The 72,089-nt window shown below is 43.9% G+C and overlaps 3 protein-coding genes across 4 annotated transcripts; 1 reads left to right on the top strand and 2 right to left on the bottom strand.

Moving 5' to 3' along the window:
* Positions 1-18,483: 18,483 nt before the first annotated feature.
* LOC123399344 (tonoplast dicarboxylate transporter-like) lies at positions 18,484-21,193 on the bottom strand. The gene is made up of 6 exons (XM_045093764.1): positions 20,517-21,193; positions 19,917-20,403; positions 19,675-19,718; positions 19,464-19,559; positions 18,865-19,375; positions 18,484-18,756 (listed from the first exon to the last, which is right to left on the bottom strand). The coding sequence occupies exons 1-6, from the start codon at positions 20,970-20,972 to the stop codon at positions 18,722-18,724; spliced, it is 1,629 nt and encodes a 542-aa protein (XP_044949699.1). The 5' UTR covers positions 20,973-21,193; the 3' UTR covers positions 18,484-18,721.
* An 18,205-nt stretch (positions 21,194-39,398) lies between these two features.
* On the top strand, positions 39,399-40,286 carry LOC123395906. The gene has a single exon (XM_045090932.1). It carries the CDS (start codon positions 39,483-39,485, stop codon positions 39,849-39,851), a length of 369 nt encoding a protein of 122 aa, XP_044946867.1. The 5' UTR covers positions 39,399-39,482; the 3' UTR covers positions 39,852-40,286.
* Positions 40,287-54,475: 14,189 nt separating this feature from the next.
* Positions 54,476-56,379, bottom strand: LOC123395805 (pirin-like protein At1g50590). 2 transcript variants are annotated; one of them, XM_045090838.1, is made up of 4 exons: positions 56,033-56,379; positions 55,860-55,927; positions 55,197-55,363; positions 54,476-55,083 (listed from the first exon to the last, which is right to left on the bottom strand). In XM_045090838.1, the coding sequence occupies exons 1-4, from the start codon at positions 56,184-56,186 to the stop codon at positions 54,561-54,563; spliced, it is 912 nt and encodes a 303-aa protein (XP_044946773.1). In that variant the 5' UTR covers positions 56,187-56,379; the 3' UTR covers positions 54,476-54,560. The 2 variants fall into 2 exon arrangements, with proteins under 2 accessions (XP_044946773.1, XP_044946772.1); XM_045090837.1 differs by having other exon boundaries at positions 55,223-55,363.
* Positions 56,380-72,089: the final 15,710 nt, after the last annotated feature.

The raw sequence follows: 72,089 nt of genomic DNA, 5'->3' as shown, positions 1-72,089 counted from the left end.
AATCTTCGAGAGCGCCGTGCTTCCGTTCCAGAAGAGAGGAGTCGTGTCGTCTTGTGCCGTTGACGAGTGTTACGTGAAACCTTGACACACACGATTAGTCCTGTACTGTACTGTCATCAATCACCAAAATTACTTAGGCATAAAGTATGCCTCAACAGAGACTACCATTGCTTCAATCTAGCTCTGTTGGGCAAGCATGGTTGGCGCTTGCTCACCAACCCCTCCTCCCTTTGTGCTCGTGTGTGGAAGGGGAGGTACTACCCGGATACAGACTTTACTCGGGCAACGGTGCCACATTCGGCCTCAGCTACCTGGCGTGCCATTGTTGCTGGTAGAGAGGCGCTAAACCTTGGTCTCATCCACCGCATCGACGATGGCTCTTCCATCAATGTCTGGGATGACAGATGGATTCCTTCTACAAGGACCATGACCCCTACCGTTAAACCTCCTGGAGCGACAGTCATGCATGTCAGCGAGCTACTTCACACGGAATCAGGAACATGGAGAGTGGAGTTGGTTAGGGCAAACTTTGCTGCAGCGGACGCAGCCGCAATTCTGAACATCCCTCTTAGGAGGGGAGGGGGTGCAGATTTTTTGGCCTGGGCGCATGAGAAGTCTGGCAACTACACAGTGAAATCGGCGTACCGAGCTCTAATGACACACAAAGAGCAGTTAGCTCAAGTGGAAGGGCAGGTCACAGATGCTTCAGTGGCACAAACACACTTGTGGAAGTTGCTATGGGCCCTCAAGGTAGTGCCCAAGGTCCGTGTTTTCTGGTGGAGGGTTTTGCGGGGCATACTACCAGATGAATCAACCCTCAAATACAGACATATCAGAGATACAAGTTTGTGCAAATTATGTATGCTTGCTGACGAAAATCTGGAGCATGCGCTCATACATTGCTCTCATGCTCGTACTTTCTGGGTCGAGGCACATGCATTGTTGGATTTTCAACTTCCAACGCTTCACACCGACTCTTGGTGCAAGGACATCCTTACTGATCCCAGGTTCAGCCCCAAGGATCGGGCCACGATCATCACCATCATGTGGTCTATTTGGAGCTCTCGGAACAGATGGACTCATGATGGGGAGAGCTTCGATCCAGTGCGGTCCATTAAGTATACCAGGGAAGCTCTAGCTCTGCTGGAGATTCCAATAGCTCAAGCCGCGACATTGCCGGGGTATGGATGGCACCCTCCTGAAGGTAACCAGGTTAAAATTAACACTGATGCAGCGGTTGATATCCTGCGCCAACAATGCGCTGCTGGTGGGGTGGCGCGGTCCAGAGGCTCCTTACTAGGTGCATGGGCCAAGCCTCATGCTGGTGTGACTGATCCTCTCATTGCCGAAACCCTTGCACTAAGGGAAGGAGTCATATTTGCTAGCCTAAGGGGCTTCCCTGATGTGGTGATGGAAACAGACTGCCAGGAGGTGGTTAATCTCTGGCATGATCGCCGGGACGGACGATCTGTTGTGGCTCCAATTTTATTTGAGATTAAAGAGCTTTCTCTTACCTTTTCCTCTTTTGTAATTCAACATGTATTAAGAGCAGGAAACGGTCCAGCGCATCTATGTGCCAAGTATGCTTGCACTAGAAACGCTACTGAAAGCTGGCTTACTGAAACTCCTAGTTTTTTGGTGAGCAGCCTTTTGGCTGATTGCCCAGCGAACACCTTTCATCAGTAAAGCTCTGAAATTTCAACGCAAAAAAAAAAAAAAAAAAAAAAAAAAAAAAAAAAAACCTTCCTCGGCCACTCCCAGCACGAGCAGCCGCGTAGACCGACACAGTGGGCACACCATCAGTACGCACGAGCGACGAAGCGATCGTACACTACAGACCAGCCGATCGAGCTGTGCGCTGCAGTGCCCACGCTCCGATCATACTCCGGCCTGCCCCACGCGTTCCGCTCCGCTGCGTTACGTTGCGGTCAGCCGTGACCCACGCATGTGAATTATATATGCACATGGCGTCTGCAGTGCCATCGGCAGACAAGACGAACAAAATTAAGTACGAGCAGGGCTGGGATAGACGAGATATATAAGATCCGATGCCGTCCATTCATAGCGCCATCGATCCCGTCCTCCTTCCTCCCCTCCGATCCGAGGGCGACGGCTCCTGTGCTAGCCAGCTGCGATCGGCATCGACGAGACAGCCATGTTCGATGAACCAGAGCTTGGTAAACAAGATTTTCTAGATCCAAATACTATCCACTCGAGCAATCGACCCGGTCTCTGACGGCAACTGGCCTTGCATACTCATCCATAGCTCGGCTCCGCTAATCTGCAGAAGACCCGGCAGACCCGTAGAATTCAGAACTATGGGATGATCCGTCTCCGGCGAGGACAGCGGATGAGCTCCACCGAGCCGAATAGACACAAAGATGAATCACGCACAGAAGCACAGCCAAAAAAAAAAATCCTGGCCCTTTTTTCATCCTCGTTCTTGACGGTCTTGGAACACATGCTTTTTGCCGGAAGATCTTCCGACCTATGCATCAACTGTTATGCCAGTACGAAGAACGTCAGAAGTAATAAAAATTACATCTAAATCTAGACACGCCTAGCAAGGACTGCAATCACTGTAATGAGATGAAGGCATGCCACTGTTATTACTCTTACCATATCGAAGCTGGACAAACTTTGCAGACAGTCGGTAAGTTTGTATGCTAAGGCCTCAAGGGACTAGCACATCGGGACAACCTCGCCCATGAAGACAAGCGTAGGTCAAAAGGATCCAACTAGTAACACATGAACACAGACAAACAAATATCTGATCCAAACAGATCCATTAAAGATAAATACCGACCAAATCCCACGAAATCCCCGGGAGACACACCTCCACATGTCTTTCGAGATGTTGTACACTGTCGGAATAGGGCTAGATGTGAAGAACCTTATTCTATCTTTAGAAAGCCATCACCGCCTCGTCTTTCTAAACGGGACACATGCATAACCTATCCAAATTGGAAAAAAAACACATAAAAACGGAGCATGAACCCTCCGGCAGCAAGGCCCAGGTTCATCACGTCTCCATGACACTAACTCACATGAGATGAGGCAGACCGGCGGCGATGCCAACATGGGGAGAGGGAGAGCCATTAATGCTACTGAGTGCCTTTCTTAGAGAGGACGAGAACTTTTCGACTGAATAATTACATAAAAAAGAAGGTAAAAAGGTACACTGAAATTTTCGTTTTTCAAAAGACATATGGATAGCATGATTAGTATCATATGCAAAATCTGTGAAAACGGACCTCACACGAGCTTGCAAAGAAGTAGCTCAACACTCCAAATATTTTGCACAAAATTTCCATTAATATGTTTTTACTACTTTTAATTTTTAATATGTTTATACATCCTTTTTTGTATATACTTGGATAAATTCAATACACATAAACACATCAACGTGCTATACCATTTTTAACATTTATTTTTGTAGAAAGGAAAAAAGCTCACCTATTTACTATAGTAATCAAGATGTTTACACAAAATTGGCTATGTTGTTGGTAATTCTAGCATATAAAAGGAAAAAAGAACACATATACACTGATAGCAATGTGAAGTGAATCTCACGGGATCAGTGTATAAGCTAAATTAGATCTGAAGTAATTATGTTACACAAAGTTAGGATTGACTAGAGAGCGACGCCGCATATGTGCTCTTTCGTGCGGCGGATGCTTAGGCGGCTGGTAACTGATTAGTGTGCATTAAAAACCTGCAATTCCAGGTCCGTTGGGCCATCTTCCTACTGGGCCTGATGCGTACGGACGCATGGATGAGATATCCGGTGACTAAAAATCATACAACGCCACCCGCAAGATTTTCTTTAATGTTTGAAATTCAAAAAGTTTTAACTACAAAACTATTAATTCAATCCATGATCCGCTTTCATCATTGACTTTCTCGCGACGAGTTCTTCGAAACTAGATCTCATCTCGACATGTTCCGTCAACTACTTTTTTCTGTTCATACTTGCCCCATTTTTTGACCCACTTGCCATATTATTAACCACTTACTTATCTGAGAAAAATAACTTGATAGTCACTTTTTAATGTTATTTCGTACAAAGCCTTGTAGCAGTTTTCATTGTACATGATATAAAAGCATGTCATAAGTCGTGTTTGCTAATTTAAATATGCCAACATATCATATTTACATACAACTTTGCCAGAAAACTATTTTATGTGCTTGTTAGTTTAACTATATTGAGTTGTCATATTTAGAAACGATGACCAAAAAAGATTTCTTGTGGTCACCGGTTTTAAATATGTTGAGTTGTCATATTTTTACGCGTAATCGCCTAAAAAAAGTTGTTTGTGCTTGCCAGTTTGATTATGTCGAGATGTCATATTTATAGCAATTTCCAAAAATACGGTGATTAAGTTTTTTTTGACAGACAAGTAAGTGTAATAAATGTGGTAAGTACGAGCAAAAAAATATTATCGAAACATGTCGACATGAGTTCTAGTTTTGAAGATTTCATCGAAACAAAGTCAACGACAAAAATGGATCATCGGTCGAATTAACGGTTGAAGAGATAAAAAAAAAATTGAATTCCGGACATTTATAACAAACCTATGACATCATTGCATGCATGCATGCATGACGAAGATAGCGCACAGTGCTGGCAAGTCGCCGCACGATAATGACAAGATGCGGCGCAGTTAGTTAGATTTTTCATATAAAGTTTCCATATAAAAAAATTGAATTTCGAACATTTATAACAAACCTATGACATCATTACATACATGCATGCATGACGAAGATAGCGTACAGTGCTGGCAAGTCGCCGCACGATAATGACACACGCATAAGACGTACTCCCTAGAGCAACGATCAATGGCTTCCACTGGCCAAGTGAAGATGGTTGCAGTGCTGCTCATCCTGTTCGCCGCTGTGGCTCACGCCGTCCCATTACCGCCGGTGCCGCACCAAACCTGCATCCACACGACGAGTGAGGTTCCCGCTGCCGGTGACTGCATCTGCTCCAAGAACTGCGCTTGCGCCGGAAAGTGCATCCTAGCAGGCGGCACTGGCGACCATGTGAAGGCCTGCTTCATCGATTGTGTGCTGAAGAACGACTGCAGGTGCAACGATAGCTGCTTCCCCCACCATCCCCAAGCGCCCGTCATCGTAGCGGACCACCACCACCCTAATTAAGTGAGGCCTCGACTACCTTGTCACGTCTGCGTCGTCCACGCGTGCTTCACAGTCAGTTTGGTCCATGTTGCTTTGTCACCGTAATTTTTGGTATATCTTCCGTGCTTGCATCTACGTTGGGTATTGGTCCGATGTCTCCATATATTGCTGAGAACAAAATGTCGTCTTATTTGTATCCATGTTCCTCCGACGAGTGACAATATCTGTATTTGGCTACAATTATATGAAATATATGTTGAGTAAATAGGCAATTTTCCGAGCAGATTAATCCATGAAATAATTACTAACATGGCATTGACTAGGTTCATGACATACTGATCACGGAGTATACTAGCAAGTACTACGCATATAGCAGAAACATCTACGCATATAGGCAATACTACTAGTGAAGACAGAAACAGGAGAGAGACAAACACATCATACCCTTCGATCGGCCAGTTGGCCGTAGCAGCAGCGGCGGCGGCGGCAGTATCCTCTGCCGCCTTCTTCTCGGTTTCGGCCTTCTCGCGGACGAGACGGTCAGCTTCGCTTGGTGAAGACATGGCGATGACGAGGGCGACGCGGACGTAGACGAAGCAGACGGACGGAGGCGAGCAGTCGCGTGATCGCTCCCCAAAAACCTAATCGCCCCTCTCCCGTACAGGAACCGGAGAGGCGAGGTTTCGGAGGCCTTCTCTCCCGTCGACCGTGTACGCGGTAAACGGGACGGAGTCGCCGACGGCAGCAGTAGTCAAGGAACGAACGCGTGAGGCAGATGTGATCTGATTCTCGTGACAGCTAGGGTAGGCGATAGCCTGCTTATAAAGGCGGCTGGGTGGAGAGACGTGGGCCAAACCCACGTCCGAGTCGGTAACAGGCACGATCCGACGTCTCGGATCGTGCCTTGTCCGTTACGTATTCTCCGTTCCTGACCGGCAAAAATAAGCGCGTAGGTATGAGCTCGGCTCGGCTCATTCCCGCAACCGCAACCGCAACCGCGGCGTAGCGCGGCGGCGGAGGAGGAGTGCGCGAGGGCACCTTCTCTTCTCACTCTCCAATAGCATGTGGAAGAGAGACCCTTATAAAGGGGTCCAACTTCTCCTCCACTAGCGGGGTGGGACTAAACTTCCCACCACCTTGTCATGCCACCACCTACATGGGCCCATGGAGATTTTTCTGAAATTTGTCTTATGGGCCTAAGGCCCATCTCTAATTTCAACAATCCCCCACCAGATCTCAAGGGCAAATCGTGTTCCCTCGTTCCAAACACTGTTTTAATATACCAGCATTTCAGTGAAGACCTGTTAAGGTTGAGCTTCACCTAGAGCAAGTAGCTACACCCCTTTACAACTGAACAATGGACTATGCCTTGAATTGTCAGTTTGGCGTAAAGGAGCTTCACCACAAGTCTTACTAGTACTAGGCTGCCGAAGGTGACCCCTCGGGTGGAGCATATTAGTCACACTCCTGGCCTATTCATGAGTTTACTAGAGATCACCCAAATCTCATAGACTGTGACCAGCAGTCAAGCTCATATAGGTGTGTTCCTTCAAAGATCGCTCTGTAGGACATCATCTTGCTTACATATAAGCTTTAGAACACATTAAGACAGTAGTCATCCTACCATACAGTATCCGAGAGTATTGCATCTCCAACGGAGTGGGTTAGTAAAGTTACTCTCCTCAGTTCACCACTGGCTTGTTTTCCCAGGTCCTACTTCACGGGATCTCCGATCATATAGGTTGGGTTACTACCATGGAAACTCATGTGGGTCTCATACCCATCTCCCTCAATGCACTGTCTATCACAACACGTGACAACCCTTTAGTAAAGGGATGTGCCAGATTCTTAGCCGTTTGGATGTAATCCAATGCTATCACTCCGGAGTTTCTCAAACGTCTGACAGACTTCAATCTCATTCTTATATGTTTGTTGGACTTCATATTGTCCTTTGAACTCTTCACTTTAACAATAACTGTTTGATTATCGCAGTTCATAAGGATAGTCGGAACCGGCTTCTCAACCACAGGTAAGTCCATCAAAAGATCTCGAAGAAATTCTGCTTCGACACAAGATGTGTCTAATGCTGTTAATTCTGCTTCCATTGTCGATCTTGTTAAGATCGTTTGCTTGCAAGACTTCCAGGAAACAGCACCACCCCCAAGAGTAAACATATACCCAGTAGTGGCCTTCATCTCATCAGCATCAGAGATCCAATTCGCATCACTATACCCTTCAAGTACCGATGGGAATCCCGTATAGTGAAGCCCGTGGTTGACAGTACCTTTCAAGTAGCGCATAATTCTTTCAACAGCACGCCAATGAACATCGCCCGGGTTTGCAACAAACCGGCTAAGTTTGCTCACAGCAAACGCGATGTCAGGCCTCGTTGCGCTAGCTAGGTACATAAGTGAACCGATAATTTGAGAGAATCTCAATTGATCTATAGTTGTGCCTTTAAACTTTCGAATAAGCACACTAGGATCATATGGTGTTTGACAAATTTTGCAGTCTGAATATCCAAAGCGACTCAAAATCTTATCAACATAGTGGGATTGCAGAAGTGTAATCCCACCCTCATCATCTCTCAACAGCTTGATGTTCAAGATAACATCAGCCACCCCAAGGTCCTTCATCTCAAAGTTTTGAGACAGAAAAGACTTAACCTCCTCAATTACTTTGAGGTTGGTTCCAAATATCAGTATGTCATCAACATACAAGCACAATATAACTCCTTCGCCCCCACCATGGCGATAGTATACACATTTGTCAGCTTCATTAACAACGAAGCCAACAGATGTCAGAGTTGTATTAAACTTCTCATGCCATTGCTTAGGTGCTTGTCTCAGACCATATAAAGATTTCAGCAACTTACACACCTTTCCTTCCTGACCTTCTATCACAAAGCCATCTGGCTGTTGCATATAGATTTCCTCATTTAGCTCTCCATTCAGGAAAGCCGTCTTAACATCCATTTGATGAACGAGAAGACCATGAGAGGCCGCCAATGAGAGTAATACTCGAATGGTGGTCAGTCTAGCCACAGGTGAATAAGTATCGAAGAAATCTTCTTCTTCCTTCTGGGCATAGCCCTTGGCCACAAGCCTAGCCTTGTCCTTTTCAATCGTACCATTGGGACTAAGCTTCTTTTTCAACACCCACTTGCATCCCAATGGTTTGCAACCATAGGGACGATCCGTGATTTCCCATGTCCCGTTAGCCATGATGGAATCCATATCGCTACGGACCGCAGCTTTCCAGTAATCAGCATTTGGAGAAGCATACGCTTCTGAAATAGAAGTGGGATTATCATCCACGAGGTATACGAAGAAATCATCACCAAAGGTCTTTGCAGTCCTTTGTCTCTTGCCCCTACCACGGGCTTCCTCGTCATCCTCATCAGGATTTTCATCATGTGTTTGTTCATAGTATTCCATAGGAATGGCAGGCTCAGGAGTTATCTCAGATTCCTGTCTAGAAGTGCTTTGCATATCTCTCATGGGAAATATATCCTCAAAGAATGTAGCATCCCTCGACTCCATTATTGTACCGACCTTCACGTCAGGTACCTCAGATTTCACTACTAGAAATCTATAGCCTACGCTATTCTTAGCGTATCCCAAATTAACGCAGTCCACAGTCTTTGGTCCAAGCTTACGCTTCTTGGGGATCGGTACATTGACTTTCGCCAAGCAGCCCCAAGTACGTAAGTACGAGAGCGTCTTCCTTCTCTTCGACCACTCCTCGTAGGGAGTGACCTCATTATCTTTTGTACGAACTTTATTCAGGACATGACATGCGGTCAATATAGCCCCCCCCACCATGCCTTGGATAAACCCGATGTATCTAACATGGCGTTAACCAAATCAGTTAGAGTACGGTTTTTCCGCTCGGCAACCCCGTTTGACTGGGGTGAATAGGGAGGCGTCCTCTCATGAATAATGCCGTGTTCCGCACAAAATGAATCAAATTCGTTTGAGAAGTACTCTCCACCACGATCAGACCGGACTCGTTTAATTTTCTTTTCAAGTTGATTCTCAACTTCTGCCTTATAGATTTTAAAGTAGTGTAGAGCCTCATCTTTAGTATTTAACAGATACACGTAGCAAAATCTAGTGGAATCATCTATCAATGTCATGAAGTATTTCTTTCCACCTTTAGTCAACACACCATTCATCTCACAAAGATTAGAATGTATGAGTTCTAATGGTGCCAAGTGTCTCTCCTCTGCAGCCTTGTGAGGCTTGCGATGTTGCTTTGCTTGCACACACGAATGGCACTTAGAACCTTTGGCTAAAGTGAAAGTTGGGATTAAATTCAGTTTTGCTAGCCGCGACATAACACCGAAACTTATGTGACAAAGACGTGAATGCCAAACTTCAGATTTCGTAACTACTACTTTATTAGACTCGAATACCAACTTAAACCCTTCTCTACACAGAAGGGAGCCACTAACGAGATTCTTCTTGATGGCGGGGACATGCTGCACGATCCTTCCCGAAGTAAACTTCAGATCGACAAACTGTAAATACAGTAAGTAAATTACCGTACCCAGATGCACCACTTTCATTGTTGCCCACAATCATATTGGCAGACTTGGAGTCCTACGCGGGCTTGGGCTTCTTGTACTTGTTTGGGCATTTGTTCGCCCAATGTTCCTCTGAACCACAAGTGTTGGACAGAATTCTTTCCCTTGGGCTTGTGGGAATTGAAGTTCCTCTGATGAGTCTGCCCGGCAAATTGCACTGTGATAGTTTCCGTAGGAGTGACACCGGCTACTCAGAACACGTTCACTCATTCCCGCGACGAGGCGAGGCGGGCGGCGGAGGAGGAGTGCGTGAGGGCACCTTCTCTTCTCACTCTCCAATAGCATGTGGAAGAGAGACCCTTATAAAGGGGTCCAAATTCTCCTCCACTAGCGGGGTGGGACTAAACTTCCCACCACCTTGTCATGCCACCACCTACATGGGCCCTTGGAGATTTTTCTGAAATTTGTCTTATGGGCCTAAGGCCCATCTCTAATTTCAACAATATATTGGGTTTGTGTTTTCATTGGCTTGGAGGCTATATTGATAGTCTGTTTGTTGGGGTGCAATGTTCTATTCCGTGGACTTATCTTGTTGTCAATATGGTGCACCAAACTATCCATAGTTGGGACCTTTGCAACATGTACAATAACCAGCTTCCATCATCTATATTGCATGCATCAGATGTTAGCATTATTTTTCTCGTAAGAGACTCAACCTGCATTTGGATAATCATTCGGCCTCAACGGCTTATCAAACTTTGTATGCCAAGTGAATAAATCTGGCACAGTTTATTGATCCCGGAAATAGTGCAGTACACACTTGTTTCCAGTCAGAACCGCGACACCATTGGGCCACCTACAAGTGGTATCGATACAGCGGGTGATAGATCCCATGAAGATATCTTGATATTTAAATAGTTTTGCAATATAGAAACCCTTTCGATTGCGTTATAGGTACTTTAAGTCATTTTCATGATCTTCAAAATAACAAGAAAATATGTTGTGTCAAATAGAAGTGAATATGTACTAAAATATAGGTCATGACAAATACTGCAATTTCATTTTCGTATTGTAAATGTTTGTAGTTCCTTAACAAATCTAAAAATGTTTGCCGATATTTTGAATTAGAGAAAGTATCAAGATCAAAGTATATGAGCTGAAGGGAATAAACACAAGACATCTGTAAAAAGATGTCCAAAAGTTACAAGCGGAAAACTAAATTACGATGAACATGAATTAATATTTTCCATGCAAGTGCTAGTGATTTTTTATATTTGTGTGCATGTGTTGGTATTCTAGAAATGATAATTCATGGGCTTTTTACAAATAAAATAGTATTCACATTTGCCGGATAGTAACTTTATTATTGGTTTTGTCCCAAACCACCATAAAATTTTCCTATAAATACCAGAGACTAAGAATTGGACTTCCGGTCATAGTGTTGGGTCGTAAGTATGTGGAACATTATTTACTATGAAGCAGAAGCTTTGTGTTCAAACATAAAAGCATAAAAAAATGTACAACAGAAACCTCAGTTGCTAAGTTGTTTCCATGGTTTTTGCGTGATGAAAACATAGATTTTTTTTTCATTTTACATAAAAGCATTTCCCTTTTTTTTAGTGACAACCAATCTAAGGCAATTACATTTTTGTTACAGGTTCATACAAAATATTAACGGTCAAATTATACTGATGGGAGAGTTCACAAATTTTATTTAGAACACTGGGAGTGTTAGAACATGAGGACATAAACGTGTTTTTCATAGCCAATCTAAGCACATAACTAGTCATGTATGTAAGTATGTTAGTTACCAAAGTTCTTTTTTAGTGAGTTGGCCAGCTTGAAAATAAGCATATGGTCTACCTACTTAACATCATATGCTTGGCATTTTTCTTTCGAGAGGGATACACCCATTAATATATATAAAAGGACACTGATTAACTACAGTTGGGAGGATATTCAAACTAGCATTCAAGGATCACATTGTTGTAGAGGCCCCTTACTAGCAAGAGACTATTCCAATTATAGAGACTAATAATAATTCTCTTATCCTATTTGGAAGGATATCATCTTTATCACTTTCATGACGATTTCTGTCCCTGGCATGAAAAATTGATGAAGTGTGAACAAAAGTACGAAAAATGGCTAATGCTACTGGAATGACACTCTGTTTGTGTGTTTATTTCTACTCCGGGTTTTATAAATCCTGTGAATCAAAGAGGGCGCACGGTACGTAGGTCGATCGATGATCGATTCCCTCTCGCTCCATCACCATCCACATGCTTAGTCCAAGAGCGCAACGGATCTGTGGCTTGCTGGCTTATGAATGTGATAGTGTATCCCCGCAGCGACAAGCTGCAACTTGAGTGTCGTCTGTTCCACCCGTATCTTGCCTGCCTCGATTACTGCGTTGGTGGATTGAGCGGGTTGTGCGACTCTTCGTCCTTGTCAGGCTCGCATCGGCTCATTGAATCGGAGCGGCGCCATGTGCGACACTTAACAAACTTTGCCTACAAAAACCATGGTTCAGCCGAACCTACGCTCGACACCATTGGTTTCTGCACACTGTTCATGAGGATTTATGCATGGTTGATTAAAAAATGCATAGTACAAGATGTTTGCAAGTTAAATAATGCATGACACAAAGTTTTGGATGAAATTGACATGCATGACGCGAATCCACATGTAGAAGGATGTTGAATCATAAGCGTGGAGCATACGTTTGGCTGAACCATGGTTCTGAATCACGCTTCTCCATTGCCTAGTTGCAAGTGGCTCTTTTGCATGTCCTTGCTGACCTTGTGCTCGTAGCGGCATGGGCGCTACACCAGTCGGCAAGAGGAGGAGGTGGAGGCCAAGGCCATGACGACGTGGCCCGAGATAGATAGGGCGACGGTCGTGAAAGCGCTTGCGATTGGTTCCCCTTTGGTTCTTGGGTGTATATACACCCTATATGAAGAAAAGAAAAAAGCAATTCAACAAAATGTCAAAAAATTCTACAAATATTTTTAAAGCAAATTTGATCTTTCATTGTAGTTGTAAGAAAAAATCCACAAAAAGAAAATTACACGTTGACGTCTTTTTAAGAAAGACAAATTTTCGATCAAAATATTGTGAATAGTGACCTATAATAGCAAATAAACTTTGTGTTTTTTGCCCAGGAGTCAACGTTGGGTTTTTTCGTGAAATTTTTGATACTAGTGCAAAACAAAGTCAACTTTATTCCAAAAATATTTTTGAACTATTTTGACATTTTATTTAATTATTAAAAAATTATGTATATGAGGTGCATATACAACCAGGAACCAAAGTGTATTTCCCTTGTGATTGTTGGTACTACGAGGAAGACAGAGACGACAAACACTAGCGGTGGCCTCAGAGTCCATTCGTTTGAGGACATCATATGAAAAGTCAAGAAATTGTCATCAATCATCAAGAAATTGTGCATATAGAAAACTCTAAAGAACGAAAAAAACAAGATCCACATCATCATTTTCAAATCTTTTCTATTAGTAGTCTAAGTTTCTCGATGAGGATAATTAATTCATCTCATGCCCTAGATTTTAGGTAAATTTTGTCTAGTGCTTGAAATATATCCACCATCAACGATAAGAATGCTCTTTTCCTTTTTAAAAATTCACATTGACATATTTAATACATGTTAAACATATTTAAAATACAAAATGAATTCTTTTTAATACATGTTGAACATTTTGACAAATGCATGTTACAAAAGTAAATATAAGTGGAACACTTTTAGATAACCGTTAAATATATTTCCAATACATGTTAAACATTTATCTGAATACATGTTGAAAATTTCTAAAATACGCATTTAACATCTTTTAAATACACACTGAAGATTTTTAAGAAATATCCTGAACATTATTGTAAAACATTCAAAACATTTCTTAAGTGTTTATCAATCTATTTTTATAAATGGACAAACAGTTTTATACATATTTATCAACTTTCAAAAATTCCACTAATATTTGTTTATTTCATGCACATTTTTAAATGTGCCGAACATATTTTTAAATATGCAGACATTTTTTAAATGACATGAATAATGTTTTTATGGTACGACAAGTTTTTACGAATTATGTGAACTAACTTTCGCAAATTTAATAATGTTTTGAATATATTCTTAAAGTGCGACAATTTGAATGGACACAGCCATTTTTTTAATGGTACAAACAACTTTCAAAATTATGTGAACAATTTTTTATTTCATAAGAAATGCAATATGTAGTATTTTTATCTAAAGTAATTTTTTGAAATATATATTTATAAATATATATGTAAATTTAAAATATGTAAACAGGATAAAACCAAAAAAATAAGCGAATCAAACATACGAACGAAACAAACAACATAGAAATTACTATGCCGGCCACGATAGTGCTTCATCGGGCACAGTTCCACACAGTTTCACCACTAGCAAGACTTAGACGCCTAATCCCTATTTGACATTTCAGGCACGGTTCTATATTGTTTCCGCAACAAGGTGCACAACTTCCATTTACTTATCTTGAACCTTCAAAACATATTGATGGGATGGGGAGATTCGAACTCCTGCTATGATGATTTCTACTAGACCCATTAACCAATAAAAATCTTATCTGATTGATGTTCGCTGGGAGAGGGATGGCAAACGAACCCTAGTTTTAGTTCTAAGCGAGATCAAACTGTGGAAGTTTTAAATGACGACTTGCCTTTTCTGACAGATTTAGTTTTGAGACGAGATCAAATGGTGGCATCACAAACATTGTTTAGTTTGCTATCATTTTCCAAATTTGTGAATTTATTCATTGTGTAAAATATATTTTGAAATTCAAGAACATTTTTCAATTAGTGGACCTTTTTACAAATTGGTGAATATTTTTTAATTCACAAACATTCTTCAATTTTGTGAACATATGTTCAAATTCGTAAATATTTTTTAAATGAAAGTACATTATTCAAATTCATGAAAAAAATTCAAAATCGTAATCATTGTTAAAAATTCAAAACGAAATTAAATTCATGAACATTTCTCAAATCTATGAAAATATTAAATTCATTAATATTTTTCAATTCCATGAAAAATTCAAATTTGGAAATATTTTTACAAAATCCAAACAAATATGTTATATTCTTGAACATTTCTTAGATTCACCAACAATTCTAATTTTGGGTACATTTTAACAAATATGTGAACCCTTTGAAATTGGCATACATTTTTTAAAACTCAAGAACAATATAAAAATTAAATAATACTAGCCAGAAATAAAAACCGGTCGGGATATGTAAATAAATAAATAAAAAGTGAACATAAGAGGCAAACGGAATAAGAAATAGAAAATAAAAAATATGAAAAATAATTTATCTCTTTTAGCCTTAGGGAAATGAAGTTGCTTTATTGATCAACGAAGTTCATAGGTATTGTTACAATGTCATGAGTTGCAATTGCAATAGCCAAACATGCCTGCCCATATCTAGGAAAAGGGAGAACTTAGCTAAGCTATCTGCTATAAAATTTCTATTTCTACTTTCATGAATGGAATTACAAACTTCAAAATCCTAAACAAGGGCTTTAATTTCGTTGATGATATCACCATGGCACCCACCTAATATTTAATTGTTGTTTGACACTCCGAAGAAATGAGCATGCACCTAATGAGGAGATCGGCAACCGAATCTAGTACCTCTATGAATGCAGGTGCTTCTCGGCACACAAGTGCTTCAAGAGTGGTAGCATTTGATATGATGGCATTGGTGACTGCTGGTGATCATAGGATTTGGACATACATCACGACAAACAACCGCCTCGGTTCCCCTATGGACCTGTCTTGATACAGCTCGGTCTATGTTAAACTTGACAATACCTAGCAGAGGTCTACTTCAGGCGTTGGATTTTGCCTCTCTATCACAACTTTATGTGGCTTGTTCTTTCCAATTACTTCCAGTTCCAATATGAAGTTTCTAATTAACATGTGAGCAGATATGGGAGATTGGAAGTCATATTCATGGAAAGTTTTCCAACGAGCATACCAGATGGGCCCAAGGGATGATAACCATTTGCATAAAGTGTGCACGCGATGACGTATTTTGCATAGTGAACAACCATTGATTTGCATGTGACTTCGTCGTCTTGACCATAAACTTGACCATCTCTTCCTTGGCATGGCCTCAAATATATTTTGACATGGAGTATTCAAGGAGGGCATGACGCCATCAGTTTGGGCGCCCAAAAAACATACAATTGGAGGCATCCGATATATTCATGTGCCCAAGAACATCAAAACTCACTAGTAGGTGTTGATCTAGGTGTCAAAGAAACAATCTAAGCTTTGAAGGTATCAGAAAACTCCATAATTCCCTCCAGTCTCTTGATTCAGATGCGGTGTTAAAAGACCCATTGCCATAGTAAATCCAGCCTTCCTCGGACATCTTAATGATAACCAACATAAGATAGGCACGTTTCATATAGAAGAAGCCTTTCTTTCTTAAATCCAAGACTAAAAGTCGAAAATATTCCTTAGGGCAATGCCGAGAATTACCGAAGCATTCATGAGAAAGAAAGTGTCGCAGATAAGTTACTCTCGTCGGGATGCTGACGTCTCATCAATGAGGTCTTGGAGCAAAAAAAAACATTTGCATTATGTGTTATTCTAATCGGTCTCATTGATCCCTCCCGAGCAACCATTATAGCCGCAAATCTAGATGGTCTCATCATATCCAATCCTTTGGATTAAGTGATGGACCAGAATATTCCGCCCCTGATTCATACCCTTTGTATTATTGTCAGAATCATTCATACGACATCGACCTCAACGTGGTGCCTATGGGAGGTGGATCGTCCTCCGGGGGTGCGCGCAAGCGGCCTCTCGAGCTCCCAACCAATGCCATGGGGAATGCCCGTAACCTGTTCAACAAAATGCCGGCAACGGAAGACGAGGCCAACCACATCTTCATGGAGAGTCCCATCTATGAAGGTGATGGCGGTGGCGCTTCCTTCGATCTCGACGAGACGCAAAGCCAAGATGGGCAGAACCCCTTCATGCCTGGGCACGATGGCATTGGGTACACCTTTGGTGATGACAATGCAAGCATGTCTGACCCCCTCATGGAGGACCAACTCGGCATGGGCGGCTCTTTTACACTAGATCACGAGCTCGGAAGATTATGGCCTAGACGAATAGGATGATTAACTGGACATCGAGGGAGAGCCATTGTTCGAGGAACCGCTCCCCGCCCAAGCCAATGCAAAGAAGAAGCGGAAGAGCAAGCGGACCAAAGCGTACACACAAGATGAGGACAAACTCGTTTGTGAATGTTTGAGAGACATTGGCCAAGACCCCGAGATAGGTTCCGAGCAAAAGGCTTCGGCATTTTGGCAGAGAGTGCATCGCACATTCCACAAGCGAAAGAAGTTAAAACCATATAAAATGGAGAGCAAGCATGGGTGGGTCTCTCTCGGAAGCGTTGGAGGATGATACAACAAGAGTCCAACAAGTTTTGTTCCACTCTTGAGAGCATCCAGGCATGTTCCGTGAGCGACATCGGCATGAAAGACATGGTATGCCGACATGCTTGCTTATGTTGATTGTCCCGTCCCTTGATTATTTTGGTATGCTGACATGCTTGCTCATGTGTAGATCTTCCAAGCTTTGAAAGCATTCTAGGTCCACTATGAGGGCAAGTCTTTCAACCTCACTCATTATTCGATGATCATGAATGAAGAAGATAAGTTCAAAGCGCAATACACTGCCATCAAGGCGCGTGGAGGGAAGGAAGTCGTTGAAGAGCAAGGTGGGGGCGAGAAGCTGCGGCCGCAGGCGAAGACCAACTCCAAGAAAGATGACAAGCGCGAGGCGGCGTCTCTTGCCTTGCAAGCTACTTTGTAAGTCATGATCGTCAAGAAAAACTCAAGAGAGAAGAAGCGTGTGCAAGACAAGGAGGAGCAAATTAGAGCCTTCATGAAGATACAAAACATGAAGCTCACGTTGGAGGCGGTGACGCAAGCGAATAAGCTAGAGATCGAGGCCACAAAAGCAGCCACCAAAGCAAAAGAAGTCCGGCTTGCTTGCATGATGAAGGGGGTCGAGATCATGAAGGTGAACTTGAACACGGTCTCTCCGAGGAGGCTGTTTTGGATCGAGAAGATGCAGGCCGACATGTTCAGCCTCGAAGACGAGTGAACCATGTTGCGGTGTGCGGGCATGACCACGACTGAGATGGCGTGGCCGAACTACATTCTCATTTTGTGTGTTGGCATGTGTGTTGGCCTGCTGGCAGATGTGCTCAACTTGAAAACTGTGTATTTTTTTGTAGACTCGCATATGTATGCCGATCGCTGGCATATAGCGGACAGGAACTCTTAACGCTGGCATGTTAGTTGACGTGACAGTGTGGCCGCGATCCCTTTTAGCATTAAGCTGTTTATGCACGGGCGAAAAATGAATCGTCGCGTTGGGTGCACGACCAATTTATTTATAATTAAGGACCAAAGAGCCGATTAAATGGACAAAAGACGAAAAAAGTGCGGGTCCGCCCGGTTGGGTTTGCTCTTAATGCAGGATATCGTGTCGAATGTTCCTGTCCATCATCACCGGAGTAATAAAGGCATTGCTTATGACATTCTGCTATTTGCTACTGACCACGCAGTTGTTGATAGAGTGGCAATCATACGATCTGTGAGATCTTGATGTGTCCATTATCATCATCATCATCATCATCAAGCTGCCTATAGACAAGGCAATTGTACAGTCTGGCGGTGATCTAGATTCCAACTCAGCCTTATGATTCAGAAAATGTGCAATATCAGATGAAACTGGATGAAGAAGTTGCAAACTTCGGTATATTCAGAACGAACCTCTCGATACAAATTCATATACCGTCTCGTAGATACACAAAAGAATATGGCCCCATGTCGTTCATCGGGCAATGACACTGACTACACACTGTACAACAACCTGAATAACCTCCTAGTAGATGCTACTCGTACTAGCCTACAGCCTAGCGATTGAGATGTTGAAAATTCCAATTGAATTTTCAGTACGTTCCTATACCCTATACCGTCTGATCCATGCCAAAAACCGCAACACCTGCATCAAATCAAGAGAAGAACATGATTCAGCACCAGAGCGAGAGTACTAGCTCTGCAGATTGTCTTCTTCCAGTGTCTGAAAGGAGTTGCAAGCAGGTAAACTTACCTAGCGTTGGCAGCAGGACCGTGAGAGCGACAACGCCGACGATCTTGATGGGCATGCCGGTGACCACCATGTCCTTGATGGTGATGTAGCCGGTGCTGAACCCCACGGAGTTGCCGGGCGACCCGGTGGGCAGCAGGTAGGAGAGCTGCGCGCCAACGGCGCCGGGGACCATGAGCAGCAGTGGGTGCACGCCGATGGTCCTGCCCAGCTCCGCCAGCAGCGGCAGCACGAGCGTGGTGGTGGCGTCGTCGGAGGTGAACTCCGTGAGGAGGCCGCTGAAGGCGCACGCCACGGGCGCGACGGCCAGCGCCGGCGCGCCCCGCAGGAAGCCCAGCCACCCGGCGAGGATGTCCGTCAGGCCGCTCGCCTTGAACCCGTCGGCGATGGCGAAGCCGGCGCCGAGGAGCAGGACGATGTGCCACTGCAGCTTCCGGCACTTGCCCCAGTCCATGAGCTTCTCGCCGTCGCTCTTGCCGCTCGGGATTATGAAGAGCAGCGTCGCCATCATGATCTGCATTGCGACCGAGATGGTGTCCCGTGAGCTCGTGTGGCAGATTGTCCCTGAGAGATGAATGATTGAACTTGTGGAGCATACTTACAGTGACTGTCCCATCCCCGACATTGCCGTGGAAGAGGACCGACCACCCGGGGATGTCGTCCGTCAGGCTCCTCGTCATCCACAGGACGATCAGGCCCTGCATGAATCAGCCATTGATCCATTCAGTTCTGTTGCTGCAGTAACACTCTGCTTCTAGGTTCAGGGGAAAAAATGGCTGTTACATTTTACTGATTTGAAATGTGCAAACTTACCCCGAAAACGGCAAGAACCATCTTCTCTGCAAAAGCCATTGGACCTGGCGCAAATAAAAAACGGAGATCCCCATCAGATAACCAAACGCTAGGATTTCAACGGTTGTGGTTCATTCAGTTTACTCCACGAAATATTTGACCAGGAGTTGGTTAAAAATTCAAACTGGCCAGATCACGAGAACATGGATGAATACTACAGCAGTCGTTTTCCTCAAGTGCAGATCACAAGAAAGATAACGTACCAAGCAAGCTGAGCTCCCTTCTGAGATGGGTGCGGTCAAGGTAAGCGGAGAGCGCCCTCCCTGTGTTCTTGGAGCAGTACATGAGGCAGAGCGTGCCCCAGAGCGCCGCGAAGAGCACGAGCGACATGGGGAGCCCCAAGGACATCCAGGAGCTGAAGGTGATGGGCTCTTCCTCCGGGAAGTAGGTGGACCACATCCCAACCAGGATGATGTTGGCGCCCGTGCCGGTGAGCGTGGCCATCCCGCCAATCGCCGACGCGTACACGACGCCGAGCACCACGGCCTTGGAGAACCGCCTGAACTCGCGGGCGTCGGCGCCGGCGGCCGCGTCGCCGGGGAACCTCTGCAGGATCCCCGTGGCCACCGGCATCATCATGACGGTGCACGGCGTGTTGTGGATCCACATGCTGATGAACATGGTGGTGCCGCAGATGCCCAGCAGCAGCAGCGCCGGCTTCACCGGGTCCCCGCAGAACAGCGACGTGATCTGCGCGCGCGCCGCACAATGTTAGTACGCTGATCACCGGCGCCGGAAGAATCGATTGCGCTGTAGTATTAGCTAGCTAGGAGGACGCGCGCGCGGCGCGGGCATGCACGTACGTTGAGCGCCAGGCGGCGGTGGATGTTGTAGTGCTCGATGGCGAGGGCGAGGATGAAGCTGCCGAGGACGAGGGAGATGACGTCGTCCATGTAGGCCTTGGCGACGGCGTCGGCGGAGGAGACGCCGAAGACCGGGAAGAGGAACAGCGGCGCCATGGACGCGACGGCGAGCGGCACGGCGTCGGTGATCCACCAGATGAACACCCACGCCAGCACGCCGAGCATGTTGCGCGCCGCGGCGTGCCCGGGGCCAAGGTCGACGAGCGCGCAGATCAGCACGGCGGCCAGCGGGCCGGCCGCGATCGGCAGGTACCTGTTGGCGAGCAGCGACGCGACGAGCGGCGAGCAGGAGGAGCGGCGGGCGCCGCCGTCCGCCGTGATGTCGTGCAGGGGCAGCAGCGACCTCGTGACGTCCTCCGACGAGCTCTCCCAGTGGCCGCTGCACCGCGGGTCCATGGCCGGTCGAACCGAAGAGATCGTTGTGCGCCGCTTTCGTTCCGCCGTCGATGATCTGCACTCAGCCAGCCAGCCGCGCGCGTTCTTGGTTGCTTCTTGAGGCGTGGTGTCCGAAAAGTTTGGCTGTTTTTATAGGTGCGGGGAACTGAAACTGGGCACGCGTGTTTCGACTTTCGACTCACGATTTACAGTTTCGGCTTTCGAAAATGGCCAGGCTTCGACTCTGACAAGTCGTATGAGGCTGCCACGTCAGATACATGCAGTGATATACTCAAACTAATTTGACCATTCTCATGGCTATCCTCAAATCGAAACCCCACACCAGTAAAAAACTTCAAGAAGATCGTAGTGATCTTTCAAAAAATATAGAAGCACCACTGGTTTTTAAAAGATTGTACGTACCAGCAATGATTTGACGACCCATGTAACGCTGTCGATCGATATGGCGTCCAGATAGGCACGATCGCCGCCGCGAGAACCGGATAAGACCCCTGCCGGGGGGACGCTGACGTGCGCCCCCGGTCCGTGCCACGTACGATCGTGCCCTCTGCTGAACCAGCTCATGAGCAGCCCAAGAGCTGGCCGCGGTTGGTGCTCCGACGTGGCCACCTGCCGGCGCTCGGCCGCCCGAGTCCCCGACGCTGACGGCGACGGGCACGCTCTTATCCAGGCCAGACATGTCGACATGCTCAACGGTCAAACACGATCGAGCAATTTTGTATTTTCCCGCGCACGGCATGACGTGCCCCGCGCTGAAATTTCTCCCCGAGTCGGGTCATGGCATCCTGCCGCCGCGGTGACCGTCGGCGTCCGGGCGCGCCCGGCTGCCAGGGAGCGTGAACGGGGCGCGCGCCGCGGGTGGCGCCTCCCCGGGACGTGACCTGGAGTTGGTCCCTGTCGCAGTTGCGGTCGCTCATCATTGGCGGGTGCAAGTGGCCGGTCGGCATTATTGCTGGCTGAACCGGGCAGGACGCGACCGCTCTCGCCGGGGCGGCCCGTCGCGCCACCGCCCGGAACGGGGGGGCGTTTCCCGATCCGCGCCGGCCGTCTTGCCCGGCTCGTCGGCGCCTCGCTGCGGTTCCCGTGTTCGTGGCGGGGCTGGTCGAATCTTTCTTGTTTCAGGTGGTTGTTATCTGCCGTCAGCAAGCGTAACTGTACTGGCGAATCACGTCTCGTAGCGTCTCGGCCGTATCACGAGCAATCGATCGGACGAGCTGTCAGATGCTGATTTTGATTGTGTATGCGCTCCGGCTCCACTAAGGGCATCTCCAATGGTGAGATGGTCGTATGATCGTCATTGATAAAATTGCCACATAGATGATTTTAATAACATAACACATAATAATAATAAAAGGAGAATGAAACCATACTGTATGAACTTGAAGCAACGGTTCATGCACAAGCTCTGAGGCAAACATGGTTATTTCTTCAAAATTTAATGGACCCACTTAGCTATTTTACATATGGTTAACATACACTCTATTGAAGAGCTTGTGTGATGTGCTGTTGGTTGATGATGTGGATACTTATACCAACGACTGAACATACAAACTGTTGGAGATGCTCTAATGCTGATTCGTGCACGTTACGAGCTTCACGCCTTGATGCGTTGGGCGAGTGGTAGGAGGAGGAGTTTGGGCAAACCCTGTCAAACTCCTCCTTCCTTAATTTATGAAAAAGGGCAAATCTCCTTTTCACTCTGGCTTCCACAACATGCGTGCGCTCGATGTTCCGTTAGAATGGGTGATTGATTGGCAGCCACGAACCGAAGCCATGGTAGCGACTGATGTATGCGCTGCCGCCTTATCATGTCACGCAGTGCAGGTATCCCCTGTCCGGGCTTCAAACCGAACGTCTGATACGACAAGATGGAAACAGATCGATCGATCGACCCAGGATGCGCCAGGAGTTGTACGTGTAAGCTCCAGGATGCGCCGATCGACGACGCCGAGCGCACGAGACGTCAGCGGCGTGCTGCTGCTGCTGCTGCTGCTCAAGTGTCCAGCTCGCCGGTCGGTGCGGCTAGCGGTCGACGTCGGGCTGGACCGGACTAGGCCGGATGCGGCCTGCCCAGAAGGGCCAGAACACATCACCGGAGGCGACCGCACGCACGTACGCACAGGCCGAAAATTCGAGAGCGACCAAGTTGGCTACGTACGTACGGGGTGGCAAAGGCCAAAGGATCTCCTCCTCCTCCTCTTCATCATCTGCGAATTGTGCACGGCAGCTTGGCTCGAGAGCTCGTGGGTGGCTACGGTACGGATCAACCCGCCGAGTTCCCGTCGATCGTAAACTGGAGCAGGGCGTCATTACAGCGTGTTTTCCCTTCAACCAAGCCTGTATTAGCACGTGTTTATTTCATTTTGAGAAAAAAAACACACGTGTTGTCCAGACGTTCTTCTCTTTCTCTTTCTACAACGTTTGCGATCCTCATGGTAGTTATGTACAGAATATATTGTTCTTCCGTGTACGGCAGCGACAAGGAAACTACAAATATAGCCATGATGGTAAGATCGTGATAAGTCGTCAAATCCTTCTCGCAAAAGAAATAAAGTCGTCAAACCCACCATCCCGGCTTCCACTTTTTGCATTTTCATTCTTCTGTTTTGGCCCTTTTTTAATGTCCAAAATTATGAGCATGTTTTAATTTTGTTTTCTAGAAACTAGCATCTTGTCCCTTCAAAAAAAGAAAAAAAGAAATTAGCATGTTGTGAATAGAGCCTGTCACGATGAGCACCGCCAGCGGGAGACCCTATTTGTCGCGCGTTGCGGCAAAAAGCCATGGCCCTATTTGTCGCGCGTTGCGGCAAAAAGCCATGGCTTCGCACACAGAAAACTTTAGCGACTTGGATGATCTGGGGCGGTCCATTAATAGTTGCGGGGATGCCGGTTTTGAAAACCTTCTAGACTTTTTTAGCTGTTTTTTTGGTTTTGGAAACTTTCTGAAGATTCACTGAACCGATTTTTCTGTTTTTTCGCTTTTGTTTTTCTGTTTCAAAAATGTTATGGATTTCAAAAAATGTTCCAGAATTTGAAAAAAAATCCGGAATTAGAAAACATCATCCGGATTTTGAATTTTTTCCGAATTTGAAAAAATATTCGAAATTTTGGGAAAAAGTTTTAGAATTTAAAAAAATGTTCTGGAATTTTTATCAAAATGTTCCAATATTTGAAAAATGTTCCGTAATTCCAGAAAATGTTTTGGAATTTGAAATATATAGAAAAACAATTAATAGATTTTTTAAACAAAAAAATAAGCTGGACGGGTCCAGTTGGGGGCGAGCCGAAGATGGGCTGGCCCTGTCGGAGTCGCCTTCCCTATGCGGGTGCGACTCCTTGCCGCAACGCGCGGCGAATAGGAGGTCCCCAGCCGGCGTCCCCCCTTGTACGGGCCAGGCTCGAAGTCTCTTAGTGACCCTAGCTCAGTTGAACAGTTTTTTTCCAGTGATTTATCTTTTATATCTAAATAGCTAGTCCCCACTAATCTATTTCTTTTAACATGCAAGCATGACACCTCATCAACCAACATGCACTAGAAAAAGACCCACTCCAACATTCAGTGAGTCCTAGGAAAAGGTTCACCTCAACATGCAAACATGCATGATATATTTAATAAATAATTTACAAAAATACAATAATCAAACACAATAAACCATATATATTTTTTGTTTCAGCTCTAATATTATTTCTCTGATAATCTTATTTTCATAAAATCAATATCTTCGAAATACAACGTAAAATATTCTCGAAACAACGTGCGGGGCATCGTCTAGTTTATATACACACCCTAGTAATTTCACTATCTTATATTATATTTTTTATGTTCCTTTTGTTGTATTTTGAAGTCCTCTAAATGTATATATCAAGACAATAATTTACTTATTTTTTGAAATGTACATAACACATTAAAAAATGTTCATGGGCATGTAAAAGTTTGTTCATGCGATTCTACAAAATTGTTCGTACCACTCAATAAAATGGCCGTGACAATTAAAACAATTGCAAACATTTAAAAATATGTTCATGATTTTATTTCTAGAAAGAATCACAATGTAAACAATAGTTCGTATAATTTAGAAAATTTTGTACCATTCAGTAAGTAGTTCATGACATTTAAAACATATTCACACATTTTAAAATTATGTTCATGCGATATAAAGTTCTATTTGTGCATTTTGTCAAAAATTACTGATAAAATATGGAAAATGTCCCATTTTAAATTATGTTCAAATGACTTATAATTTTTCACATAATTAGAAAAATCAATTAAGATAGAAATTATTTTTGCACATTTTCTATATAATATTTGTGACATGTGACAAGATGTTTGTACACTATAACCGAGAGGATTAAAAAAGGTCATGAATTTTAAAATAAAAAATGAAAAGCGAAAATGAACAAAAGAGAGAAAGAAATAGTTGAACCAAAAGAAAACAGATTAGAAATACATAGAAAAAAGGAAAGAACTAGTCGATCTTCCCATAACCACACGAAAGGTTTCCAATTTTCCAAAACCAGCGTTGTTGGGCCAACCATCGGGGTCAAAAATGGCGAGAAAACATTGACTTACACTCCTCGTCGAGTAGAGTGTGGGGTTGAAAAAGTATATATTCCCGCTATATGAGGTCGTACTCGTTGTACTTTGTGTCGAGAGGATTGACCCCCCCCCCCCTCCTCTATCGCCGATTGCAGCCGCTCCGACTCCTGCTTCTCCTTCTTCAATAGCCACTCATCCGCCTCCCGATCCCTTTTCGGGATAACCAACACAGGAGGAAAATTGTCACCCGCCATAAGAGAAGGTAAGGTTTTAGAATGACCCGGTTGATAAAGGGTAGGGGAAATCACAACAAAGGGGTAGCCTGACCCACTTCACAGAAACCAAAAAACAGGTTTTCGCAACCAAAACGACCATTGATAGATTTTTCGGCTCATTAGTTAGTGTTATGGTTTTTTTCGTCAAAAGAAATTGATTGAAAAATATTACCATTTTTTTTGAAAGCAATGAAAAATATTACCATTAGGCTGTGCTTAGATGTTTTATGTTTATTTTCGCACATAATACAAGTTCCAAGTTAGGCTCTCCTTAGATGTTTTATCTTTTTTGAGTTTCTTAGCCTATAGTACTCTAGAAAAAAAAATACTCCCTTCGTTCCTAATATAAATCTTTTAAGATATTTCAATAGAAGTCTACATATGGAGCAAAATGAGTGAATCTACACTTTAAAGTATGTCTATATACATCCGTATATAGTTCACTAATGATTTTTTTTTAAAGACTTATATTTAGGAACGGAGGGAGTAGCAATTTAAAGTCTTGTGAGGGAACACATAACCTTCCGGAGACTTCCCTGAGTGGAGAGTAGCGCCATGTCGTCCTAATTTTTCTCGCACATCCCTAATCCTGCTCCTTCTAATCTCACAATATTTTGATCCAATCTCTCATACACATAGATCCTTCCCATCCCTCATCCGCCATCCATTCCTTTTTTCCATCTCTCAATCTGAGTTGGGGAGGGTGAGATCTGCAGTGAAGGAGATTATCCCTTTCCCTTCACGATGGATGTGCATAGTTTTCAGCTGGTCCAAAAAGAAGAAGATAAAGAGGAAGGGGATTACAATCAACAACGACAGCGAGAGATAAAAGGTGTGTCGGATCTGGCTCTTAATCTTCAGGCAATTAGTTTATCAGCACCTAGGGTCTGCAATCTGCAAGCAAATCAAGTAGAGCAGAGCCAGGAGATACAGGACAAATACATGCTATTGATGAAAATAGCATGCACAGGAGGAACCCCGATGACTATTTCAGAGCATACTATCACTCAAACCATGGCTAAAGTGTGGAAGCAACATTTTTATGCAATCACTCAAGTTTCAACTCACCTGTTTATGGCTTATTTTGTTTCTCGAGAAGATATGAGGTTTGTGTTCACCCGTCAGTCCTGGATAATGGGATCGGATAATCTACTCTTGGAATGGGTTGATCCGGAAGATGGTAGCAAGACAAGAGATGATTACAAATTCGAGCACATCTATGTAACTGTTAGAGCTTATGGGATTCCCAGAGAAGTAAGATCACTACAACTTTTACATGATATTATTTGCACGGTAGGTACTCCTTCGGAGTTCCATCCACTTCAGAACAACATGTTATTTGCAAGACCAGAGTACATATGGGCACTACAAAACTCAAGGTAATGCAGCCATTGATGGATAGAATCAATCTCACTCTTCCTGATAAGTCAACCACAGCTTTATGACAAGATCGAACGGATATGTCTTTTTTGTGGAGTAATGTTCCATAACAGTCAGCATTGTGGGTTAAGAAATAATCTAATCATGGAGAGAATAAGTTATGGGAAATCAGTCAAGGATATTCTTTTTATGCAATATGGAGAGAGGTTATTAGATCCTACGTATGTGCCTCAACCATCACTGCAACCAAGAAGGGATAGCTCATCAGTTCTTAGTGTTGGAAATATGCCCTAGAGGCAATAATAAAGTGGGTATTATTATATTTCCTTGTTCATGATAATCGTTCATTATTCAAGTTAGAATTATATTGATTGGAAACTCAAATACATGTGTGGATACATAGACAACACACTGTTCTTACTGAGCCTCTAATGGACTAGCTCGTTGATCAAAGATGGTCAAGATTTCTGACCATAGACACGAGTTGTCATTTGATAACGAGGTCACATAATTAGGAGAATGATGTGATGGGAAAGACCAAAACTATGAACATAACATATGATCGCGTTAGTTTATTGCTATCGTTTTATGCATGTTAAGTATTTGTTCCTATGACCATGAAACCGTGCAACTCACTGACACTGCAGGAGTAACTTGTGTGTATCAAACATCACAACGTAACTCGATGACTATAAAGGTGCTCTACAAGTTTCTCTGAGGGTGTCTGTTGGATTGACATGGATCAAGACTGAGATTTGTCACTCCGTATGACGGAGAGGTATCTCAGGGTCAACTCGGTAATACAACATCACAAGAACCTTGCAATCAATGTGACTAAGGAGTTAGTCACATGATCTTGTATTACAGAACGAGTAAAGAGACTCGTCAGTAACGAGATTGAACTAGGTATGGAGATACCTACAATCGAATCTCTGGCAAGTAACGTACCGATGGACAAAAGGAATTGTATAGGGGATTGATTGAATCCTTGACATCGAGGTTCAACCGATATAGATCTTCGTAGAATATGTAGGAACCAATATGGGGAATGTGTCCTAGTGAGTTTCTCGCTCCAATTGCAAGCTTCAATATGACGGCAAATCGATGGGATGGACTTGTCCGCGGAGGAGGTGAAGTCATAAGGAAGAAAAAGAGAAGCCGAAGAAGAAAAAGAAAGTAAGACGAAGTCACAATAACTACTCTCGTGTTTATTGGCGGTACAAACGGCGGTGGGGTCAGGTGCGCCGCGATAAGTGTAGGGAATAAACTCATATAATACATCCTGGGCTGCGTTGTACATGCAGTATACAATAAGGTGGGCGCAAAACCACATGTTGGATGGCTAGAGGGATAGTGATATCCACAACCCACCAGGTTTTAAATCCTGGTGCTTGAATTATTCCTGGATTTATTTCAGAATTTTCGATGATACGTTTTCAGTGGTAGGAGACGTCGGGCGAGTGAGAGGCGGGGAAGGAGCTGTGGTGCAGAGGCGGGTCATGTCGGTGCCCGGCGTCGGGCGAGTGAGAGGCGGGGAAGGAGCTGTGGTGCAGAGGCGGGTCATATCGGTGCCCGCGTCGGGCTAGTGAGAGGCGGGGAAGGAGCTGTGGTGCAGAGGCGGGTCATGTCGGTGCCCGGCGTCGGGCGAGTGAGAGGCGGGGAAGGAGCTCTGCAGCGTAGAGGGGCCAGAGTTTCGCGGCGAGGTCGGCGTCTCGCATCCGGTGAGCGGGATCTGGTGAGGCAGTTGTGCAGGAACCCTATCGGCCGGCGAGGCGAGGCGATGCCTTTCCTGGCGCGACGTGAGGAGCGTGTGGGTGGAGCGATTTTTCTTCGTGCGCGGGGTTGCGGTTGGTTTTCGGAGGGTAATTGAAAAAAAAAAACAGGACGGGGTAGGTGGGAGGTAGCGAGAGGAGGGGTTGATCGAGCCTGATTGAACCATCACGACGACGGCAGATCCCCCTTTAATAGTAGAGATTTTCGACGATACGCTTTCAGTGGGAGGAGGCGTTCCCGTCGACGACGAGACGCCTACAGTGACTTCGTAAATCTAAAGATGATATGCCGGTTTAGTCTTTCGAGATGCTTATAGGGATAGAACGTGCATGTATGCGTTTATAGGGATGAGTGTATGCGTGTATATACGAGCGTTTGCGTTTGTATTTATGTTTAAAAAATACAACGAGGTGGGCCAACGGTAACGCGAATCACGGCGCGAAAGTTCGCTCAGGATCTACCGATACGTGATGTTAGCACTCAAATTGACTTTCTTGTTGCAGTCGAGCTTGCTCAGCAATCCTGCTTATTGTGCGACTTGCCAACGCTCATCGAGTTTTTGTCCAAAAGGACCCCCTGTCGAGTGGGATTGTCAAAAAAGACCACCTGCGAGTGCAAACGGCTAAAAAGACCCCCACCCCGGGCGGCGGCAGGCGCGCCAGGCGGCACGTGACACCTGCCGCCACCGCAGGAGGCGGCCGTGGGGCCTGCCGCCACCGCCCCTGGTGGCCAGCGCGGGATCCGTTCCCGATTCGTTCTGTCCGTAACGGACAAGCCCGGGTGGGCCCTGCCGCCTCGGGAGCAGGCGGCCAGGTGCCCTTTTTTCCGCGCGCCGGCACTGTTGATGATTGATTGCGCTGATTCCGAGGCTCCTTTCCCGCTCGAATTTTTCCCGCGCGGCCGGGCAGAACTGTGGGATTTTTTTCCCGCTCTCCACCGATGAAACAGTGCGAAATTTACTCCTTTATAAGCGAACCGCGTCGCTGCCTCCTCTCTCACTCTCTTCTCCTGTCGTTGCCTCCCGTGTCACTCCTCTTTCTCACTCTCTTCTCTTTCTCACTCTCTTCTCTTTCTCACTCCGTATGAATGTTTATGTGGCGATTTAGGACGGATTAAAGTGAGATTTTGAAGACGTTGTAGTTGAAGAAAAGATAGATCAAGGTAAGAGCTTTCCATATCTGTTGGTTGTGTTTGCATGCATGATGTATTTATTTTGTTTGATTAGTTACTAAGTATGTGTTTTCTTTTGTCTTAGAGAGCGTATTATCACTTTTGTGGAACTATTTTGAAGACGTTGTAGTTGAAGAAAAGATAGATCAAGGTAAGAGCTTTCCATTTCTGTTGGTCGTGTTTGCATGCATGATGTTTTTATTTTGTTTGATTAGTTTCTAAGTATGTGTTTTCTTTTGTCTTAGGGAGCGTATTATCATTTTTGTGGAACTATTTTGTCATGCGATATGAACTACTAAGTTGAAGATCAAGGTATGAGACTTTGTTCATATTTGTGTTCATGTGATAATAGGTCGACTATGTTCATATATTACCGATGATTTGTTCGTGTTTGCATGCAACTGGTATTTAGAAAGGAGCCGAAGAAATGCATATGTAACTAGCATTTTTGTAAAAAACATGTAATAATATGTTAGCTCCATTAGTATTATTACATGCAAGACGCGTGTGTAATATATTTGTTTATTTGATAATTTACCAACCCCGTAGAAATATGATTCGTGATATATATATATATGCAGTATGTATTTTGCCGCATATATATATATGCAGTATGTAATTTGCCAACCAGAGGTATGAATGACATATTGTAATTCATCTTCTATTTATTTTATAGATGTAGTGTGACGATAAATGATACAATATAAATTATTATGCGTAGATGTAATGGATGTTGTTAAATTGTTATATGTAAAAAAGATAAGTAATGGATGTTGTTATTACAATGTAAATCTAAAAATATGATTTTTAATGGACTAACGATGTAAATATGGCTGCTCGTTAGGTACTATGGAAAATTTGTTAGTGTTTTATGGGCACATCGTACGTGAGGGTCCTTCTGGTGTGGATGTGTCTAGGTGCGGGATGACTACGGTTGTAGTGAAAGACATGGTTAATGTAGAGTATGCGGCAGTTAGAAGGTGCATCCGATCGGTGTTTGGTTCAGCGATGAATGGAAAAAAAATGACCCTGGAGGCTTTCGTGGTTGAGGGAGGAAATCGTTGGGTTTTGCGACGGGTTACCGGTGAAAGAGCATGGGCGTCGTACATGGGTTTTGCAAGCAATCCCAATAACTCCATGTATGGACAACCCATGGTTTATGTGGAGTTCATTTCTGCCAGTGATGTCGCCGAGTGCAGTAGCGGTGCCGGTGAGGCCGAGTTGGCCGCAACTGTAGCCCCCGACGCCGGCCCATCAGAACCAAGCGGTGGCAAACATATGGCCATAACTGTAGCCCCCGACGCCGGCCCAACGGAACCAACAGGTGGCCATCAAGTGTATGACACGGGATATTGATCTGCGGTCGTTGACATGAGCGAACATGTCGAGGGATTGCCAGAGGCGCTAGATGATGACGATGATGGTCATTCTTCTGCGTCTTCGGAATCAGATGATGATGAAGTTGTTCCTCCTGAGAATGCGGTCGCTGCAGCAATCAACCCAGAGTTTTTACAGGTTATGAGCATCACCAATGAATTTCACTCTGTTGCTGGCCTAGACGCGGGGAGTCTGGCCGTTGGACAGATTTTCCCAGATAAGAAATCTGCTAAACAAGCAATACATAGCTATGCAATTGCTATACACAGGCAACATAGAGTGAAGCAGTCTGATAAAAAGGAGTTGAAGCTCATATGCATCCATCGCGAAGCGGGTTGCCGCGGAAGAGTTATTGCTCGCCAGAAGCCTGGGGCATGTCAGCCATGGCATGTCACAAAAATAGAGCAACATGGTTGTGAGCAAACCGGCACTCTTTCAGAGCACCGCAACGTGACTGCAGAATATGTGTCACAGGTGATGCAAACCATTGTGCAGCAAAGTCTTAATATTAGTATTAGGGCTTTGCGTGCAACTGCATCTGATCTGATTGGTTTCCCCGTCAGCTATAGCAAGGCTCGTCATGCAAAGGAAAAGATATTTCAGAGGTTGTATGAAACCTATGAGGAGGCGTACTCTTTTGCCCCTAGAATGCTGCATCAGATTTCAGTTGCTAATAGGGGGACTCAAGTTTTCCGGAAAGAACGTCCAAATCCATTGAACCCGGACGAGCAAATCCTGGATCGCTTATTCCGGGCATTCGCCCAGACTATACAAGCATTCAAGCATTGTCGTCCGGTTGTATCAATTGATGGTACATTTCTCACAGGAAAGTACAAGGGCACACTCTTAGTGGCGATGGCAGCTGATGCAAACAATCAACTTCTTCCTATTGCCTATGCACTAGTGGAGAGCGAAAACAAACATAGTTGGCTATGGTTCCTGTGTTGCCTGAAGATGGGTGTCATCAAAGACCGGGAAGGGGTTTGCATCATCTCTGATCGCAACACCGGACTATTAAGCGCGCTTGAGATAATTAAGGCTTCACAAGATCCAGATTGGGGGTGGCCCGATCTGGAGACAAGGTGGTGCATGAGGCATTTGGCAGCTAATTTTTATTCGAAATTCAAAAACAAAGATTGGTTCAAGCTATTCAAGAGGATGTGCATGCAGAAAACTACAGCAAAAATGAGTGCTATCTGGGCAGGTATCAATGGTCAGATCGAGCGCGCATCCCTCCAGGCGAGAGAAGACCGGAGGGGTCGTCGAAGAGCAATAAATTTGAGCCAGTGGATTAATGAGAATTGTCCCAATTTGTACAAGTGGGTGCAGTCTCATGACACTGGCGCTAGATACGGTATAATGACAAGCAACATGTCCGAGGTGTACAATGGTGTTCTTAAAGGGGTGAGGGCACTACCTATCACAGCACTAATTGATGAAACTTGGAACCAGACTGTGTCATACTTTGCAGATAGAGTCACCGTTGCCAAGGCGCTAGTTGATTTGAACAAGACCTGGTCTGAGAAGATGCAAAGACATCTTGATGACAAAGCAAAGAAGTCGCAAAGACATGGGTGCAGGCAGGTAGATGCACTTAGGAATAAATGGGAAGTTAGTGTGCGAGCAATGTTTGTGAAGGGTCACCACAGGGGAGCAAAAAAACAAGCTGTGACGCTTGGCGCAACATCGTGTGAGTGCACTTGCAACAAGCCCAAGCTTCTGGGATATCCTTGTAGTCACGTATTGCGGGCAGCTGCAGATCAACAAATTAGTGTCGAGCCGTACGTATCACCATACTTCAACATGCACAATTTGTACAACACTTGGAACGGTGAGTTTTGGGCATGGGGCATTGATACGAACTACAAGCAATTATGGCCAGAAGGCACCACATGGGTTCCAGATCCCGCATTGATGCGAACCAGCAAGGGACGGCGTCAGTCTAGGCGTCATCGCAATGACATGGACCACAGCCAGTTGGGAGAACCAAGGCGATGCCGCGTATGTAGGTGTGCTGGTCACCCGCGTAGGGACTGTCCGTATCGTAACAACAACACTGCGTGATATGTAATCATGCTATGTATTCATAATTTAATCGTGATGTAATATTCGGAACATGTATTTTAATTTAATCGTGATGTAATATTCGGAACATGTATTTTAATTTAATCGTGATGTAATATTCGGAATATGTATTTTAATTTAATCGTGATGTAATATTCGGAATATTTAATTTTTTTCATCGTGATTGCAGGTTATGGCTGAAATGCCCCAGCTTTTGAATGGTTATCACGACAACCACCACCGTTGCCAGCTTTTCATAAATCCAAATCATGAAAATCCTCCTCAGACCTTCCGGCTTCGAACTGTAAAGACGCCCTGGTCAATAGAGAATCGGTTCCTTGAACACCTTGAGGCTTATGGGCTCCTACATTTTGCGAACATCGCAGCTCGTCGAGGTAGTTTTACTGTCGACCCATCCCTTTTGACATCCCTCGTTGATAGATGGAGACCGGAGACCCACACATTTCACTTTCGATGTGGAGAGCTTGCACCTACTCTAAAAGATGTGTCAATGATCACAGCTTTACCAATTAGAGGTGTGCCAGTGGTACATCCACGAGTTTCTCCTAATTGGCCAGCAGATGTCTCTGCCCGTCTGAGGCTCGAAATGCCCATATCAGATCGTTCTGGTCCGTCTCGAGGTGTCCCACACAGCTGGCTTCGTATTAACTTCGAAATTTTATCTACCCATGCTGATCCTGAGACAACGAAGAGACACTTGTTTGCATATTTGTTGTGGCTCTTCGGTGTGATGTTTCCTAATTCTCACGGGGATGTAGTTTTGCCTGGTCTCATCTATTTTGCCGCAAAGATAGTTGACGAACCTTTACCCCAAAATCCACCATATAGCTTTGGTTCTGCTTTGCTTTCTCACACATACCGAGGGTTGTGTGATGCCACTCAAAAAACGGCATTCACATCTAAAGCTCCATTACTTTGTGTCTCCTACTAGTTTCTACAGTTGTGGTCCTGGGAATACTTACCTGTAGGACGACCGCAGATAGTAGAACCCGCAACCCCGTACAACTATGGTGAGGGTGTTGTAACTATGTCCACTCGGTGGATGTTGGGTCAAAAAAAATGGTCTACTAAAATTGCAAAAAATTGTTACCCCATATACCATGATCAGTTTGAGCTTCTTAACGACTCACTAATAACATGGAACCCGTGGACTGAGGCGCACATTGATATGGTATTTGGTTCGTAACACATGCCAGTGGAATGCGTGAGAGATAGTGCCTTTTGGATGACTTGCTGCAATTTACTCTATCTATGGTTTGTGGAACCGTATAATCCTGACCGTGTCATGAGACAGTTCGGTCTATATCAAGATATTCCACCACCGGTTTCAAGATGTATCGACGAAGAAACTCATAAGTAAGTAAGATGTGACCTAGCTAAATAGATATTCCATCAACTATTCTTGAATTTTTTTTTTTGTTATCTATAATTACAGGATGAGCAATATGGGCAGATCTGGTGTGGACTGGAATGCAGAAAACATTGAATGGATAAATCAGTGGAATAATGAAGCTCTACAAAATATAGTGCCTCAGCAACGGTAATTTTACTAATGTTAATTTAATTATGTGCTTATAAAATACAGAATGTGATGTCAATTTAGTAATGTTAATTTATTTATGCAGAACGTATGATGCAACTACGACAGAAGCGTACTATAATTGGTATCGCATGAGCACGCGTACTAGACTGACGAGCGAACCACCTACGATGCCAACACATCCAACGCATATGGAACAGTTGCAGAGACGGATGGACACATCATCAGCTTACTATCGTGACTCCGCGGTAATAATCAACATCTTGCTATTCAGGTCCATCATTTCATGAACAATTTAACCAACGAACAACGATTTTTTTCAGATTGACATTTGCACCCAAGTACAAGCGATGGCGAGTGAAGGAATGCGAGCCGAGGGAAGTGATCCTAAACGCAGGTCGTGGTTTAAAAAAATTAGCGAATTCGTGAGCACAAGGATTACGAGATGCGGTATAGAGAACGACGTTGTCACTGCAGCGTACAACATTCCGGAACCGAGGTCAGCTAGACCGAGTGGGGCGCCGTCGTCGTCCATGCGGTGGGCAGAGGGTTGTAATACTATGCCGACACTTCCACGACATGACTCTTCTCTACCAATACATGGGCAGACATCACAGGTAAATGCTCCAGATGTAGGATCGACACCCGAACAAACTCATTTCGTGGAGCAGGATGCATATACAGCATATGACGCACACATTCAAGGATCTCAGCCATATCTGCCCACACGAGGGATTAGGATGTCCGAGGAGAATCGTTGGGCTGAGACAAGCGAGGGAGCACAAAGCTACAACAGCGGACAGGTATGTACAATTATAATAAGCAATTACATAACTTCTATTTACACATCTTTTTGCTACACACAATTTATTTTAAAAACATTTTTTCGTGGACCAGGAAATTAATGATCCATCATGGGGAGATGAACATACCCAGCGTGGCGTACAGAAAGAAATACTCACAGAAACCCATGATACTCAATGCACGCTCCCAGGAATGATAAATGATTTTTTCGGGCAGGACGTTATTGGTCCATCTTACATCAATTCTGAGTCACAACCATTCACCTACAATTTAGAATCATCATCTCAATATGGATTTCAGACTCCACCACCTATGCATCAGTTGCAGACACAGGAACACGAGGGACAGTACGGTCGTGGTCTTCGTGAACACAGACCCCCTGATCGATTGTCACCCTCCGGTCGTCGGGCAAGGCCAGCTGGTCGTCGTCGCATAGGGTGATTCGTCTATGTATGTGTGCGAACAATTGCATCTCTCTATGTCAGTTTCAAACTTTCAGATGTACGTACAAGACATCTATGTAGTTTCATGAAATAAAAGTTCGCGATATATTTGAAGTTGCTTCCATAAAATAAGATACATAAAATAAGATTCATAAAATAACATACATAAAATAACATACATAAAATAAGATACATTAAGATGTAGAGTTCATAAAAAAAACTACATAAAGTCGTCGTCATCCTTCGACGATGCAGAGCTCTCGCCCTTTGACGAAGCGCTACTCTTGGCCTTCGATGATGATGCGCTCTTGGCCTTCGTCGATGACGCGCTCTTGGTACTCGGCATGAAGATATCGTCTTCGTCCTCACTATCGTCAATCCACAAGAAGGGATGTTTTACTCCACCTCCACCGCGTATGTGTTGGCCTTTCTTCTTCCATCTTTCATTCAACCGCAGAAGTTCTTTCCGAATCTCCTCATATGTCCTCGCAGGCCACCCCTTCCTAGCTAATGCGTGGGCAACCTCATTCAGTAGCGTGTCACTACTGATGAGTTCGTCCCATGAAACTATTCTATTATCTATCTTGAAATTGCTAGCTAAGCGCAGAAGACACTCGGACATACCACTATGAAAACTACGATCGAAAGGATAATGAGACATTTTCAGCACACTCCTTACCGACCTTGGTCTGGAGGGGGTTTTATAGGTGCAGCAGAGCGAGACGAATAACTAATGGCGGGAAAACGAGGCGGGAAAGCGAGGGCGGGAAAGCGAGGGCGGGAAAGCAAGGGCGGGAACAAAGTGGCGGCAAAGCTATACGCGGGATAAAATGGCGGGAAAGCGAGGCGGGAAATAAATGGCGGGATAAAATGAACATACACGTAGCTGAAATTAAGATACCCATTGCGGAAACTAAGATACAATTTGCCGAAATTAAGATACATCTTGCAGAAATAAGATACAACTAAGACAACTTAACATACAATAAAATAAATCTACTGAGTCCAACGTGGATATTTTCCTTTTCCATCACCAGCTTCTTCTGCTGCCTTGGCGGCACGAGCCCTTTCTCTCTTTCTCTCCCTCTCAGCTTCACGGGCCTGTTCCCACTGTCTGTAAACCTCCTCCAGCCGAAGTTTCTCTTCTTGATTTTTCCTTTTCATCTCATCAAGAAAAGCCCTCTGCTCCACACAGTAATCTTCCCACTCTTTCTTCTGCTCTGCTTTCTCCTCTGCTTCAGCCTTCTCACGACGCTCTTCCAAGTCCAAGCTAGCCCATGCACGGCGACCTCTTTCACGAATCTCGGTCACCGCCCAGTCCGGCATTTCCGTGTCAATCCAACGATAGTACATGCAGAGAGGAGGAGGAGACTAAAGGATGGATCAGATTCAAGTAAACAATAAAATCAAATAACAATAATCTGGATGACTTGAGCATACCGGAGGCCTGACGTACGCAGAAATAGATTCGGGTGGATCAGATTCATAATTGGCGCACATGAAAAACTTCATGCCCAACCAATCTGAAAAATCCGTCACCTCCTTCACCTTGCAGACATCTCCGCACCAACATCGAACTGCTTCCACCCCCCGAGGCAAGCTTGCACTCTGCATTTTCCTAGGCCTAATGCTCTGATCCGAACAAGGCAAACTCATACTGACTATGGAGGTGCAGGTGCTTTAAAGTCTGTCTGATGGTGAAGAGAGTTTCACTCTCTGCCTCCTTTTATAGGCTCTGTCGGATGTCTACGCGGGAAAAAAGGGCGCGAAAACGAGAAACTGCAGCGGGAAAATTTGGCGGGAAAATAACGCGGGAAAATTAGGCGGGAAACTATTGCACTGCTCGTCCGTCGTTATCGCGTGTCACTGCTGCGATAGCAATCAAACATTCACTCCCAAAATATTTGATCGAGAGCTAAAACATACTTTCTCTATAAATAAATATAAGAAACGCTATTGTAAACAATGTCGACCTAGAGATAAAAGCCCCACGAAACCACCGTAACGAACAGTGTCGATCAGGACACAAAGAGTCACTCTAAAATCGCCGCGGTGAACAATGCTGACCCGAAGATGAGAGCCCCGTGAAACCACGGAAAAAACCGCCCGCCTTCACCAGCGTGGATATCTTGGTTTGGTTCGAGGGATGGGGGATAACCACGGCCCAACAAAATATCCGTAGTAGATGCCTTCCATGCACTTAGCCATCAGTGCAACTTGCACAATATTTTTGTTCAAAAGGATTGCACGGTCCGAACCGGAGCAAAGAAGTAAATTTCGCACTGTTTCGTCGGTGGATAGCGGGAAAAATTTCCACTGTTCCGGCCGGCCGCGCGGGAAAAATTCGAGCGGGAAAGGAGCCTGGGAATCAGCGCAATCAGCAACAGTGCCGGCGCGCGGAAAAAGTGCACCTGGCCGCCTGCTCCCGAGGCGGCAGGGCCCACCCGGCCTTGTCCGTTACGGACAGGAGTGGGCGGGAACGGGATCCCGCGCTGGCCGCCAGGGGCGGTGGCGGCAGGCCCCGGCCGCCAGGGGCGGTGGCGGCAGGCCCCCCGGCCGCCTCGTGCGGTGGCGGCAGGTGCCACGTGCCGCCTGGCGCGCCTGCCGCCGCCCGGGGTGGGGGTCTTTTTTGACGTTTGCACTCGCATGTGGTCTCTTTTGACAATCCCACTCGACAGGGGGTCCTTTTGGACAAAAATCCACGCTCATCGAGTTCCCTCTGCACAGCTGAGAGAAAGGAGGCCGGTAGCACCACTTATTCCTCATCTTTCTTTATTTTTTCCTTTTTTTTTTTTGCGTCTTGATCTTTATTGGGGACTTGCAAAAAGGGAACAGCAGCAAAGCGACCCTACGAAACCGGCGGGAACATGCAACCGAAGCGCGGACCAACCGAACCAACCGCCCGTGGGAGGACCGAAGCTGGGCGGAAGTCGTCCAAGTCCGAGTCCAAGTCCACCGCAACACCAACCGCGTCGCCCGAGAAGACAACGCGTCTTCACTCCCCTCCCCTCCCCTCCCCTATAACACCCCCTCTCATCCGCGTTCCATTCCCACACAGCAATCAATCAACCAGCCGCGCTCTCCACTCCCCGTCCCCCCTCTCTCCGACCGCCCACCTCCGTTCGCATGGCCACCGAGGTCCTCCGCCCGCACAACATCCTGCAGCCGCAGAGGATCCGCGCCGCGCACCGGAGGCCCAGCAACCCCAGCACGGCCAGGAGGTCTCCTCCTCCATCGGCCGGAACGGCCTCCGCGACCGGCCGGAGACACCATGGCCGGCCTTCCTCCTCCTCTTCTTCCTCGCACGGGAAGGTGACGCACGCGGCCGCTCCGGCGAGGCGCCCCGCGGTGGAAGTGTACGCCGGCCCGGCCTTCTCCGCCGCGTCCCCCGAGCCGAGCTCGCTGCCGCTGCCGCAGTTCCCGCTCCAGAAGCCCGCGGCCGCCGTCAACGACGCCGCCACGCGCGACCTCAGGCGCATGCTGCGCCTCGAGTAGCCGGCGAGCTAGTCTCCCAGTGGACACGAGCTGTGTCTTAGTTTAGTTCTGGCAGCAGTCGTCGTTGAGCGGTGCGGCCGCGCGCGCCGAGGCCTCCGGCTCGGTTTTATTGTGTGGCCGGCGGCAAGGCGCGCGGGTGCCGTGGGCGCCGACGGCGGCGGTCCGGAATGAGCGCAGCCAGCAATGTGGCCATCGATCGACCGGCGTGGTGTAAATTACAAGCAGAATCCCAAGTCCAAGAGTACCTACGGATATGTACGACATACTAGTTGATCCCCTTTGCCTCTAGTTAGCACGCTGCAGCCTGCAGGTGCCAAATGGCCAACGTTAGGCTAAATTTGATTCATCTTCATGTTGATTAAAAAGGTTTACGTGTTCGAATCATTATGCTTTGAATCAGTCACATCGAGGATAAATGTTGATTTCAATTATTCACATCCAAGATAATGTTGATTTGAATTAGTCACACCAGCCGGCAGGTTGCTTGCCCAGCCTACATGCCTTCCGTGCGCTACCCGGCATGTTTGTTAGCAGCTGAATTGGTCGTCTCACCTATACTTTCTCGTACAAAAAAAAGAGAGAGAAGAATTGGTCGTCTCAGTCGTCTTATCTTTGTTATCTCCACATACCTGCCTCATCGGTCAGCATCTACAAACAGATCCCTTATATTCGTCTTAAACGTAGATAAATCGTTCGGTCAACGACTGATCATAAGATTCAATTGGATTCTTCCTATTGTTTCAAACTCCTGTACTGATTAACACCCTTCATATCCATCTTAAATATGAAGATGATATGAGAAATCGCGGACATGCCCGCACACGTTTGGTCAGTCCGTCACATAGGACGCGACTTCATCCTGAATCATTTTTTTCTTTTTCTTTATTCATTTTTTTTCTTTTTTCTTCTCTTTTTCATCAATCACGACCGGGGCAGACATAAGAGAAAAATATAAGAAATATGGCTGCACGAATGAAAAAGTGAAGGCTTAAAACAAACACGCCCGATCACTGACCGGACACGCCCGCGGGCGTAAAGAGAGTCATATTTGCTAAGCGTGGTTGTAGATGCTCTAAACGCATACCCTCCAACTAACCTGATGCTAGCGCATCTCGGGCACCAACATTAAATCAGACAGAGTATTCGTCCGTGAAATGATGGGATTAGGCAACACAGAGTGACTCGAAAGTCGTCATATAAAATGAGGTTTAGTTAATTTAAAATTTAAATGCTCTTAATCACATAACGTCCGGTCACAAACAAAAACTAAGTATGCATAGTTTTTACATGTCCGAATACAAAGCAATATATGTGCGATAGCCCGTGTAAAAGATTTCCTGCCCTGCTGGACTGACAATCTGAGTCTCCATGCTCATGCTGCCGCCTCCTTGTCTTGACCGCCTCCTTCTCCGCCCCCTCCACTTGATCCTTCGTGCACTTCAACATAATAAGAGAAGGGCTTGCACGATCATCCTTGTATCGTCATCCAAATCCTTCATCTTCAAGGTCAACACATTCGTCTCCTCCGAAGAGGTTGCGAACTCAACCTTCTTCTCTTCAAGTCCAACCTTCTTCTTTTTAAAGTTGAGCGTCTTCTCAGTCATCGCCATCAAGATGGAAGACCTATCGGCCTTACATGTCTCCTTGATGTCGGAGCGCTTGACACATGTCTCCTCATTCTTCGCTAAGATGTCCTCAAACCTCTCCATCATTATGGTCGTGGGTCCTTCTCGCTTTGCCTTCTCCTCCTCCCACTTCTTTCCCCGGAGCCCTATTCCGATCTTCTTCGGCGGCTCTTTGGTTGGGTCAGCTGGATCACCCATTTTTTCCTCAGTGCCCATGCCGACGGTCTTGGCTGAGTTGACAGTAAATATATTCCACCTAGTGTGCCCATTCAACTTCAACCAAGCATGATGACAAAGTTCTTCTTCTTAAACTTTTGAGAACAAATTATACACACGAGAAGCTACAAAATAAAACATTGTCAAGAATATGCATATTCAATCTGGCCAAATGACCAGTAGAGCATATCTGACCAAGTGATCAACACATATAATAATGTACTTGCTCGGAGATTTGCACACCACTTGGCCACCGTATGGTGAGTTGCTTCAAGTGTCCGCACAACTCGAAATGTGTGGGCTCCGCCTCAGTTTTCGATGGGTCGAAGATGTTAGGTGTCTGGTTTTAGGATCCCGCAAACCCCCTGGTTTGGTTCCAGTTTGTCGGAAAACGAAAGTATGGATTGGTCCACGCAACGAATACGGGACATCATTGGATGGCTTGTAGGGTCCGAACCACTCGGTCCGGACATATGCGGGAGATTTGAGGGTCTACGTTTGAGATGCCCTTAGTGTAGTTGGAACCCAAAAATAGACATTTTCTCTCAGTCACCCGCGTGGAGGGATGTAGGCCGACGCGTCTACGAAGTCCATGACCATATGTGTTGATTATTTTTGCATTACCAAAATTATCACAATAACTATTGTTAGTTTATATTTTGATAACGTGGACATCGCAGATGCATCTGCTTGCATCCTACCTGTGTGCACCAAAGGACTAGTAAGGTTTAGCCTGTGACAGCCTGAGACCGACGCTCCAGAAGATTCCCCCTTATTCCGTTTTCGTCGTGTCATTATTTTTTTATCTGTTGCATCATCATCGCATCATGCGCATCATCCGCATTGCATCGGCATTCCGTTGCCGCCAGTTTTTAAAAGTTGCATCCGTTATTAGTTGTCGATTCTCTCCGTGTTCATCGTTGCCCGTTCTGAGCCCGACCACACTCGCCCGCGCCCGCGACAGCGTTTAAATCTTGTTTTTAAAAGTGTGTATAAAACTTTCTTTGATTGGGTTGAAACTTGACGGGCGGTCTTATTTTAATGTAGGTAGGCCGCCTGCCAAATTTCGTCGCAATCGGAGTCCGTCTGGTACCCGAACGGTCGACCTTAGCGGCACCGTATCCGGTCTATCGTCGCACGTTTTTCGGTATTTTAAATCACATTGTCGGGGGCCTGTTTTCCCTCTCTTCTCCGGCTAGCCTACTCTACACGGCCACTTAGCCCGTCCCGTGTTCGAGACCGTTTGATTCCGATCGCAAGGTTGGATCCGGGACGAAATTTTGCTAAACCTAGCCCCCCCATTGTTATAAATAGACCCCCAAATCAATTTAGACAGTCACTCTCTCTCTCTCTTCCTCGGGATCCGCGCCCCTCAAACCCTACCCTCCCACCTCTCTCTCCTCCTCAGCGCCGCCGGGCCCGCCGAGCCCATCTGCCAGCCACCGCCCGAGCGCGGGTCGCCCCCAAGCCGCTGCCCCGAGCTCCTGCCAGCCGCCGCCCGCGCCGGATCTGTCGCCCTGCATCCCGCGCCTTGTTGTGCCACCCTAGGCCGCCGCCGGAGCCCCTGTGCGCCGCCTCATCGCCACCGCCTCGGGGTCCCAAGCCGGAACCCGCCATGTGCGCCCGTCCCCGACCTCCAGAGCCTCGCCGGAGCTCGCCTCCTCCCCGCCGCCCTCCGCCTCCGGCCAGTCCGCGCCGCCAGCCGGCGGATCTGCCGGATCCCAAGGCGCCAGCCTCCCTCGCCGCCGGCCTGCCGAGCCCCGCCATCCGTCGTCGTGGGAGTTGCGTCGTCGCGTGCTTCTCGATCCCGATCAGGATCGGGAGGAGGAGCCCCTCGCCGCTCGTGCGTTGACCTCGTGGTGGGCCTCGCCCCCCAAGCGGCCTAGCCTCGCCTCGCCTCGCCTCCGGCGCTTGGCTCAGTCGCGCCCGAGCCGACCTGCTGCACCGAGCCGGCCTAATCGGCCCTAGGTGAGCCACCCCATTTTTTTGCCCTATCCCTCGTCTGGGCGCATTGTAGTTTTTTTACACGCGCTGTTATTTTGGCTCAATAGTATATTCCGTCCCATATAGTTTTTAATAACCTGCGAATTTATTAATTTCAAAAAAGGCTAGAATTTTCAAATGCCCGTAGAATTCAAACCGTGCGTCGAATCGCAGCGAGTAATATATGAAACTTGTGTAGTTTTTCGCGTAGATTCGTAATTTGTAACTTGCATGCATGTTTGATGTGGTTTGACCCGCCATATGCCTAGTTTTGCATGCTGTCCTAATAGTGGATCGTCCCGTATTTATTATCGCGCGTGTTCGGATTGCTCAAATTCCGTAGATAAAATGCTTATATTTTTAGGAACCTTTTGCGATGTATTTTATAGTAGTTGTTTGTATTTTTGCATGTAGGATTACGTAGCTAGTTTGGTATATCGCGTTTAGCACATAATCTCGCATATACGTGTGGCGTTATTTTATTCTTGCAACCCCACATGTTATATATGTTTTCAGGGTAGAAAAATCCATATAATTTAACCGTGCATTTAGTTTTACCTTTTGAGCAAGTTAGTGCGCGTGATATTTTGCCATGTTGCCCTTTTATTTATTTTATGTGATTTAATCCGTGCATGATATGAATGAGTTGTCAACTAGAGATTTGTCCTTGGATATGTATGCTAGCCCTTGATAATTTTGGTTGCAATAGAAATCCATGTTTAGGTGTGGTTTGCTTGTTCTCGGCTTGCTAGAAAATAGTGTTGTTTTGGAGATGCTGAAATATTTCTAAGTCTGAAATCTGTTATATTTTGTTGCTGTGTTGTCTTGATTTTATCTGGTGATCTAAAGCTTTTTGAGGTTGATGCAATGGAGATAGTTGTAGACCTTAAGTTTGTCTAGCATGATGTCAATTTTCATGCCATTTGGGGTCCTGTAGTTTATGGTTTTGCTGCTGTCAATATGCCTTCAGATCGAAAACTGCACTTTCATAAACTGTGTTTTTTCTCTAAGTCTGAAATTGCGTGTGAGAAACCACTTCGTGAGTTCTTTTCCTAGTGTTTCATGCTTCCATGCTAGATGTTATTAGTTGTATGTTGTAGTGCTTCTTTCTCTCTATCGTCTCATGCCTTGTTTGAGCCTTTTGGATTCTTGCAGCTAGTTGTTCGAGGGCGTAGAAAATGATATGTGACTGATTTTGGCAGATTGTAGTGATTTCTTGTTTACTCGTAGTTGTTGAACCGTTGCTCCGTTTGGATTGTGTCCTATATGGAACTTGCTTAGAATCTCGTGTAGTTTCATAATATCTTGGTTGTTTTGTGTTTTGAAATGCTTGTGACTGTCGTTGCGCACATTTTGCATTCATGTCATCATATCTTGCGGTGTTCGTATCTTTTGAACCGTAGCTTCGTTGGAGATGTTCTCTATGTGTAAATTGATTGTAACGACACGTAGAATCATGTGAACCTATTTATTTTGCTGTTTAACAAACATTTAAAAGTGTTAGTTCGGATTTGGACAGAATTATAAATTAACGTATGAGGTCATCTCGGAGGTGCTATATGTCATTTCCGACGTCATTTAAAATGCCTAGATAGATAGTTTAGTTGCGCTTCACCTCTTGCCATGTTTAACAATATTTAATATTGCCGTGTACCTAATCAGGATAGAACTAAATAATTCGTATGTGGAGTTTCGTCAATATGCAACCCGTTGCATATTGAACTTTACTTAATGTGTAGTGTTTGTTTGTTGTGAATTGACATACCATGTCTTGCATATATTCAGCCGTTCATGCATCATTTGTGTTGTGCATCGTGCGGTGTATATCGTGTGTTGATTCTTGTTTCCGGTTTCTTTCGTCTCGATAGAGTTCCGCAAGCGTGTCGGAAAGTGAGGACCCGTTCGACTATATCGGTTCGTCCGCTTCACGAATTTGTTCTTCTTCCAAGCGGGATCTCAGGCAAGATGACCATTTCCCCAGATACCATTACTATCATTGCGATGCTAGTTTTACCGTTTCTATCGTTATGTCTCGCTGCCTACCACCTTTTAAGTATCAGCCTCTCAACATTGCCATGAAAACCTTCAACCTGTTCACAACCTAGCAAACCACTGATTGGCTACGTTCTCCTTGCTTAACCATGTGTTAGCGTTACTAGTTGCAGGTGCAGATGCTTCCATGTGATAACATGGGTTCCTTGTTATATCACTCTATTAAATGTTATTTAATTTAATGCACCTATATACTTGGTAAAAGGTGGGAGGTCGACCTTTCTAGCCTAGTGTTTTGTTCCACCTTTGCCCCCTTAGTTTCGGCTACCGGTGTTATGTTCCATAATTGAGCGCTCCTAACACGATCGGGGTTGTTATGGGGACCCCCTTGATAATTCGTCTTAGATTAAAGCTGGTCTGGCAGGGCCCAACATTGGTACCATATTTGCCCAACATAATAATTCCATTAATACTGAAATGCATAGGGAGTTAGCGCTACCCGAGGAGTAATTCAACATAATACTGGGAGGGCCAGTGCTGATGGTGCTGGTCCAAAACAGAGCACCGTGCGGGGCCAACCCGGGGCAACTCGGGTGATGTCTATCAGGCCACCGTACGCTTCGCTTATCCGTCGTGTCCTGAGAACGAGATACGCGGCTCCTATCGGGATCGTCGACACGTCGGGTGGCCTTGCTGGATTAGTTTTACCGTTGACAAATGTCTTGTGCATCGGGATTTCGTTGATGCTTTGGGTAATCTCAGAGTTGAGGTTTTCCGCTAAGGAGTCCGACGAGATCGCGAGTTTCGTGATCGAGGATTTCTATGCGGCTTGTGGTAATTTGTGATGGATTAGTTGGAGCATCCCTGCAGGGTTAAATCTTTTCGGAAAGTCGTGCCCGCGGTTATGTGGCAACGTGGAAACTTTATTTAACACTGGTTATAGACAACTTGAAGTTAACTTAATAAAAATATCTCAACTGAGTGCGTAACCATGAATGTCTCTTTCGTGAGTTCCTTCGCCGATCGAGAACACGATGGGGTTATGTTTGACGTAAGTGTTGGGAACGTCGCATGGGAAACAAAAATTTTCCTACGCGCACGAAGACCTATCATGGTGATGTCCATCTACGAGAGGGGATGAGTGATCTACGTACCCTTGTAGACCATACAGCAGAAGCGTTAGTGAACGCGGTTGATGTAGTGGAACTCCCTCATGTCCCTCGATCCGCCCCGCGAACAATCCCGCGATCAGTCCCACGATCTAGTACCGAACGGACGGCACCTCCGCGTTCAGCACACGTACAGCTCGACGATGATCTCGGCCTTCTTGATCCAGCAAGAGAGACGGAGAGGTAGAAGAGTTCTCCGGCAGCGTGACGGCGCTCCGGAGGTTGGTGATGACCTTGTCTCAGCAGGGCTCCGCCCGAGCTCCGCAGAAACGCGATCTAGAGGAAAAACCGTGGAGGTATGTGGTCGGGCTGCCGTGGAAAAGTCGTCTCAAATCAGCCCTAAAACCTCCGTATATATAGGTGGGAGAGAGGGGACCTTGCCTTGGGGCTCAAGGAGCCCCAAGGGTGTCGGCCGAGCCAAGGGGGGAAGGTCTCCCCCCCAAACCGAGTTGGACTTGGTTTGGTGGGTGGGAGTCCTTCCTTCCCTTCCCACCTCCTCCTTTTTTTTTCTTTCTCTTTGATTTTTCTTCCAATGCGCATAGGGCCCTTTTGGGCTGTCCCACCAGCCCATTAAGGGCTGGTGCGCCACCCTCAAGGCCTATGGGCTTCCCCAGGGTGGGTTGCCCCCCCCCCCCCCCCGGTGAACTCCCGGAACCCATTCGTCATTCCCGGTACATTCCCGGTAACTCCGAAAACCTTCCGGTAATCAAATGAGGTCATCCTATACATCAATCTTCGTTTCCGGACCATTCCGGAAACCCTCGTGACATCCGTGATCTCATCCGGGACTCCGAAAAACATTCGGTAACCAACCATATAACTCAAATACGCATAAAACAACGTCGAACCTTAAGTGTGCAGACCCTGCGGGTTCGAGAACTATGTAGACATGACCCGAGAGACTCCTCGGTCAATATCCAATAGCGGGACCTGGATGCCCATATTGGATCCTACATATTCTACGAAGAACTTATCGTTTGAACCTCAGTGTCAAGGATTCATATAATCCCGTATGTCATTCCCTTTGTCCTTCGATATGTTACTTGCCCGAGATTCGATCGTTAGTATCCGCATACCTATTTCAATCTCGTTTACCGGCAAGTCTCTTTACTCGTTCCGTAATACAAGATCCCGCAACTTACACTAAGTCACATTGCTTGCAAGGCTTGTGTGTGATGTTGTATTACCGAGTGGGCCCCGAGATACCTCTCCGTCACACGGAGTGACAAATCCCAGTCTTGATCCATACCAACTCAACTAACACCTTCGGAGATACCTATAGAGCATCTTTATAGTCACCCAGTTACGTTGCGACGTTTGATACACACAAAGTATTCCTCCGGTGTCAGTGAGTTATATGATCTCATGGTCATAGGAACAAATACTTGACACGCAGAAAACAGTAGCAACAAAATGACACGATCAACATGCTACGTCTATTAGTTTGGGTCTAGTCCATCACGTGATTCTCCTAATGACGTGATCCAGTTATCAAGCAACAACACCTTGTTCATAATCAGAAGACACTGACTATCTTTGATCAACTGGCTAGCCAACTAGAGGCTTGCTAGGGATAGTGTTTTGTCTATGTATCCACACATGTAAATGAGTCTTCATTCAATACAATTATAGCATGGATAATAAACGATTATCTTGATACAGGAATTATAATAATAACTATATTTATTATTGCCTCTAGGGCATAATTCCAACAGTAAGTAGGTGTTCAGGATCATTCATTTGAACACCACTAGTTCACGTTCGTAATGCGTAGATCATCTCGCTCTTCTTCTTGTACTCGTAAGTTAGCCACCTCATATAATGCTTAGTCGCTTGCTGCAGCCTTACCACTTAACCTTACCTCACTCATTAAGCTTTGCTAGTCTTGATACCTTTGGAAATGAGATTGCTGAGTCCCCTATGGCTCACAGATTACTACAACACTAGTTGCAGGTACATGTAAACTTATTTGCACATCTGGTTCCTTTCAGTCATGCCTAACCGTCTGGCAGGTCTTTTGCATGTTACATTGCGCAATGGTTAGGCATGTTTGTCTTTGTATCTTCTATGTCACATGTTGGATGCATCATATCGCTAGTCGTGACCTGCTTGTCGCTCCTAACATGGTACATCAGAGCGTGTTAGTTGTGACTGAGATCATATTGTTTTATCGAGCTTCTCATGCACTCTAGTATCATGCGGGGTCGCCTGATCACCTCCTAACACCCCAATTGTACAAGTGTTCAAACAAAAAATCAAATGCCCTAACACACGTCGCAGTTCTTTGTCTCGTGGTGTCATGCGGAATGTAGTTGTAGTAATGAGAAGACATCCAATGACATAACGTCTAAATGTTGTCATTCCCACCAGTTGGGTAGTCATGTTTTAGTTTTCGGTTAGCAAGCCATTTAGCGTAATTACTTTCATGTGATGTCAGATAAAAAGTCTCGGCGGTTCCTCCTTAGTGGGCTCCTTAGTGGGCTCTATGCCTCTTGAACACATAAGGTATAGCGGACGGTTCTTGACATTCATAGCTACCACACTCTTCTTCTTCATCGTCCAAATCCCATTCACACCCTTCTCTACATGTACGGATGGACACGTATGTACAGTATTGGACATCTATTCCTAGCAAGGGTTACAAGTGACTCAGCCATGGTTTGTATTGAGTTCGACAATTTGACATGATGTGTTTTTTCCTTCCTCTACTTTTTACACATAATCAGATTTGAAATAAGTTGGATGTATCATGTATGCATAGTGAGATAGTGCAAAAGTTATTTAAACTGCACCATTTCTTGTACATTAGGATTTTGTAATGAGCGTGTATTTATTTGCAAAAATTAAAAGGAACATTTTTTATGCATTCACCACTTTGTATCCCACAAAGTCATTCTTACTTCAAAAACCATGTTCATCACAAATTATGCACTAACGGAATGGTCAGTTCATCTCAACACACAAATCAAGCTAAAGAAATATAGTGATGATGGGCTCGGGAGCTATTCTCTGCCTTCTAAGTGACTTTGAGCCCATTGTGGTACTATTTAAAGATAAAGTCAGAATTCACATAAGAGGAGAGCAATTAGTTAGCGAGCGCTCCTTCGAAAGCCTCCCAGCTATCACTCCAGCGTATCGACACTTGGCGCGTTATCAGCCGCCGCCACATGTCACGATGTGAGTGCTTTCTTTGAATTTTGTTTTTTTTTACTTTTTCGCACACGTCTTTGGCTTATTAAATTGGGTTTTTCAGATTTTTTTGGTGTTCTGATTTTTCACCGGTCTTTCTTAGTCTTTTGACAATTTTTTCTTTAAAATGTGTGACAAAACCTGTTTTTTATTTTTCTTAAAGGCACGGTTTTGCCTTCGCGAGAGGCACACCCGTGCTTCTCGGAAACGAAAAATTTGTGTTTTTTTTGTGAGAGGTACGATTTTGCTTTCGCGAGAGCCACGGTTTTGCTTCCACGAGAGGGGCAGTTTTGCCTTCGTGAGAGGCACGGCCATGCCTCTCAAAAAGGAAAAAATGTGTTTTCAGTTTTTTTTGTGAAAAGTACGGTTCTGCTTCCGCGAGAGGCACAGTTTTGCATTCGTAAGAGACATGTTCGTGCCTTTCGAAAAGGGAAAACACATATTTTTTCATGAGAGGCGCGGTTTTGCTTCCTCGAGAGCCACGGTTTTGCCTTCGTGTCCGTGCCTCTTGAAAAGGAAAAAAACGCAAAATAAACACGTTTTCTGAAAAAAATTCTATCGCAAGAGGCATGATTTTTTTATGACTTTTTCTAGGAAAAACAAGTTCGTCAAAATCTATCAACAAGGGATCTTGTTTTAAAGATCTCGACGCGAGAAATCCAACTGTGAAAAGGATTCAAGATTTGAACGCATGGTTTAGAAGATAAAACATTTTTAAAATACAAACTATGAAAAAAGAGAAAAAAAAATCCCGGTTGCGACAAGTGGCACCCATGCAATAAGCCACTTGTCGCAATCTGGAGAGTTCTTAGATGTCAATTCCTATTCGACGCCTATAACGTTGTTTTTAGCCTTAATCACCCGTGACCCACACCTCCTTCGAAATCACTAATTAGGGAGTACTACTTTCAAAGATTACTCCCACCTTCTCAGGTTGCGACAACTGTGTATTGCATGCATGCCACTTGTCGCAACCTGGGAGTTTTCATTTTTTCGTAGATTCCTATTTTTAAAATGTTTTATCTCCTAAACCATGCGTCGAAATCTCGAACCGTTTTCATCGTTGGATTTCTCGCGTCAAGATCTTCAAAACTAGATCCCATGTTGATATTTTACCGAACTTATTTTTCATAAAAAAATCGAACCAAAAAAACCGTGCCTCTACGAGAAGAAAAAAAACGTGTTTTTTTCCACTTTTTTCTTTTCGAGAGGCATGGCCGAGCCCCTCACGAAAGAAAAACCGTGCCTCTCACGAAAACAAAACCGTACCTCTCGCGAAAAACACACGTTATTTTTCCTTTTCCGACAGACACGGGAGTGCCTCTCACGAAGGAAAAACCGTGCATCTCGCGAAAAAAAGAAAAACACATTATTTTTTCCCTTTCCGAGAGGCACGACCACGCCTCCCACGAAGGCAAAACCGTGTCTCTCGCAAAAACAAAACCATACCTCTCATAAAAAAATAGAAAACATATTTTTTTTATTTCCGAACGGCACGACCGTGCCTCGCACGGAAACAAAACCGTGCCTCTCGCAAAAAAAACATAAAATATTTTTTTTTACCTTTTTCCATCAAAAAGCTAAGAAAGACAGATGGAAAACCAAAACACCAAAAGAATCAGAAAAATAATAATCTAAAAAGCCGAAAACACGTATGAGAAAAAATGTAATTCAAAAAAACGCTTAGAACGCGATATGTGGTGGCGCCTGATAACGCGACAAATAACAACGCATGGAAATGCTTGCTATGAGGCTCTTGAAATAACGCTTCCTGACCAGTCACTCTCCACCTCCTCGATGGATTTTAAATGGGCTGGCCATCAAAGGCAGGACCGGGTACGAGCTGGAAGCTCCGGTTTTGGGAGTCTCCCAAAAGCTTCCTAGCCGGTTTTGGAAAGCTTCGAAGCTTTTCACCTGTTTTTCTTTTTTGGTTTTAGGTTATCTGTATTGGTTTTTTGTTCGGTTTTATTCATTCCTTTCCTTTCTACTATAAATGCACAATTTTTTAAAATTCACAAACTTTTTAGACTTCACGAACGCTTTCCCAAATTTTTGAAAGCTTGTTCTAATTTTGTGAACTTTTTGCCCCAAATAAGTGAATCTTTGTCTAATCCGTGAATATATATTTTCAAGTTTGTAAACTTGTTTACTCAAAATTTGAAATTAGTAAAAAACTGTGAAACACATGAATTTTTCCAAATTCATGAACTTCTTAAAAATCCATGGTGTTTTTCAAACTCATTTTTTTTAAATACCCGAGCCTTTTTCAAAGTCGTGACATTTTCAAAAAAGGTCAATGTTAACGGATTTTTTTTGGAATTTCTAACTTATTTAGATCCATATATTTTTTCAAGTCAATGGCCAGTTGGCCAACTGGTCAAAAAGTCAAACAGGTTATCCAGTGTCTCTCCCAAGAAAGTGGACAACCATAGCTGGGCCAGCCAATAGCGATGGGACGTTACGCCAGCTCGCTAGCTAGCAACGCAACAAGTGTTGTCTAGGAGTTCTCCTCCTAGCTTACCATGTACTTAAATAATATTTACCATCTACTCCCTCCGTTCCTAAATATAAGTCTTTTTAGAGATTTCACCAGTGGACTACATTCGAATGTATATAGACATACTTTAGAATGTAGATTAATTCATTTAACTCCGTATGTAGACCATTAGTGAAATTTCTTAAAAAACTTGCATTTAGAAACGGAGGAAGTATTATAAAATGATCATTGTTTTTAAACAAAATGTTCTCTGTGTATTAAAAAAATGTTTGGCATGTATAAAAAATTGTTCACCTTGTTTAACAAAATGTTATCCATGTATAAAAAAATGTTCATTGTGTACTACAAAATTGTCCATCGTCCATTACATGAGTATTCGACGTGTTAAAAAAATTGATCACCAAGTATCAAAAAATGGTCACCGTGTTTCAAAAGTTGTTCACCATGTACCTATGAAAAAGGAAAAGAACAGTAAAACACAAACACTGGAAGAACAACTACAACTGAAAACCCAAAAACACATTGTATGAATGAAACAGAAATAGAATACCAGAAATAAAAACAACAAATTGAAAATAAGAAACAGAACAGTAGTAAATATCAGAATGAAAAACAGGGATAGAAAAACAAGAAAACACAATGCAGTAGCGTAGCGAGTAAGACACAACAGAAACTTCCGAAGTGGGCTGACCCAAATTCACCACGGGCTTGGGAGTCGCGTCGTCCATTTGACGCATGCAGACGTCTAATTGGATTTTCCTTCATAGACATTCCTTTAAAAACAAAGTAGCACTAGACATTAAGTTATTTGTCATTTCCTATTGGACCAACCACATGTAATTTTAATTAATTACATTGCCTAAGTGGGCCTCCGTATAGTTGCCAAGGAGGCTTTTCGAAAAAAAAGTTGGCTCTAGGAGAAAGGAGTCCTATTGGCCTTACTCTTTGGGCACCCCCATCATGTAGGGCAGGACACAATGAGAGATATGCCAAAGAGTCTAAAGATGAACATCATCCATACTTTACTTTTTGGGCACCCCTATCATGTAGAGCAAGAGGCAATTACATACACAAAGAGTTTAAAGATGAACATCATATAGGAAAAGGGACAACGAGAGGTATGCCAAAAAAAAATCTAAATTTTGCCTACATATAGGCATCTAATTTTCACGATTTTCCCTGTCAATCGAACAAACTTTTCTTCTTTTTGGGATGAATTAGAGATTTCCATGATATTATATACTTTTTGTCATGGATCATGGCAAAAAATAACATGTTATTGTGTTTTACTTGTTTGAAAAACTGTGCCAGTGGAATTTTTACATGGTTACCTAGGCAATTGTGTTGTGTTTAATATGAAAAAATGGTCCATATAACATGGTAACTTTTGATACATAGATCATAGAAATGACCAAATAATTTCAACAAGTAGGCGTGTTTTCTAAAAAACATGCAAATTTCATGTGCGTTTTTTCCTTATGAACATGGAACATAACTTATTTGTACTACTAGATGGCAACAATTATACCAAATGGCAAATGGTATACATTTGTATAACAATTTAAGCATCGCAAATTAAACAATTTTGATTATGTGTTTTTACTGACGGTTCGTAATTTCATGCTATATATCATGACAAATCTAATTTTTTAATGATGGAAATCGTTTTTGTTTTTCTATTTTTCTCATTTTTTACTGATCTTTTGTTTTTATACTGCTTGCTTTTTTTTCCAGAAAGAATGGTGCTTGGGGAGGCCCAGCGATTCTCCCAGCAAACCAAAACGTATTTTACTTATATTTTGGCCCTAAAAATGCATTATTATTTTTCAGTCCAGTATACTGTGTTTTTTTATTTTATGAGAATCAGCATACTCTACCTTTATGTTATCGAGCATGTACATGAAAGCGACGGGTGATGTCGGGATGAAAGAAAGAAAGAAAGAAAGAAAGAAGGAAATAAACAAATAAATAACCTCGTACAGGAAATGCGTACGTTCTTTCTTTCTTCACAGTTTGTCCTGCCATTCTTTCTTCCACCCTAGTCTAGCTCTAGCGCGATCATGGCCTGCGACTTCCAATGCTTGGCCTTTTCGAACCCGTTGATGAAGTACTCGAAGTCGTTGACGGTGGCGTCGATCTCCTCCTCGGTGTTCATCACGAAGGGGCCCAGCTGCGCCACGGGCTCGCCGATGGGCTCGCCGGCGACGAGCACGAACCGGAGCGGCTTGTCCGACCTGTTCCAAGCCTCCACGCCGTCGCCGCCCTGCCCGAGCAGCAGCAGGTGGTGCGCCCCCGCCGCCTGGTCCGCCGTCGCCCCGAACACGCCCTCGCCCTCCAGCACGTACACGAACGCGTTCCACGAGGCCGGCACCGGCTGCCGCACGGGCGCGGCGGCGTGCGGCCGCACCGTGAAGTCGAGGTACATGGTCGGTGTCCGCGTGCGCACCGGCGACCGGGCGCCCATGGCCTGCCCCGCGATCACCCGCACCGTCACGTCGCCGTCCGCCGACGCCGTGGACGCGATGTCCTTGCTCTGGAACTCCTGGTACCCCGGCTCCACCCTGGATCGAGCGCACGTGTTAGTCATGGAGGCGCGCATGCATGACGCGGTCAGACGGCCCGCGCGCGTGGCGTCGCCGGAGAGAGGACGGCGGAATTGATGGTACACGCTCACATTTTGTTCTTGGAGGCGAGGTTTACCCAGAGCTGGAGGCCCTTGGAGGTGCCGGGGCCGGCGGGCATCTCGGAGTGCACGATGCCGCGGCCGGCCGTCATCCACTGCACGTCGCCGGCCTTGATCGTGCCACGGTGACCCTCGAAGTCCTCGTGCGTCACCGCTCCCTGCAGCCAGCACCAGCCAGAGGAAATTAAAGGTCGTCAGGTCAGGGCGGTTAACCAACTAATCTACAAGTACTCAGCGAGCCATCGTTGTCCCCTGAACATTCCTACTGCTAGTACTTAATTTTCACACGGTTTTCAGTTATCTTTGGACGAAGATTTCGTTCTCACTGCACGGAAGCGCAGGCCGGGGTGGTTGGCGTAGTAGGGAGGGAGAGGGATGCCAAGCTACCAAAAGCAGGACCCGCGTTCAGATGGATTCGTCGAGTGAAGGGCAAGAAAAGTTGCAGGTTTGACAAACGGGACGCGCTTGTTTCCCGTTGCATGTTTGGTTGTCAAAGGTGCCACTACCGTTACAGCTCTGCTCAATGGGAATTAAGTAAGGATTGGTTCAGGATGCCAATGCATTTCGGTGTGGATATTCCGGACTTTTATGCTGCTGTTAGGTTCATTTGGCAAGAACAAAGTGCGCGCAAGAACAACAGAAATGCATGCGTACCTCGAGCATGTAGGTGACGGTCTCGAAGCCGCGGTGTGGGTGGTCAGGGAACCCCGCCGGAGCAGAAGCTGCATGCATGCAGCAAATTCGGACAAGGAAGGAACGAATCCATTAACGACGATCCCAAACGAAACATGCATGCATCCGAAGCAAACCGAGGGAGGAGGGCTGACCTGAGAACTCGTCGAGGACGAGGAACGGGTCGAAGTACCTCAGCTCGAACCTTCCGATGCTGCGGCGGACGACGGCGCCGGCGCCCTCGTGCTGCGGCCGCGCCAGGAACCTCCTCGCCACCTGCCGGGGCTTCCTCACCTCCATCGTCGACATGCCACACCACCGGACAAGCCAGGCGAATGGATCGATGTATGCGTGTGGTGGAACCTCGCCGCGGATATGCAAGTGCTACGACGGCTTCGTCGCCGGTCTCTTATATATAGCACCACGGTTTGATTCCGTTACCCCCTCTCCTCTCCTCTCCGGGGTCGAAGGAGGGCGACAGTTCGTCCCTCCTCTCTCTCTCTCTCTAGTTTCTTGACCTTTTCTATCGCCCGTCCCGAGGCGCATCGCTCCAAAAAGTCATGTGTTCGACAGCTCGATGTCGCCGTCGCCGTCCGCCGGTCACGCTGACGCCACGCGCACGCACGCTCTGCGAGCTGCGTACGTCGGCCTTGTGCCAGCGTCGCGTCAGCGGCGTGGTTACCGGCCGTCCCGGATTTTGGTCTTAATGACTGTGGTGTCACCTCGCTGTGGAATTACCGGATGGTCAAAAGTTAAAAATGTTGCCTTGACGTGAAAACCAACGGTCGTGCGTGTCGTGGCGTCGCCAGGGTTTTTGTTCTTCGAAGCCACGGCTCCATGATTGCCCATCAGCTGGTTCCTGGTTCATCCACGGCTCTTGAGTGACGGGAGATATTTTCTGAGGAAACTGGTGAGGTTCCAGTTTTTACCATGATATCTTTTTTTACACAAAAACACTATTTCTATGATTCACGTGCAATAATGCTATCATGTGAATTTAAGTTCTGATGCTCGCATGTAGTACCTTTGATTTATTTTAGAATTTTTAATGATGTGTTTACGGAGACATTATTATATCTCATGATGATATGCGGATTTAATATCTCAAAGGTATTTATAGGACGTGTATGTACATGTTCACGCCTTGCTTTCGTCCTATGTTAAAAGAAATACTAGACCTGTGTAATTAGTACAAGTGAGCTAATACGTAAGTCACGTAAAAAAATGTAGTTGTGTCAATGTCCGTTCACATAACATCTAAAACCACGGGTTTCAAAAAAAAAAATTCTAAAACCACAGTTTGATTGCTAAACCGAGTTTTTAATGGGACGATCCATTTCGTGCGCGGCCATTCGTTTGGATTTGCGGAAACAAAAGTGATGGCCCAATGCATGGACCCATTGCTAAAACGCGTCTGCGCTGATTCATTTTCGGCTTAAAATTAGGACTGAAATGGGTCGACGCGGACGCGCGCGCCTTTCGGTGTCCGTATGTGGTCGGCCTGACCCACTTGTCACACAACCACCCAATCACCTATGTCTGCTTACTTAATTCGCTGGCCCACCCCCGTCCACCTTTCTTCTATTATTATATTGCCACAGTGATGTTGCCCACTTGCTTTTCGTTGGGTGCATGTGTTGATCAATTTAAAAAAACGAACACGGACAGGTCGACGGACGACCCAAACAGACGAAAAGCAGACAAAATCACCGTCATTTTTGTGTCGGCTCGTTGGAGATGCTCTAAATCTTTTTCTAAGGTAGTCTATGAAGTATTTGTGATTTTCTAGAATTTTTCAGATTTCTACGTAACCCTTGCATTCCATACATAAATGAGCCAACTTATAGGGCATTAAACATCAAAAGGTTGATTCTCTCAAATAGCTCATGGGAATGTGCTGAAATTTCTGTACAAGTCTCTCAAATAGCTCATGGGAATGTGCTGAAATTTCTGTACAAGTCAGTGTATATTTCCGAGTTTCTAGATCATTTTTGGAAGTTTTTTGAAAATATTAAATTTTTAGTTCAAGTTTGAACAAAATATTCCACACTGACGATTTTCTCAAACTTTTCATCCAAAGCAGCTGAAACTTTTCTACTCCCTCCGTCATAGTTTAGAAGGCACGATTAAATTTACATGCATTTTCACAATAGACAAGGATTAGGCCGTATTGCATTTATTTTTTTACAGCTAATTAGTATTCCGTTGTACTACTTTCATATGCATGTGTAGTGTGAATGTTATTTTTTAACCCATCTCACAACCATCAATAACCGCCTAGGTTCCAGAGAATTTTGAAGCACACCTTCTAAACCGTGACGGGGGAGTAGCATAGTCAACAGAGTATTTATTATGTCCATCATTATTTTTGAAAAAAATAAAGTCCTAATTTTAAGTAAAAATATGAAGTGCTCTGTGCTCGGTCACCTTGTTGAGTAAAATACGACTCTCAAGTGACGGGAGATATTTTCTGCGGAAATGTGTAGCATTCCAATTTTTACCATAACATTTTTCACACAGACCCACAACTTCCATCCTAATCATTCATATAACATCTAAAACCACAATTTGATTGCTAAACCAGCAAAAGCCACCACATTAACTGTGAGCATGGGAGCTAAATCTTTTCCTATGGTAGTCTCTATTTGTGTTTTTCTTGAATTTTTCAGATTAATATGTAACCCTTGCATTCCATACTTAAATGAGTCAACGTATAGGACATAAAACATCAAAAGGTTCTCTCAAATAGCTCATCTGAATGTGCTGAAAGGTCTATACAAGTAGGTGGATATTTAGGAGTTCCTAGATCATTTTTGGCTATTTATTGAAAACTTTAATTTATGGTTCAAGTTTGAACTCGGCAATGACGATTCTCTCTAACTTCTCATCCAAATGAGCTAAAGCTTTTATAGCATAGTCAACTCAGCATTTATTGTGTTCATCATTTGATTTTTAGTATTTTTTGGGAAACTGCTAATTTTAAGTAAAAAAATTGAAGTGCTCTGTGCTCAGCCATCTTGTTGAATAAAATACGTCTGTCAAGTGATGGGGATGTTTTCGGAAGAAATTGGTGATATTCATTTTTTTACCATAACATTTCTTGCACAGAACTACAACTTCCGCCTAACGATTCACATAACATCTAAACCCACAATTTGATTACTAAATTGACTGGATGAACCCACATGTCAGGCTAGCAAAAGCCACCACATTAACCGTTGACGTTTGAGCTAAATCTTTTCCTAGGGTAGTCTCGAAAGTATTTGTGATTTTCGAAAAAAAAATCAGATTTTTATGTAACCCTTGTATTCCATACATAAATGAGTCAACTTATATGACATAAAACATCAAAATGTTGATGTCCTCAAATAGCTCATCCGAATGTGCTGAAATTTCGGTACAAGTCACTGGATATTTACGAGTTTCAGGATCATATTTGGATGTTTATTGAAAACTTTATATTTCTCGTTCAAGTTTGAACAAAATACTCCACGACGACGATTCTCTCAAACTTCTCATCCAAATGAGCTGAAACTTTTCTAGCATAGTCAATGGAGTGTTTATTATGTTCGTCATTTATTTGTTTTGATTTAGTTGAAACTCTTAATGTTAAGTAAAAAATCTAAAGTGCTCTGTGCTCAGCCATCTTGTGGAGGAAGTGAAACAGATGATGAATCCAACCCGTTGATCTCCTTCGCCAAGATCCCTTGTTGCTAGAATGATGACAACCATCTCATGGCTAGGTTTGGTCGCATGGAATGTTACACCGCAATCTAGATAGCCTCATGCCCGAATGAAATATCATGACCTATTCATTAAGATTGTAACAATTTAACCTCTTAAGTGATACAATCCTTTTACCCTACATTTTTTTTGAATTAGGAAACACATATGCTCCTGATAGATGGGCCCATCTAGTCATATTTAACATTCTATAGGTATAATCATTAGCTCCAAAATAATGGTCTTTTTCATGGGAGAAACTTTCAGTCTATTCATAATTAATCTTGGCAGTATAGAGAACACCATAGGTAAGAAATCATAATCATGTCTACGGACCACCTAGCGACGACTACAAGTACTAGAGCGAGCCAAAGATGTGTCACTATTATCGCCCCGCCCGCACCGTTGTCGGGTAAAATCTTGTCGTAATAGGTAGTCGAAAAGTCGTCATGCTAAGGCCTCACAGGAGCAATTCAACATAACGACAACCATCGTCGAGGATAGTTTTTGATGGGAAGGATGAAACCACAACCGCAACCAAGATGATGATCCTAACAAGAAACAGAGCAAGGTCCCTCCTGCAGGCGGGGGCTGATGTCCTTCACAGCTCCATGGCCCAAAGGTCATTGGATGCGAGGCATACGAGTGATGGCACCTACGGGAGAGGAGGAAACCTAATCGTCTAGGTGTTTTCTTGGGGAGGAGGAAAGAAAACATCACATACATTGCCTTCTAAAAACCCAAAAGTTATGGTAAAGTAACATGCTTTCCTATGTGAATTCACTAAGAGCTTCTTTGATTCGCAGGTTTCTAAACAATACGGAATAAGGAAAACATAGAATTAAAATGTCATGCTCATCTATAGATTTTTGGTTTTTTGATTATATCATAAAAGAAACAAAGGATTCTTCCAAAGAGGATTAAGTGGATGCTACAAATCCTACGAGAAGTAATAAAATATACATTAGATTTTTTATAGGATTCAGTCCTTTTTTGAAAAGGAGGACGACCCCGGTCCCTGCATCAAGATGGTCCATACATTTATTTTATTAATGACTGATTAGGACCTTATAAAATAATACTTTCTTTGTAAACTAATATAAAAGCATTTAGATCATTAAAATAGTGATTAAATGCTCTTATATTAGTTTTCTAAGGAAGTATATCAATAATTATGAATTCATCTTATTAACAACATATATCAGTATTCTTATCGTCGTGCCAGATCTCACACCAAAGCCCAATCATTTAAAACCCGTAGTTCCAACCGAACAATGGGTTCGGGACACAAACCTGTCCGACGAACTCTCAATGGGCAATCAACATAGGAAAAGTTTCATAAGTATACCAAGAATTCCTATGAAAATCCTTTGCATCGAACAGATCTAAATTTCCCTCTTGTGACAACATGACGTACAGGTGAGCTCACGCTAGCTGGTTAATCATCCTTTGGCAGTTCTCCCGTGCTCTCCTAGAGTATAATAAATAAATAAATAATTAACCAGGCCTCGTGGAGCTTCCGTGGCTTAGCCAACCGCCATGTGCGAGATCTCTTGACGCGCTCGCCTCGATCGACGGCGCCGTCCTGTCATGATCGCCCGGAGGGAGCAGCTTCTCATCTACTCCTTCCAGTCGCCGGCGGTGAGTTCCGTCAGTTTTATAATACGACGTGGGTCAAGTGTCTCGCTCTTTTTTCTTAACAAAGCTACACGAGGACTTCAAAGGTGAGGACGGGAGCATTGGTATAAATAATAGATCAATCAATCAGCCGTAGAACCTTCTTTAATTTCGGGCCACCAGACGGCCCTCCCCCGCTTTGCCCATATATTACTCGTGGCAAACTCACTTTCGAACATCCGATGATAAAAGCGACGAGCCTATTCCGGGGGCGATCGAGAAAACCGGCCGTGAAAAGACACCTAGAGATTGAGATTTCGACCGGAGCGCATAAAATATGCGCGCCACATTCACCTGGAGGAGATGATGCCATGCCATCAACCACGGGCCGTGACGAATTAATGGAGCAGACGATCGGCCGGTCGATCGGGGGGAACTTTCTTCGACGCCAACATGAAAAGGACTTCCGTGCCCCAGGATGAGTACTAGTAGCACGTAACACCACGTGTGCATATCGGCTTGCACACAGTGAGCATGGTGTTGGAGCCTTGACGTCTCCGTGACTCATGCCAACGTTCGCATTCTGGACATGGAACGGAACTACCGAGAGAGCACAGGGCAACTTGCCAACGAGACGATGGAACACACTCTTTAATGGGTTGAGAGGTCCACGCCCATTATTCGCAGTTTTTCTTCCGGCCCCGCCCCCATAGCCATGTACGCTTACTATGACGAAAATAGCTCGCTTCAAAGAAAAAGGGGAACGGATTATGTTCATTTGTTCATTTTTTATTCGTTTGGATTGATATGTTCGCCGCGGTTTTTGTTTGGATCGGCAGTACGGCCAACACGCCGACCCTTTTTTCGTCCGCGTGGCTGGCTTGCGACTATTTTTTGATTATTTTGTCACATGTGTATAAATTTGACCTTACATAGTTTAATAAAAATACAAATATTGCATAGTTTGAAAACCACATAAGATATCTCATAATTTAGAAGCCAAATAGTAATTAAATTGTCTCAAATACATTTAAAAAAAATGTGGCCGTCAGCTCGATACATCTATTGGTTGTCAACATAAACCCACATATGTTCAACTAAATCATTTTGCAGCTACATGTGAGTTTTTCAATCACGCATCTGTTGATGAAACTGTATAAACTGTGCAAACGTTGTCGCTTCTTCATGCTCACGCACAACATTGTCACTCTTAAACTCAAATCCTTGATCATAGAGACGTTCTGGGTGCTCATTCTCTATGATCATGTTGTGCGTGATCACACAAGAATTCATCACCTCTCAAAGCTATTGGATGCTCCAAGTTCTTGCAGGATACCGAACAATGCTTCATCGAGATTGCATAACACCAAAGGCACGCTCAACATCCTTCCTAGCACTCTTTTGCTCTTGGGAAAATCTCTTTCTCTTCTCTCCTAGAGGGTTGGGGATTGTCTTGACAAGAATAGTCCATTGTGGATAGATACCGTTAGCTAGATAGTATCCATTGTTGTAGTTGTGGCCATTGATCTCAACATTGACCTCCAGGCAATTGCCTTCTGCTATCCTCATCATTGGATCAAGAATCACCTGAATTGCAAAGAACGTTGTAGAAAAAGAACTCGTCATCAAAATCCATTTGTACCTTGCGGGCAAATGGACGAAACAACTTGCGGGCATCCTGAAAGAAGCCAGCCGGTGAAGAGCCTCACGCCCCATCGGGACAAGGTAGGAACTGGGTGGCGACGCCGGCAGATGAGGCGGTCGGGAGGGTGACCTCTCTATGGATGGAAGGCTGGCGACGTCGGCGGAATTGGACGGTAGCGACGGGTGGTGGGGCGGCGAGGTGAGTCGGACGCGATGGGAGAAAGAGCAGACTGGCCTGTGTGCCATCGACTCGCGGGTGAGGGGGAAGGGCGGGTGTCCCACGCGTTCGTCATGTATCCATGCCGAACCAAATGCGACCCGAATTTGGGCTTAGAATGGGTCGCGGGCGGATAAAAAACGGACACACGTTTGTTTGGATCGTCACATTAGACCGAGTTTTGTGTCTTGGGCAACATAAACGGACATTCTCAAACGAAATGGGTCGCCTGGCTGGAGTTGCTCTTATGTACTGAGATTATAGTTCGTTCGTACAAATGTTGAATAGTCATGCTATCTCCACTATTTTATTTTATTTGCAATCCGCTCTTAAGGCTCTTTATTCATTCGTTTAGACGGAGAAAATATAATTACACATACGGAATTAGAAAGTCAAGAATTACATGAAAGTGATTTACATTCGAAGACACACAAAGACCTCCTTTCACACCCCGATGAGCAACCTCATTGGCTTCTCTTCAAGCATAGTGAATCTTGAATTCCTGAAAGTGTGAGAGATATGAATGTATCTCTAGGATGACATGCCCTTCGTCCGACCACTTTTCAGCTTTTTCCAATCACCATGAACCACTCGACAGTCTGTTTCAACGATCACCCTATGCCAGCTTTTCTCTGTAGCCAACACCATCGCATCCCGAAGTGCAAGGAGTTCGATTGCATAAGGGACAAAATCCCTTGGTATCAGACGAACAAGTTTCTTGCATCATCATGAGCTACTACACCACTTGTTGCACTTCTAGCACTCGTATCAGACGGCAAAGATCTTTGTCCGCTTCCTCCAAGCAAACGGTAAAGAAGGTCTTTACCGTGACTTTCAGTGCTGAAAAATTTGCAATCTACCAACGGACGACAAAGACCTTTGACGTCCGCTATGGTAGACGGCAAAGAAACTGATTCATGTAGTACGACTCTGATATGGAAGCGACAAGAGGGACACGTTGTTAGCTTGTTATGACGACGACAATGGTCGTTCCATGGTGTAGGGTCCTCAATGTATTTTTTTTATCATGTTTAATGTGCTTTGTACTTTCTATAAACCTTTTTGAGATAGCTTACCAGGCTTGCTGCCTAGTTACTTCCTATAAACCTTTATATAGATATATGGATCCGTTTTTTAAATAGAAAGGAAAATAAGTATTTCTAAATCACTGCTTCGTGCAAGTAAAAAAAGATTGAAAAGATCGTGCTCACACTTCTATTAGTATCAACCGAAAATTAACTGTTTATAGGATTGAACTAGTCACTACATGCTCGAGTGAACCCGGTTCAGGAGTAGACCGAAGTAGCATAATCCTAGGCAATCATCATGTTTCGCCAGCAAGCTCACCAATTATCCATCAAAATCGTACGACGGCGTGCAATAACCTTCGTTGTGGAGTCGAGGGGCAACCACGCTCGACGCCCGAAAGCCTCAGGTTTGTTTAACCGTCCGTGGTGATGGCAAGTGCCGACGGTGACGCCGACGCGATCCTTGACGGCCTTCCGGGTCGCCATGCCGATGCTCACCTGCAGGCTGCAGTTGCCGTGCTCGTCGATCTCTTCTAGAAACCTTTCTGGTGCAGTCGGGGTCGCCCCGACCATGGCTGATTTGACGGCGGTCCGGTAACTCGTCGCCATATTATAAATTCATCCACGGATATACTGTATTTGTGATGGGAATCAGCAGGGAAGGTGGTGCAAAGCTGCCGATTTGATGTCATGTTTCGGTTGCACGTTCGGGAGCTGTGGTTTACGGCTGCTGGTTGCCCGGTCATTCTCCAACCCATCGGCGTCGTCCTCCCGGGCGCCACCTGCGGCCGCGTCGAGCAGAAGCTTGAGCAGAGGATCCCGCGAGGGCGGATCTTCTAAAAAAAATCTGTGCTTCAGTGACATGTATTTTTCCTCACTATTACAACAAAGACATGAATCCTTCTATGTAATACTCCCTCCGTAGCTAAATATAAGTCTTTTAAGATATTTCACTAGGTGTCTACATACGAAGCAAAATAAATAAATCTATATTCTAAAGTATGTCTATATACATCCGTATGTAGTCCATTAGTTGAACCTGTAGAAAGACTTATATTTAGGAACGGAGGGAGTATATCACATGTTGCAGAAACACTTACAACACATATTCTGTTACGGAGTTATTATTTCTTTGTTTTATTTTTTTATAATGTGGGTGTGTTTGCGAAACGATTTATTCAACACAGATGATGTTACGGAATATTTTTTGGCCTTCAATTTTTTGCAACTTCGATGTTGTTACGAAAAGACTTCTACAACATAGATGATGTTGCGAAAAAATATTAAAGCAGCAGAGGCACGCGTCACCCTTGAATTGAGTCAAGAGAATTGGTGTCGTGACTCCGGATACGATATAGACAGAAGACTCGAGAGTTTCACAATATTTAGTGTGTTGTAATCCCGTGGTTTGTAACACCTATTGTGTTGCACTAATATGTATGTCGTGCATGGTCCGATGAAATTTGAATCTGACGGCTACACAAGTGACGAAACGTCAATTGATTATAATCATTTCCCCTTTAATAGTCCCAATTTAACGCTTCTACGGCCTAATATTGTTGAGGATTCGGGCGAGTCACGAGCAAATGTTAGAATCTTTTTTCCTCAAATCAGGAGTTTCTTTTTTTCTTTTCTTTCTGCGAGTGCCCAAATGATGAGTGTCAAATTTATATCCACCAACAAGTGGTGTTAATGTATATGATCACTGGTTTGATGAAATACCAAACACATTTAGCACACTAATACAGGTGGGAGCATGTGCCTCACTATGTCGTTTTGGCTACGTAAAACTTATTATGTTTTTAATGGCAAAATATCTTCTCCTATGCACATTATTTATCATTGTACACATTGACTTCTTACCTGGTTTACTCTGCATCGAACGGAGTATCAATCGACAATCGCTGTTTAGTGGTGTGTATGCAATTGGAGCGGATGGTCAAGAAGGTTTTTTACCCAACGTGGGTGACAGCATAATCTCCGTCGACATGGCCATAGTTCGGCCTAATTTGAATTTACTATTGCCACTTTATCGTTTTTATATTATTTGTTAGGCTATTGGTTTGATGGTTGTGTGCATTTTAAAAATCGAATGTCACTCTTTATACTTTGTATTCACTCAATATTACATTTTAAGTTAATAAAAAACGTCTTTTCTCAAAAGAAGACAGGAAATGATAAGTGTCCCACATCACGTGCGTGGCACTTCAATCCTGATTGCCATTTTGTATAATTAAAGTTGTCATTCCCACGTCACAAACTTGCCCTAAAACATATTCAGAATTATCATGTGTCTGTGCCACACGTTAGGTACTTATCAGGATCTATTTCTGTATATTATTAATTTTTTGAGCTAAGGTTCCGTTTTTATAGGGTAACAGACTTTAGATCGGTTGTCCCATTTAGAGCTAGTTACATGCTGAGGGATCATGGTTTGTCAACCAGTTTTCTATCTCCATAGTTTTTTTGTATGGTATTTATTTTTGTGTTTTTTCCATTTCTAACTTTTTTCTATATTTTATTTTTTTTACAAATTTCTAAATTGTTTGTGCTTTTAGAAAATGAAAATTTTATACATTTTTTGTGTTTTGAAAAAATGTTCAAAAAATAATATTTGTTCATTTTTCGATGAAATAATTTAATTTTAAAGAAAATGTAATTTTATTAGTTTTCGATTTTTTTTGAAATAACTATTCACATTTTTCAGAAAAGCGCGCTTTCCAAGAAAAATTACAAGATGTTTTCGTGTTTTCCAAAATATATTCACAAATTTTAATAATATCAGTGTTTTGTAAAAAAAATCAAAATTTCAAAAAACGAAGCACTTTTTAAAAACAATTTTTTAGGGTTTTTCCGCGGAAAAAGGAATGTTAAAGAAGCGCGTAGTCAGTCCGCTGCAAAGCTATCTAGCTACAGTAGTCTGATAGCTGGTCCAGTCGAAGCACTCGCCGTGTCGCAGGCCGGCTGTAGTGGCGAGTAACGGTGGCTCCTATACGGCGCGTAAGGCAGCACAGAGCCACCGTGCGCGCAACCCCCTGGCGCGCTGGAATCTACAGTATGAACCATCTCTCAACCTGGGTTTCTTTTTTGACTTTTTGTTGTTCCCGCTTTCTTTTATTATTTTCTTTTTTATCATTTCAGTTTTTTCATACTTTTATTGTTTACTTATTCAATCTTTATTTGAAAATTCGCGAACATTATTCTGTTCATCAGATTAAAAAAATCAACCACGTAATTTTTTTGATCGGATTTAAATTTTGTTCATAGAATTTAGAAATTGTTCATCATATTAAAAAAATTCTAATATTAAAAAAATGTTCGTCAAAATCTAAATTGGTGCGTAAGTTTTTTAAAATGTTCATCAAATTCAAAATTTGGACACAAACGTTTTCAAAAATGTTCATCGAATGCAAAATTTGTTAATCAAATAATTTTAAATGAGTGAAAGATGTTCTTGAGTAGAAAAATTCATCAAGTTCAAAAAATGTTCATCCATTAATTTTGAATTAGCGAGCATTTGTTTTGGAATGTATGCACATTTTTGAATACGAGAGACAAATAGGCGCGCGCCAGCGTAAATGGTCCTGGGCCAACAGCAAAAGACGAGTGTCATAAGCTGGTATTTGCTCCTCAAGTTTTTTTTTTGTTTTCTTACTTTTACTTATATTCTGAAATAATTTAAATATGTATAAAAAATTGGATTTACTTAAAATTTTAAAAACCATTGACCGCATATTTTTAAAATGTTACTACAGTATAGGAATATTGTTGGTGCAGTTTTTAAAGTATGTTCTTGTCATTCAAAAATATGTTCATGAAACTGAAAAATGTTCAAATAGTACAAAACAAATGTTCGTTACAGGGTTGTGATCCCAGAGATGCCCAACTTCTTTTTCAGGGAATGATGTATCTATCGACTGGATGGAATAGACAGCCTAGCAATCGATCACACACGACTGCATTGGTGCGGGTTCACGCTGACGTGAGCGTCCCTGGTTGACCAGATGAACACTGGAAAAAAGAATATCCATGTGTGTGTGCTGCTGCTAAATTGCTGGCTGTGTGTGCATGCGTGTGTGTGTCTTTAAGGGGAGTGTGTGTGCGCGTAATGCTGCTGCTAAATTACTTTGTAGTGGGATTATAAAAGGAGAGAGAGAAAGAGAACTATGTATAAAGGAATGTGTAGACATAGAGGAGAGTATAGTTTTATAGACCAAGTTTTATGAGAATGGACGTTTGGAGGCCGAGCTCCATGGAGCTTGAAATTTTTGAAAAAATCAAATTTCAATCTTTTTTGGTTTCAAAAGAATCTGAAAAAATATGCAAGTAAAGAAGGATGTTATGTGTATGTGTGTAGAGTTTAAGAATGAATTACCTTAAAATACGATCTGCACAAAATAGACAAATTCATGACCTGGGACTATAAATAGTATCATGTGTTAAAAAGCTGTGGATTTGTCTTTTCTGTACAGACCTCATTTGAACGTTTTTTTTCTAAAAATTTACATACATGTGTGTTACGCATTGACTTATCTCTGTATTTTCCTTAAAAATTTGAAATGTAAAAATATGAATTTTAATGTATTTTGGATTTCAAATTTAAAGGCCACCATAGAGGCCCAGCTCCAAAAAACAATTTCCGATGTTTTATTGTCTTTCACATTATCACACACAAATAAGTAGCGGTGTTGTGGGCCTAGCTCAGTTCAGGCACGGATCCAAGGGGGGAAGAGACCACCTCCCCCCCCCCAACGATCACGTTGCCCAGTGTTAACTATTAGGCAGATCGCAATTAGCGATTCCTTTTTGCTCGATCTGCCCCCCCCCCCCCATGTTTTTTTAGCGGATACAAAGTGAAGCTCCTAAGGGACCCATCCCCAGCCCATGTACAACTAAAACCTAGGAAAGTAAAAAGGGCCCACTGTCAAACGTGAAACCCAGTAGAAGCACGCACACAGCCCATTTGTTTCCTGACAGCTCGATCAATAGATTTGACCGCAGCATCACCCAGATCGTGGCTTCGTGCAATGTTTCTATCCATCATCCGCTTGAGTCTCCGCCTACAGCCGCCGGGAGAAATTTTCCCCTGCCTCCAAGCAAAGATCAGGGCTGATTGAGGTTTAGCATGACTGCATAGGTTCAGGTTAACCCTTACTCTATTGCTTCATCTCTTTCTTTTTATTTCGTTTAAATCTTTACGGCTGTACCATTAAAATCCTACAAGGATTACAAGTTAATTAGGAATTTCTTGATTGTTTAGTTATGTTTGTATGGATATGAAGAGGAAGAGAACACTGAAAAGGAGTTGCTTATGTGCTATTTACGTCCAAAGCTTGAGGCCTGCAATCCCCAATCTATCATATCACGGTCACCCAACATATACAGGATTAGGGAAAGCACCACCACCAAGAACGACCAGGGATCTGACGACGTACCACATCCTATAATATTCCTATATGATAAGTCCACTGTCACAATTATCCTTAGATTCAAATCGTAGTTTTTTTTGTCTAAAAGTTCTAGTACTATTTGATTTGGAATCACGTAGTTCTAGTACCATACACTAAAATTTTCTATATAGCTAACTTGAGAAGCATTTTGTATTGAAAAAAATTAAAAAAATCTAGTACTTTTGTAGTGTTTACACCAGTGAAAGCATGAGTTCAGACTTATGCCTTTTGCACACTTTTAAATTGTGGAACTCGCCCCCCCCTATACCAAATTCCTGGCTCCGTCCCTGGCTCAGTTACTACATCTGCAGATATAGGAGTTAGCAAATACTTCTTCCGTAAATTAATAGAAAAGCATTTAAAATACTATTTTAATAATCTAAACAGTCTTATTTTAGTTTATAGAGGGAGTACTTATTTATTTGTGTCGTTTTTATTTAAGCTGTGGCGAGCTTGGATTGGGAAGATCGAGAGGCTGACTGGCTGAGCTACTCGATGAAGGAAGAACGCAGTAAAAAAAGGAGTTGCCAATACCATCTCATGTGTATGTCCTCACTGAAATGGAAGACTATTTATTATAGATGAATAAGAAAAACTACAGAGAGCACCACCACACTAGAAGACATGCCGGCAAAAGTTTTGGGCTCAAAAATTCTCGCAAGTTTTTTTAACTCTATTTTATCCATACATCCTGACTTTTACATTTTACACATTCGATTATTCCTTTGCAACGCACATGCATATGCTAGTTTAAAAAAATATAAGAAAAGCTATTGTAGTCGGTCTGCTACAAAATTTATCCAGCTACAGTATTCTAATAGTTGTTGTAGTCGGTCCGCTACCAAAAAATATAAGACAAATTTATCCAGCTACAATATTGTTGTCATGGTCGGTCCAATCAAAGCAGGGGATGTATCTGGTGTACCGGGGCAATTGGTGCTACCGGTGCACCAGACCATCATTACACATTTTAAGATGTTTGAAAAGTTTCGAAAAAAATCAATGCATCTACATAACATCATTGTATGTTGTCACAAAAAAATCAAATCAAAATTATTAACATTGCTCAAGATATAAAAATGACAAATTCGGCATCAATGTACTAATGGGCCAAACCTGGAGCCCAACTTGTGTTATGTATTATTTAGTATCGAATTTGTTATTTTTCTATCTCAAGTGATGTTTCGAATATTGTTTTGAATTTTGTGACAGCGTATATTAATGTTGTGTCAATGCATTAAATTTTTGTTGGATTTTTTCGAATATTTTAAAATATGTAACGGTGGTCTGGTGCACCGGTAGCACCAGTTGCACCGGTTCACCGGACACAGTCCCGAGCAGAGCATCCTGTGTGGGAGTCGGACGGTACGCCGTGGTGAATCTTTCTTTTGCATGTAGCGAGTCGACAGGCGTGCGCAGGCCTAAGTGGGCCAGACCCATCATCATGAAACTTGCGTCCCAAGCTGTGTGTTTTGTTCTTCATGTTTTTTTTATTTCTTACTTTTGTTTATATTCTGAAATGATTTAAGTTTGTACAGAAAATTGATGACTTTACTTAAAGTTTTAAAAATCATTGACCCTATCTTTAATAAAAGGTTACTACAATATAAAAATGATGTTCACCTAGTTTTTAAGATATGTTTGTATCTTTCAAAAATATGTTCATGAAATAGGAAAAATGTTCAAGTAGTACAAATAATTGTCCATTACATTTATCAAATCTCTCCCTAATAATAAAGTACGCAGTGCTTCTTCCGTCTGTCATGGTCGTTTTGCAAAAAAAAACTTGAAGTTTCCCAAAATCAACCCACAGTCCAGATTTAAGTGAGAGATGAATCGTTTTTTTCGTTTTTACAGGAAACCCCATGTGCTTTTTCGAAATCAACCCGCAGTACATAACACAGTGAGAGAACGAATCGTTTTCTGAATTTTTTGTAGAAACCTCCTTTAGTTTCATAAAATAAACCCGCAGTACATACTTGAGTAAAAAAAACCAATCATTTTCCGTATGTTTTCGAAAACACTCCTACAATTTTAAATTAATTAATCTGTAGTTAAATTATAAGTGCAAAATACTTTAAAAAAATATATCTTTTAAACAGTAACTCCAATTTTACATTATTATATATGAAATTTTATTAGAAAAATATGTAAAATCTGAATATAATGTTAGTTTATCTATTAATTTTTTAAAATTCTGTTTATAATGTAGTTTAAATCAATAGTGATGCGCACAATTTAAATATAATATAATTTTATTTATTTAATAATTTTTAAATAATATTTATGCTGTAATTTTAATCAATAGCGTACAATCCATTTTTCATAACGAGGCCGATCCATGTTGTTAATTAATCCGTGGTCCAATTATAATTAACAAATACTATAAACAATTATATCTTCTAAACTGTAACTCTAATTTTAAATTATTACATATGAACTTTCATTCAAAAAATGTGTTGAATCGAAATCTAATATATCTTACCTATTTAATTTTTAAATTTCTAGTTATAATGTAATTTGAATCTATAGT

This window comes from Hordeum vulgare, chromosome 5H (genome assembly GCF_904849725.1).
Source record: "Hordeum vulgare subsp. vulgare chromosome 5H, MorexV3_pseudomolecules_assembly, whole genome shotgun sequence".
In the NCBI taxonomy this organism is placed as follows: domain Eukaryota; kingdom Viridiplantae; phylum Streptophyta; class Magnoliopsida; order Poales; family Poaceae; genus Hordeum; species Hordeum vulgare.
This window is presented reverse-complemented; position numbering and strand designations above follow the sequence as displayed.

What these genes read in the sequence shown, in the direction of transcription:
- LOC123399344 (XM_045093764.1), bottom strand. Translation starts at nt 20,972, where the DNA reads ATGGACCCGCGGTGCAGCGGCCACTGGGAGAGCTCGTCGGAGGACGTC. An exon ending in TGGTTCTTGCCGTTTTCGGG is followed by an intron (nt 19,560 to 19,674) that starts GTAAGTTTGCAC and finishes TGATTCATGCAG; the next exon opens with GGCCTGATCGTCCTGTGGAT. An exon ending in GGTCCTGCTGCCAACGCTAG is followed by an intron (nt 18,757 to 18,864) that starts GTAAGTTTACCT and finishes GATTTGATGCAG; the next exon opens with GTGTTGCGGTTTTTGGCATG.
- LOC123395906 (XM_045090932.1), top strand. Translation starts at nt 39,483, where the DNA reads ATGGCCACCGAGGTCCTCCGCCCGCACAACATCCTGCAGCCGCAGAGG.
- LOC123395805 (XM_045090837.1), bottom strand. Translation starts at nt 56,186, where the DNA reads ATGTCGACGATGGAGGTGAGGAAGCCCCGGCAGGTGGCGAGGAGGTTC. An exon ending in CCGTCACCTACATGCTCGAG is followed by an intron (nt 55,364 to 55,859) that starts GTACGCATGCAT and finishes TGCTGGCTGCAG; the next exon opens with GGAGCGGTGACGCACGAGGA. An exon ending in CCAAGGGCCTCCAGCTCTGG is followed by an intron (nt 55,084 to 55,222) that starts GTAAACCTCGCC and finishes CGCTCGATCCAG; the next exon opens with GGTGGAGCCGGGGTACCAGG.